This window comes from Mustela putorius, unplaced genomic scaffold, assembly GCF_011764305.1.
Source record: "Mustela putorius furo isolate JIRA1106 unplaced genomic scaffold, ASM1176430v1.1 tig00000196_pilon_pilon_pilon, whole genome shotgun sequence".
Classification (NCBI taxonomy): Eukaryota; Metazoa; Chordata; class Mammalia; order Carnivora; family Mustelidae; genus Mustela; species Mustela putorius.
Genome location: NW_025421310.1, coordinates 6326076 through 6396561, shown reverse-complemented (window position 1 = coordinate 6396561; position 70486 = coordinate 6326076). Strand labels below are relative to the sequence as shown.

The 70486-nt window shown below is 44.7% G+C and overlaps 4 protein-coding genes across 4 annotated transcripts; 3 read left to right on the top strand and 1 right to left on the bottom strand.

Annotated features, from left to right (window-relative positions):
- The first annotated feature begins 12845 nt into the window (after positions 1 to 12845).
- Positions 12846 to 18533, top strand: LOC101688088 (putative protein ZNF720). Its single transcript, XM_004779824.3, has 5 exons — positions 12846 to 13218; positions 13373 to 13464; positions 16656 to 16782; positions 17482 to 17577; positions 18366 to 18533. Exons 2-5 carry the CDS (start codon positions 13450 to 13452, stop codon positions 18386 to 18388), a joined length of 261 nt encoding a protein of 86 aa, XP_004779881.2. The 5' UTR covers positions 12846 to 13218; positions 13373 to 13449; the 3' UTR covers positions 18389 to 18533.
- Positions 18534 to 24433: 5900 nt separating this feature from the next.
- LOC123391206 (zinc finger protein 708-like) lies at positions 24434 to 35114 on the top strand. Its single transcript, XM_045077266.1, has 4 exons — positions 24434 to 24457; positions 25313 to 25421; positions 32909 to 34619; positions 35039 to 35114. Exons 1-4 carry the CDS (start codon positions 24434 to 24436, stop codon positions 35112 to 35114), a joined length of 1920 nt encoding a protein of 639 aa, XP_044933201.1.
- Positions 35115 to 44612: 9498 nt separating this feature from the next.
- Positions 44613 to 57283, top strand: ZNF331 (zinc finger protein 331). Its single transcript, XM_045076986.1, is given in 6 exon segments — positions 44613 to 44815; positions 45130 to 45193; positions 51586 to 51630; positions 52855 to 52981; positions 55451 to 56628; positions 56630 to 57283. Coding segments are annotated over 4 exon segments (1473 nt in total). The 5' UTR covers positions 44613 to 44815; positions 45130 to 45193; positions 51586 to 51621; the 3' UTR covers positions 56789 to 57283.
- A 4088-nt stretch (positions 57284 to 61371) lies between these two features.
- LOC101688382 (cationic amino acid transporter 3-like) lies at positions 61372 to 65874 on the bottom strand. The gene is made up of 11 exons (XM_013049566.2): positions 65484 to 65874; positions 64911 to 65069; positions 63969 to 64146; positions 63653 to 63765; positions 63271 to 63493; positions 62982 to 63121; positions 62791 to 62881; positions 62398 to 62600; positions 62058 to 62224; positions 61661 to 61769; positions 61372 to 61493 (listed from the first exon to the last, which is right to left on the bottom strand). The coding sequence occupies exons 1-11, from the start codon at positions 65872 to 65874 to the stop codon at positions 61372 to 61374; spliced, it is 1896 nt and encodes a 631-aa protein (XP_012905020.2).
- Positions 65875 to 70486: the final 4612 nt, after the last annotated feature.

Genomic DNA, 70486 nt, shown 5'->3' with positions numbered 1-70486 from the left:
GATTATAATGCCTTAGTAAATTATTCACTGGAAGCTGGTTTAATTCATAAGGTACTCAATGAGTATACTAATCGTATACTCCCCAAACCTGATTTAACTATAACTGAAAACCCACCCCATGTAAATCCCGGAAAGATGGTTTATTTAAAAAATTGGAAGTCAGATACAACAGAAAACCTACATCCAATATGGAAAGGTCCATATTGGGTCATACTATGTACTCCCCCACTGCGGTAACGCTAGAAGGACACTCTTCATGGGTCCATATATCTAGAATAAAACTTGTACTTCCTTCACAGGAACCCAGTGAACAAACTAACATGACTTCTTACTCCTCTGAGCCCATAGAAGACCTCAAACTTCTCTTCAATCAAAAATGAAGGTTGTATATATTCTTTTTTTTAACAATTTTTTTTCTTTTATTTGACAGACAGAGATCACAAGTAGGCAGAGAGGCAGGCAGAGAGAGACTTAGGAAGCAGGCTCCCCACTGTGCAGAGAGCCTGACGTGGGGCTCCATCCCAGGACCCTGGGATCAAGACCCCAACCAATGGCAGAGGCCCTAACCCACTGAGCCACTCAGGTGCCGCTGTTATATATCCTCTTCATCTTCCTTTCACCTATCTTAGCTGACAGTTCCTTTCTACAGTGAGCACAGCATGATGCTGAACTATAAAATCAGATTGTTGGATATGTAGGATTTTGCCTATTTCAGGTACATCTGGATTACCCTCGTGGGTTTCCCCTTTACAGGGCACTGATTGGCATTCTCTGCAAAATTATATTTCAGATATAATAGATGGAGACTATATGTACCAGGATAAATCTATCATTAATCAAGATGTTTCTTCCTGGCCCATTATCAGTAAAACATGGAATTCACCAGGACATAACCAAACTTTTTCATATTCTCAAACTATTAAAATCCTAATTGACCTTACAAGCCCACAAATCAATACCCACCAACTAGGGCCCAAGTTACAAAACCCTCCTTATCGCTATACTGAGGATGGCATATATCAAATCTGGGATACATATTTGTGGCTCTCACCCACTATTGGACATCTCACTTGAAAGGCAGTTTTATGCTGGGAACAAAGAAATCATACGTATAATACTTGGGCAAATGACACACGACATGTAGGATGGCTATCACTAGAAATGTGTTCCCAAATGATAGTACTCCAGGCTACTGACTGGTTTGCTACTGATTGGGTAAGGCGACCTGGCATTAGATGGCCAGCTCCAAACGGAACCCACTGGATCTGTGGAACTAACCTGTGGCCCTGCCTTCCTCCAGGGTGGAGAGGTCGCTGTACTTTAGGATTTGCCTGGATTCATGGGCGCATTACTAAAACCATCGCCACTCCAGCTAATCTCCCCCATTTAAAGCAAAGATGGACACCAATCTGTTTTTAAATGGTACGGTCACTTAACATCCTTTCTTGCTCCATCTGTGGGACTAGAGGGTGTCATTTGGCATGTAGTAGCCCTTAATAAATATACTACAAAGGCACTCAGTGATTCGCTAAATAGCATCTCCCTATTTAATACCAAAGTCTCACAGATACACAAGGCAGTCCTACAGAATAGGATGGCCTTAGATGTCCTGACAGCAGCACAGGTTGGCACATGAACAATTATCAAAGCGGAATGTTGCGTGTACATCCCAGACTATCACAAAAATGTCACATAACTAAGAAAAGATATGAATACCCAGATTAAAGCTGTACAAGATCTTTCTCTCCCTCTCAGTGATTGGTTAAATTCCTGGTTTAAAGGAGGACTATAGCCAACAATTAAAAATCTTTTCAGGCTTCTCATTCTTATAGCCTTATTAATCTTAATGTGTTGCCTTGTTCAGTGTTTCTCTACTTGGTGCCAAAACTCCATTGCTGCAATGACTTCACGATGATCCTTACCACGCACAGAGACACTTCTTCACTGTCAGCCCTGGATTCAGCTCTGTCTTCTGTAACTCCCCTACACATTCCTCAACTGATCAATGTTGATCCAAGTACGTAGGGACAGTTCTACGCCCCTATTCAGCAGGATGAAGTTACAGAAGATGAGACCTTCCACTTTCAACTACCTTAAAGATTTAAGGGAGGGGCAAAATTGTCCACGGGGGAATGATGAGAGAGCAGGAGGCTGGCTGAGGACAAAGCAAAATCTGGCACCTTGCACCCCCTCTCCGCCCGCTCCCCTCTGTAGTTTGTGTAACTTTCCTCAGGCACCCCTGGCTGCCCTAAAAGCAAAACAAACAGTTAACTTGCAGAGATCACAATCCTGCAAGACAGGAGTCTCCCTTCCTCTACAAATGTCCTAGAGATTTACAACAAAGAAGCTATCTTATCAATAGCCCAATTTCCAGAGACAAAAACTCAGTTCCTAGAGCCCTAATGTCGCCCTCCCCTCCATAAAAACTGAAGGAGGCTGAGGTAGAAGGAAATGTAAATAAAGTTAAATTTCTTCTAAACCTAAATCTCACTAATAAGGACACTTTATCTCTAAACCTCCAAGATAGTGTCAGCAATCATTCCCAAGCATATGACCCACGGATATACATCTAAAGGGTCTCATGAGAAGATTTTTTACTAGTAATAAATAACCTTTCTCCCAACAATAGCTAGCCCCCCAAGGTCCTGGAGACCTTGCTTCCAAAATTCCTTAGAGGCTAACATCATCCCCTTTGTCATCACCTACCCAACTCCTGTGTATATAATCAGCCACTCCTCAGGATAGTGGGGCAGCATTTCTGTGTGCTCACAGGTCCTGTCCCCATGCTTTAATAAACCACATTTTTGCACCAGAGACATCTTAAGAATTCTTTCTTAGCCGTCGGCTCTGGACCTCACCCCACCCAACCTCACCTAGGTTCTAGAACTTCATCTGCAAGTCTTTATGAACAGAAACACCTACTGAAGGGGAATATTTTTGATACCAAAATATGTCTCCTTGGCCTGAGCATTATTTTCAGCTGGTTATTTTGAATCAAATGCAGATAAAGGAAGAGCTCTGAAATCCTGCATTTACTTTCAAACATACATTTGCATTTAAATGGGAAAGTTTGGTCTGTCTGGTGTCTCCCTATGTGTAGCAGAAGCAGAGGGAAGGTGTCAGTCTCCTGAAATTCTGATGGTGGAGAAGGCAGGGCTCGAACTCTGCTCCCAGCCCCAGACTTGGTTCCCCTGCTTGGCCTGGTCACCACCCCAGTTCCTTCCCAGCAGGGTCACCTGTGGAGTTTGTCACGGCCAGTGGGACAAATTGACCAGGAACGTGAGGATAAGAGGATGAAGAAAAGAACTCGAGAAGCAGAGAGATGGAGGCAGGAGGAGCACTGAGGAGGATGTCCAACAGTGCTAAGTTTATTCAAAGCATTAAGGCCATATATATAGTGATATTACAATAGGAGAAGCAATACATCTGTGTCTAGTTAAACAACCATGAGTTCCCATAATAAGTTTCACACTTAACTATAAGCAGACCTCATGATGCCAAATGGCTGATGCCAGTGCAATTGTTCTGTATTGATACAGCAAACCTGAAAGTAATTTATGGGCTGTACTAGGGCAGCAAGGACCAGCCATAAACTTATGACCCCAACCGAATTGTTCTCATTTGTTTAGCAAGAATGTGGGAAGTCACGTAGGCGAGTGCACAGCACACAGCACAGGCTCTTTCTCAGTGCTACTCGACTTTTCCCGTCCTAAACCTTTTGTTAAGTTATTCAGACTTTAAAGGAGGCACAAGTCAGGGCCTGGTTTGGTCCTTGTTTCAAGCCTTATTGTGGCCTCCCACACCTCCCCCTTTCTTTTTTAAATAAGTCAAGCATATGAATTTGTGCATGTAATCATTGCTATCCAGTATGAAACAGGGAAACACCCCAACCCACAAGTAGTACAGCTAATATTGTAAAGATTACGATAAGAATCCAAAAGGAATATTTCATCATATTTCCAGGATTAAACCCATGAAGACCATCCAAAATTTGAGATACTATAGTAGCAGGATTTTCTACATCTAATTGTGCATGCCCTATATTAGCAATTTCTTTTTGCAACTCAGCAAGATCCAAGCTCACATTATTATGAAACCATACCCCCTGTAGATAATGCTTAACAGTGTTTCAAGAATAATTCAGGGCCTTCAAGGGAGTAATGATGATATGCTGAAACCCTCCATGACATACTAAAGACATTGGGGTTCCTAACATAGATGATTGTCCTCCCAGATACTCTACTGCTTCTTCCAGTCCTTCCAAGTGGCTTAATATCTTCTGGTCTATATGTGCCTGAGTAGCAAGGTCATGAGAGATATTTCTTGCTAGAGAATTAACACATGCGGCGGTTTGAACCTTTTGTGAGAGAGCCACTGTTGAAACGGTAGCAGTGGCAATTAGAGAGACTAGCACAGTTATCCCCGCAAGGAGTAGCCCTAAAAAACGTTTAACCCTTTTTACTTGGGCCTGTAACTCTAATGCTAACTGATATCCATAATTGGCATATCAGGAATCCTCTACTTCTACTCAAAGGAGCACATAAGGGGGCTGCATTACAAAAAAAAAAAAAAAATATATATATATATATATATAGTAGGAAGATTCCTACGAATTGGGGAAGAAATAGGTACACAATTAGTTAATACACATTCATTACATGCAACATGGTAAGTAAGCTACCGCCTTTTGGATCCCTTAAACACATAAGGTAAGACTGTGCCTGGGCCCACAATCAGAAGAAAAGGACGGGGAATGCAGGCTTTTATGGAAAAGTCCAGCTGAGTGGCTCAGGCAAAACCATTGTCCCCCACTTTGACTGTAACAGGACCCAAAGCGGCCACCAGTTTCCACAGTTCAGGGTAGATCATTTCTTCCATTGTGAAGAGTCCTCCTGGGATTGTCACATTGTGTAAATGTAGATGGGTCCTTTGAAGATCTGAAGGATGTGCAAAATGTCCTTCATTTTGATTCCTCAGCGCCTTGAACCAATCAGTGATGGAAAGCCCTGGGATGCGCGGGGATATAATTTGGGGTATCTCCTGTATGCATTCCTTCCAAATGGGTCCTGGAACAGAAAAACTGAGTTCTCTAGGACAGGGCAAATAACCTGGGGGTCGCATGCCTAATCCCAAAAAGGTAGAGGCTTCATCACCTACGATCTCCTAAAGATTCCATTCCTCCCCCATTCGTTTGGCAATAGCTCCTGTCTGAGGTCACTCTTTAAGATAAGATACTATGTGAAGACCTTGTTTAACCATCATGCACCCATTCATTAGAATCTGCTCATGAGAAGAAGCTTGCAAACAAATAGGAACCTGTACTGAAATTCCAGACCAATTCATATAGTGTTCCGCATGCTCTATTCCTTCAGAAGTAATGCCCCCAAAGTATTCTGGGACATTAGTATGAACCCGGGGGGTAGGATTAGCCCAAATAACTGGGCGCACTGATGGGGGATCAGGCAAATAAGCCCAATAATGCATAGCATATGCTCCAGAAACATTAATCAAAGCCAACAAGTCATAAAGAATAGGTATTATGGTATTGTTTGAAGGGGACTGCTTAGCGATCTCAAGAGCCTATTGGACAAGGTTTCTCATTTGTCCTTGGCGAAAGGGGGGCAGACATCTCCTCCTTCTTCGTTGATTCCTCCGACTCAGGGTCAGCGCTGCAATCTGTTGTTGCAGGGGCAAGGAGGCGGCACCATCTCTCTGGCATCCAGCGTGGAGTGTCCTCATCCTGTGGAAAAATACAAACAAACCCTTACCTTTTACAGAGCACTGGATCTGGACCTTTCCATACTCAAGTCAAGGGATCCTTCCACCGGGCATATGGAAGTGGAGAGAAATCAGGATGCCAAAATCGCTCAGCTGCTGTCCGGCCTATATCATCCACATTCAAAAAATTTAATACATACAGGGTTAAAGTTAAATGCATATGCGGGAAATATTTTACTTTTCCCTGTAGTATCTCCCCCTCTTTTAATTTTTTAAGATAAGATTTAAGAGTACTATTTGCACGTTGGACAATAGCTTGACCCTGAGAATTATATGGGATGCCGGTAGAATGTGCTATTTTAAAAATGGCACAAGAAGTCTGGAAAGCTTGGGATGTATAAGCAGTCCCATTATCTGTCTTAATTGCTTTTGGGGTGTCCAGAGTAGCAAATGTTGAAAGCAAATGATTTTGAACATCTGTAAAGGATTCCCCAGAGTGTGCTGTATGTAGTGTGTAGAAACCCAGAGAAGGTATTAATAGAAACATGGAGATAGGGCACCTGGGTGGCTCAGTCAGTTGGGCAGCTGCCTTTGGCTCGGGTCATGATCCCAGGGTCCTGGGATCGAGTTCCACATCGGGCTCTCTGCTCAGCGGGGAGCCTGCTTCTCCCTCTCCCTCTGCTTGCTGCTCTGCCTGCTTGTACTCACTATTTCTCTCTCAAATAAATAAATAATCTTAAAAAAAAATAAAAAGAAAGAAACATGGAGATATTTGAGTTTTCCAAAAGGGGGAAAAATAGTTATATCCATTTGCCATAAATGGTTAGGCATCAAGCCTCGAGGATTTACAGCTTAAGTCAGTTGTGGATGATGAATAGGGCAAGTAGAACAATTTTTAACTATCTGACGAGCTTCTTCTCTGGTTAATCGAAATTGTTTACACAGAGCAGCTGCGTTTTAATGAAATCGAGCGTGACTCTGAGTAGCTTGCTCAATGTTAGTGATCATTACAAGTTGTATATGGGTTAAGGCATCCGCAATAGCGTTGCCCTCAGCTAGGGGCCCAGGCAAATTAGTATGCGCTAGAATATGTGCAATATATATAGGATTAATTATTTTATTTAGTAAATGTTGAATGTTTGTGAAAAGATAGAGGAGTTCCTCATCATTAGTAAGAATGTAAGCGGTGGGTAACAGCAGAATGGCGCACGCCACATAATGACTATCACTGTATAAATTACACGGTTCAGAGAACATTTCCAGGGCCAACAGTACTGCTTTCAACTCAGCCCTTTGCACCGATTTAGTAGCATAGAATGCTCGAAAGGACTCATGACCAGAGCAGGAAGATTTATAAAAGTCAATATGCCCTCTTTTATCGGCATCCACAAAAACATTAATAGCAGAAGCAAGAGGAATTATCTGAACAGGATTGCTTACTGAAATAGGAATGGTGGAAAGGAAGTGCAACAACTTGTCCGCTGGTAAATGATATCTGAATTGTCCTGGATAATTAGAGAGAGCTATTTGCCAGTCAAGGTTAAATTTAAACAACATTTGTACACGGTCAACAGTTAGTATTGGTAAAATTAAGAAGTCACGGGCGCCTGGGTGGCTCAGTGGGTTAAGCCACTGCCTTCCGCTAGGGTCATGATCTCAGGGTCCTGGGATCGAGTCCTGCATCGGGCTCTCTGCTCGGCAGAGAGCCTGCTTCCTCCTCTCTCATTCTCTGCCTGCCTCTCTGCCTACTTGTGATCTTTCTCTGTGTCGGGAGCAAAACCCCTGCGTCCCACCAGGAGGTCGCAACGTGTAAAGAAGAGATAGAGAGATGGATATGATGTAACTCACTTGATTTTTATTGGGACGAGGTCCGTACCACTATCGTGGTCCAGTCACAGTCCACTGACGTTGTCACGGAGAAGGAGACGTCGACTCACAATCTAGGCAGAGAGGTCACCGCAGAAGTTGAGACTGAGAACCAGCGAGTGGTTGGCAACGAAACTGTTGGGATGTCGGTAGCACCAGGGATGATGTCCTCCCGACAGGGAACTCGCTTCACCTCAGTCCAACCCGATGCCTCTTTATATACTGTGCTAAGTCTCCTTCATAAACACATTACATCACTTATTTTTCTTATGCTTACACACCAAACACACACACACGTCGTAAACATGTTTTGGTCTACGATATTTCGCACAAGTTAAAATATTTACAACTTGTTACTCTGCGCTAATCTTATCACTACACGCATATGGTCTAGGCTTACTTGCTATTTTGTTCCTGTTTTTCATTTAGTAGGGGTTTGCACTCACTACACACTATTTATTTATTTATTACACTTTATTTATTAAAGGTTCGTACTCACTACACTCTGTCAAATAAATAAATTCTTAAAAAGAAGAAGAAGAAGAAGAAGTCGTCAGGCTCCTTACCTGTAATATGAATGATTCTCTGGCGGCCCCGAGTAATCAGTTGCATTATTAATTCTATCTGCCCAGTAATGATGTGTAGCTGGTGTAGTGCTAAGTGAATCCATTCCAAATGCCCATGAATTTGCCATATTACTGCTAAAGGTAATTTGGATGGCATCAATAATATTAAATATATTGGCATAATAGGATCATGCTGACAAAGCTGCGCCTGTGACAATTTATCATTAACTAATTGCAGCGCTGTTTTAGTGTCCTCGGTTAAAGTCCGGGGAGAGAAGGGAGAGCTATCTCCTTTCAGGAGATCAAATAAAGGCTTCAAATCATCAGCCATTAAATGTAGAAAGGGCCTAATCCAGTTAATATCTCCTAATAATTTTTGAAAATCATTTAAAGTACGCAAAGACTGAGTTCTTAAGGAAATTTTTTGAGGGCGAATTCTTTTATTCTCAATGATGTAACCCAAATATTCAAAAGGTTCCATCTTTTGCACCTTTTCAGGGGCAACTATTCAATTATATTGTTGTAATTGATTAATTAAAAAAGCAAAAGCATGGGGTGCCTGGGTGGCTCAGTGGGTTGAAGCCTCTTCCTTCAGCTGAGTTCGTGATGCCAGGGTCCTGGGATCCAGCCCCGCATCCGGCTCTCTGCTTGGCAAGGAGCCTGCTTCCTCCTCTCTCTCTGCCTGCCTTTCTGCCTACTTGTGATCTCTGTCTGTCAAGTAAATAAATAGAATCTTTAAAAAAAAAAAAAAAAAGCAAAAGCACACTGTAAAATGTCCTCTGTTTCAGCTGCTAATAAAATATCATCCATATAATGTATGCAGTAGACCATTGGCTCAAATTGTGCTCAAACGGGGAAACTGCCTGAACAACAAACTCTTGGCATAATATGGGGCTATTAGCCATTCCCTGAGGCAGAACCTGCCATTGATAACGTTTAGCAGGCTCTTTATGGTTAGTACTAGGAATGGTAAAAGCGAATCACTTACAGTCCTGGGGGGCTAAAGGAATGGTGAAAAAGCAATCTTCTAAATCCAATATGATTAATTTATATTGAAGAGGGATAGCCAATGGTGTAGGTAATCCAGGCTGAAGGGCCCCCATAGGCTTCAGAGTGGCATTTGCTGCTCTTAAATCCTATAACAAGGTCCATTTTCCTGACTTCTTTTTTATTACAAATATAGGAGTATTCCAAGGGCTGTAGGATTCTTTTAAATGACCCAGAAGCAGCTGTTCCTGCAGTTTTTCTGCAGGTAAGGGCCACTGATCCACCCATACAGGGTGGATCAGTCATTAGATCTCCACTCGGGCAGCACATGAGGGGATTTCAGTGGCCCTGAGAAAAACCCAAACCAACTTTGGAATGTTGTGATTGTATTTGGAAGGGATTGGGTTCTCCATGTAATGTTTTTCCCAAGCCTTTGCCTTGTATATATCCCATTTTTTAAGAGCCATTGTGACCGAAGGCTGTTTGGCCCTGGGAATAGGAGCTGTTGTTAAAGAGACACCCATATATGTTAGAACATCCCGGCCCCATAAATTAAGATCAATTTGCAACACAAATGGCTGGAATACCCCTTGATGCCCCTCAGTAGTAAACCAATTTAAAAAATCAGCGCTCAACTTAGGTGCACAAGCTTGTCCCACACCTCTAATGGGAGTATCTGAATCTAGAAGGGGCCAGTTTTTAGGCCAATGTTGGGAAGCAATTACTGAAACATCCGCTCCAGTATCCACCAACCCTAGAAAGGCTCGGCCTTGAATAAGTAAAGTCAAATAAGGTTTATCTGTAGAAAGTAACTGAGCCCAACAAACATCAATAGAACCAAAACCCCCAGTTCCTCTCTTGCCCTTTATTGCTGGATGATTAGTTTCCATTCGTGGCATAATAATTAATTAATTGTGCAATGGGGACCTGAGGTTGCAATGCGAGTACTCCTTCTCTCAAGGTGGTCATAATTTTAATTTCTGCCGTATAATCTTCATCTATCACTCTGGGGTGGACAGATAGTCCCTTCATTGTCCAGCTGGACCTTCCTAGTAATAAGCCCCAGGTCCCTTTGGGTAGTTGTCCCCAAATCCCAGTTGTAATAGCCTTGGGAGGCTCTCCAGCCTCCATATAAACAGGTGTATAGGGGGCCAAATCTAATCCTGCACTGGAGGAGGTACCTCGGTATAGTATGTCGATACCTAGGAGGTCAGAGGTATTGGCCTTGATATGGGTGACTGAGGAATCATTGCTGTTATTGTTTATTGGGGCTGCAGCGAGCCCCGCTTCCAGTTTCCCTGAATGGGGTTCCCAAATCTGTCTTTTGGTGAATGACATTCATTCGCCCAGTGAAATCCCTGTTGACAAAGAGGACATAAAGAGTTATGCATAGACTTCTTCCCATTGTTAGATGGGAGATGGGTCCCAGGAGGACCTGGATGGCCTCCAAACTGTGGGCACTGAGCTTTAAAATGTACGGGCTGGCCACGTTGAAAACAAAGACGTTTTTGTGACTGTCCTTTTGACATCATTTATTTCTGCATCTCTATAGGTGAGATACCCTTTAGTGCTGCTGCTAAGGTTACCCCTTGAATATAAGATGACCCAATCTCGGCACACAGGCGAATATAATCCTCTAAGGTACCTGATTTTTCCCATGGGCCGATAGCAGCCTGACAAGCAGAATTAGAATTCTCAAATGCCAATTGCTTAACAATAACTGTTCCAGCCTCTCAGTCAACCACAATTCTGCCCATCGCTTTTTAATAACCAGTCCACAAAATCTTGATATGGCTCGTCTGGTCCCTGTTGTATTTTTGATAATTCCTCAGTTCTTACCTCAGAGGAGGGGAGCTGCTTCCATGCTTTCAAGGCACACTGCGAAATCTGCTGATAAGCAATCTCAGGATACTCAGTTTGTGCTTGTATTTCGGCATAAGCCCCATTTCCTGTTAACATCTCATATGAAATGGGAATGTTGGTTCTTTGATTGTACATTGCCAATTTGTTAGCTCTTTCAAAGAATTCTGTTTTCCATAACAAATAGTCTCCCCACCCCCGACAGATATGCCTGAGCAATGATCTTCCAATCTCCTGGGCATAAGGCCTCTAAACCCACACTGTCCAACAAAGATAAAGTATGTGGTGCAGTGGGTCCATATTGTAGAAGTGGCCATTTTTATTTCTTTCAGCATTTTAAAATTTACACTATTATAGGCACACCGGCCATTAGCCATTTGAGTCACTGGATAGGCAGAAAAGGCAGAGGTGTCCTCCCTAGCTTGCTGGGCCTGATAGAGTGTCCGCTGAAGGGGTGTAATCTTTAGAGGCTTAGCTTCTTCAGGAAGCTGTTTGGGATAAACTGCCGAATGAGGACTCACTGGGAACATGTTCTTAGGCATAGGTGCCCCTTCTTCATAAGGCACACTGGATTGGGGATGCTGCATTAATGGGAATTCAGCAAGTGAGTCTTTAGAGGCCCTGAGGGGGTCATTCATCCCTGATGTTTGAGTTTGCTTTTGCCTCATGAATAATGTCTGGACTCTGGCAGATTTAATAGGTTTTCCAAAATAAGAATGCTCAGGCTGACGACTAGATTGGCCCGAGTCTAGAGGAGCAGAGGCAAGAAATATCTCTTTATCATCATCCACAGGCACTCCAACTTCAGGGGCATCCAAAGGGTCTGATTGTGAACCAGTGAGACCAGAGATTAATTCAGGACAGGGAGGAGGAATATCCGTGCCCAAATTCTCATATATATCCTCTTGCTCTTCTACTGCCAAATTCAGAGGGAATCCCGAGAGGCTATAGATATTAAATCTATAGAGTGCTGTGGCTCTAAAGCCTCCTGAATATCCTCCCAAATTTTCATTGTTCCTTCAGGACAAGCACATGACCCCCTAATTTTTAATTGATTTTTAATCTCTTCCCCCCACTCTCTGCCAGGCTTGCAGATTTACTGTTCCTTCTTTGGGGAACCAAGAGCAGAGATCAAAAACCACAGCAAAAAAACTGGTGTAAAGCCTTCTTAGAGACTTTTGACCCTTTCTGTTTTAAAAAGGCCTGCAGTGCAGTAACAAAAAGATCCTGTTCTAAGGATTGAGAATGCCCCATGTTATTTTACTCCTGCTGTCACTCGTCGACCCGGGCTCCTCTTACCTGAATATCAGTAACTACTTACCTGTATGTGCACTCCCTTGATATGTTCTCAGGTCCCTGTTTGGGCACCACTTGTCGTGGCCGGCATAACAAATCGACCAGGAACATGAGGGTAAGAGGATGAAGAAAAGAACTCGAGAAGCAGAGAGATGGGGGCAGGAGGAGCACTGAGGAGGATGTCCAACAGCGCTAAGTTTATTCAAAGCATTAAGTCCATATATATAGTGATATTACAATAGGAGAAGCAATATATCTGTGTCTAGTGAAACAACCACGAGTTTCCATAGTAAGTTTCACACTTAACCATAAGCAGACCTCGTGACGCCAAACGGCTGATGCCAGTACAATTATTCTGTATTCATACAACAAACCTGAAAGTAATTTATGGACTGTACTAGTGCAGCAAGGACCAGCCATGAACTTATGACCCCAACCAAATTGTTCTCATTTGTTTAGCAAGCGTGTGGGAAGTCACGTAGGCGAGCGTGCAACACACAGCACAGGCCCTTTCTCAGTGCTACTCGACTTTTCCCGTCCTAAACCTTTTGTTAGGTTTTTCGGACTTTAAAGGAGGCACAAGTCACGGCCTGGTTTGGTCTCAAGCCTCATTGGGGCCTCCCACAGGAGTTTCCGGAAGGATCTTCTCTGCGGGCCTCCCCCTCAGATTCTGTCAATTGGTTTGGGCGAAAACAACACTGTTGTGTTAATTAAGGGCTCCAGGAGATTCTCAGCGAGGCCAGGGGGGAGTCCGAGGGCTTTTGGTGGTTTTCTGAGAGTGGATTTGTGGCTTTGGTCCTGGAGAGGTGACAGGGTCTCTGCTCCGCGAGTCTGGGAGGATCGGGTCCATGCAGCCCGCGGTTCTGATGCTGACCCTGAAATTGTGAGGGGCGGTGGCAGGGGACCCCTCCCCCTCACAAAGCAGGTGAGGAAAATGCAGGGATGGGTGTCCTCCTGGGAGCTCACAGTTTCTGAGCTGCTCCGGACACAAAGGACTGGGAAGTTGGGCCTTTTCTGCATCTGAGTCCTGCCCGTGGGCAAGTGCTGTGAGGACAAGCAGCTCTGTTTCTGGATTTCAGGGCGTTTTCTCCTGATGCAGCCGTGATTTCCCACAGATCCCTCGTGAGGACGAAATGAGGTGGAGGCGAAGGCAGAAATGGCCGGTTGTCAGGTGAGCCTGGTGTCCCCGCGGAGCCGTGTCCTCTGTTTCTCCACAGACCCTCGTGTTTAGAAGCTGCAGATGCGGATACCTCGAGTCCGGGTGCTTCTCACTTCTGCGTTCACCTGTTTTTAAGATCTGGTCAGAAGTGATACTCACAGTTAGGTTTTTAGAATGCTTTTCCATGCCCCAGAGCCTTCTGTCCTGTGTCCCCAACCTGGCTTCGATAGTGCATCAGCCGTTGTCACTTAGAATTAAAGTCCCGCGAGGAGTGACAATATTCCGTTGGTGGCAGATCCGGAGGGGAAGGAGTCAAGTCTGAGATTCCTGTGGCTGATGAGGTCTGGTCCTGGGATATTAGGGAGGGAAATCAATTCTCATTCGGGCTTATCTGGATTCTCTATCAGCTGTGTGCAGCCGGGGAGGAAGGAAATGCAGATACAAGCTCGGTGGGTATGAGTCCAGAAAAACTTGGAAACTTCTCATTCTAAGAAAGGGGATATGTGTGTCTTCATCTTTAGTACGTGAAAGAGATATTCTACTTAAAGTCTACTAGAGGAGGGTGCCTGGGGGTCTTCATTGATTAAGTTTGGACTGTTGGTTGAGCTCAGGTCAGGATCTCAGGTTCCTGGGCTGGTATCCCCGCTTCTGGCTCTGTGCCCAGAGGGGAGTCTGCTTGACATTCTCCTTTTCCCTCTCCTGCCAGTCTCCATCTCCTCTAAAGTATAAATTAATCTTAAAGACTGAGGGTGGTTCAATTGGTTAAGAGTCTGCTTTCTGCCTTCCAGCTCAGGTCGTGATCCCGGGGACCTGAGATCCAGGCCCGCATCGGGCTCTCAGGTGGGCAGGGATCCTGCTTCTTCCTCTCCCTGTGCTTTTCTGCCTGTTTGTCGTCTCTCTCTTCTCTGTTTAAAATAAATACATTTTTTTTTCCGAATTTTATTTACTGTGGCACCTGGGTGGCCCAGTGGGTTAAGCCTCTGCTTCCAGCTTAGGTCATCATCTCAGGGTCCTGGGGTCCAGCCCCACATCGGGCTCCCAGGTGGGCAGCTGCTTCTCCCTCTTCCTCTCCTATTCTACCTGCACGTGCTCTCTCACTTGCTCTCTGAAATAAATACAATCTTTGTAAAGAATTTTATTTATTTGTAAGAAAAAGAGTGAGAGCACAAGTAGGGTGTGCTATGGGCAGAGGGAGAAGGCACCCTGCTGAGCAAGGACACCCTCCCACCCCCAGCAATGTAGGAGGTGGTCCCAGGACCTTGTGTCTTGGCCTGGGCAGAAGGCTGATGTCCACTGACTGAGCCACTCAGTTGCCCCATAAATAGAATCTTTAAAGATGAAAATAAAAACAAATCTTAAAAATTAAAAGAAAAGAAAGGCATAAACTATGTATTACTAGCACAAGGACGCTGTGCCATCTCAGTTTAGTGTTTGTCAGTGGCTTGGGGGGCTAGATGTGGGATGGGTCCATGATTGGCTAGAAGCCTGTCCTGCAGCACTGCTGGAATTCCCCTGAGGCAGGACAAAGGCAGTGGAAGTTTTCCTGAAGACAGAAGAGATGAGCCCCAGGAGGACACAGGGAGAGCTTGTCTGCAAGGGGTGGGGAGGCGGTTCTTAAAGGGGGAAGGAAGGTGAGGAATTCTGGGGAACCAGGAACTTGCTCCTTTCTGCTCACTGTGCCTGGTTGTCAGAAGCCCATTGGTTCCTTAGGGTCTTGGTAATTTTGAGGTGTATCCCCTGATGGCCCTTTCTGGACTCAGCCAAGGGGACACTGGGACCCTTCTCCACTCCTTTGCTCAAGCCTGCTTGCCTAAAAGCAGTCTCTACAGAAGGAAAGTGTTTGAATTGTGAATGTATACCCACTGTATTTGCACAATTAGATTTACATTCTGAATTCCTGCTTTCAATCCAATAGAAACTCCAGTGTGATGTGTCCTTTGATGTGCATTAGGTGCTGATAACATTTCTTTCCATTCAGCTGATGGGAACTTCTCTTAACTGGCTTTGTGCTGTCTGCCGGATCCTCCCCTGAAATGTTCCTATTTTCCCTACTGTCATTTGTAAGGGGGTACTGAGGAATATGTAGGAACTGTTGAATTTCAGGTGTCAACTTCTTTCTTCTGCATTTTTCTTGCTCGTAGGTTCGTTCTTTTTCTTTTCTTCCTTTCTTCCTTCCTCTCTTCCTTCCTTCTTTCCTTTTTTTAAATGTTTTCTCAGCTGAGAGAGAGCGAGCATGAGAGTGAGGAAAGGGAAAGAGGGAGAAGCAGATTCCCTGCTGAGTGGGGAGCTCAACTTAAGGCTCCATCCCAGGAGTCTGGGATCATGACCTGAGCTCAAGGCAGACCCTTAATCCACTGAACTGTCTGGGTCCCCTTACTTGTAGTTTCTGAGGAGGAGAACAAAGCCAAAGAGGTGTGGATAAAATTAAATGTCCTTCAGCTTCCAGTCTGTTGATAAATATCTGAGAAAGGCAGAGTAGGACATTCCTCAGGGAACTCACAACTGCCTCAAAGTTAACGTTTTGTTGGATGCAAAAAGCAGCCTTAGCCTAACAGTAGACCTCCAGGATCCTGTAATTCCTTTTTAACATATGAAAATTACTTTGGAAACTTCTTGAACTCTATCCCCCAAATGTAGCTTGGCCACCCTCCTTCAAGCTCGTGGCCCCTGATAGATATCTGGGGGGTCTCCTGACTAAAGTGTTAACTAAACAGTGAGTGGCCTCACTTGCTTCCAAATTCCTTAGAGCCTCCTGTTATCCCTCACCCCTTCCCCACCTGAAAGCATAGAACCAGTCACTGCTCACATTCCTCTCCCCTTGCGTTAGGACCACAGTGTTTGTACCACGGGTATCTCAACAATCCTTTCTTTATCATTTACTCCAGAACCCTAATATTTCACATCAGAAACATGTCTAGAGTTTCTTGACCTTTGGCTTCTCTCCCACATCTCAACACTTTGCACTGGACAAGGAGGGCTTTCACCTCTGTAGTGGATAGAGTTGACTTCTGGGAGTGAAAGGAGTCAAAGTTCTCAACAAGGCAGCCCTCTGTCCCATAGGTTTTTCTTTAACTCCACACCCATCCCAGGGAGAAGGAAAGGTCAGATCTGGTTTTAGCTGGTGACATTAACTCCTACTTCCATCTTAGTAAACATCGTGAACTGTGTCAATGGCCACTTGGTGACTGTGATGTTTATTACAGGGACTGCTGACCTTCAGCGATGTGGCCTTAGAATTCTCTGATGATGAGTGGGGACGCCTGACCCACAGTCAGCGGCAACTGTACAGGGATGTGATGTTGGAGAACTACGGACACCTCCTCTTCTTGGGTGAGGAAGACTCTTTCCAGATTTCCCAAACCCCATTCAGGGTTTTATTCCTTCCTGTGTGAAGACTGTCTTTTCAGATATTTCTCTTGGAATGACTAGAATTCAGATCCAGGCAGAAAAGGAAATAAGTAGGGCTTTGTAGATGGAGAGAAAAATCTTCATGGTCTTTCCTTCTCAGCCTTAGCTTCTTCCTCAAGCAAACATCATTGCTTGTGTAAATGAGTGGTAGTTCTCAACCTTTAGTGACATGAATGGTGCTGCTCACATCTTAAACTGAAATTTCTCCTCCTTATTATCATGTCTACTACTAGGAAGTGTAGATCAGGATGTGAACATTGGAAATTCCCCCAGTGTGTTCTTTTTTGAAGACTTTATTTACTGATTTGACAGAGAAAGATGACAAGTAGGCAGAGAGGCAGGCAGAGAGAGGTGGGAAACAGGCTCCCCGCCAACCAGAAAGCCTGATGTGGGGCTTGATCCCAGGACCCTGAGATCATGATCTAAGCCAAAGCCTGAGGCTTATCCTCCTGAGCCACCCAGGTGCCCCACCTCCTGTGTTTGCTAAAGGGACTGTTGGGGAACCCTTTTGGGAAACCATTTTCTAGGATTGTACAATATCATCTCTTCTCTCCTGAATGCAGGACTCATGGAAAGTTAGAATTGTCAGCAAGAGTCATTTTCCTTTTTCCTCATAAACAGGTCTCCTTCTGTCAAAGTCAGATCTGATTATTTATTTGGAGCAAGAGAAGGTGCTCTGGGATGTGAAGAGAAAGGAGACCGGAGGCTTCCATCCAGGTAGGTGGGAATGAATGAGGCAGATGACAGAGGGGAGGTCCAAGTCTGAAGGAGGAAGGTAGACCGTAAGCAGTGGTTTGATTAGCTCTCCTTGAATGAAAATAAGTTGGAGACTTGCCTAGTTTTATGTCTCTCTCTCCAACATCATGAAGCTCTTGCATTCTCTGGGGATTCTCCTTCAGGTGCAGTGATGGTCCATCACATTCGTAGGAGAGCCAGGAGACTCTCCTTCAAGGGGGAGGGCCACCTAATCTAAGAGCTTTCTATTGTTGTGAGGGCTCTGGAGAAGGCATCCTATTTCTGAGGACCTGTATGCTATAGCCTTTGTCAGTTCTGGTTTTCATTATGGGACAAGTAGGTCAGGGTGGTTGTATGCACACTGGAGTTTGTTGGAGAAATTCCTGGAACACTGGAGATAGATTTTTTAAAAATTTTATTTATTCGACAGAGAGAGAGAGAGATCACAAGCAGGCAGAGAGGCAGAGAGAGGGGGAAGCAGGCTCCCTGCCGAGCAGAGAGCCCGAGGTTGGGCTTGATCCCAAGACCCTGGGATCATGACCGAGCTGAAGGCAGAGGCTTAACCCACTGAGCCACCCAGGTGCCCCAGGAGATAGATTTTTAATATTCTCTGGCTTATGCTTTCTATGTTACAGAGGCGTTAATCTTAATCTTTAAAAAATTGAGTTTTGGTAACCTCATCAGTTAACAAAGCACTGCCCTAAACCTAAAATAAGAAAATGTACTGTTTTATTTCCCTTCAAATAGTCTTTTTTCTTTTTCTTTTTCAGGTAGAGAAATTTCTGCTCTGTGAGTTCCATTCCTCAGTGGTGAAATACTGTAATGTCTCTATTTGTTTACTAGAATTCCGACATAACAAATGCTACCGGGGAACTAGCACATTTCCAACTTGAACTTGTAGCCTTTAATAAATTGTCATTTATTACCTTATTTTTTAATAATTGCATCATTGTATGATTCTTCTATGAAGTTCTGGTAACTTTGTCATGTGTGTTTTCACTTTCTAATTAGTTTTTTTTTTTTTAAGATTTTATTTATTTACTTGACAGAGATAACAAGTAGGCAGAAAGGCAGGCAGAGCGAGAGGAAGGGAAGCAGGCTCCCTGCTGAGCAGAGAGCCTAATGCAGGGCTCCATCCCAGGACTCTGGGATGATGAATTGAGCCGAAGGCAGAGGCTTTAACCCAATGAGTCACCCAGGCGCCCCTCTAATTAGTTTTATATGAGATTTATTTTTGAATACTTTTACATCAAATGTCCTGATATGACATGGGCATGTGCTTTATAAGAAGTGAGTTAGAGGGGCGCCTGGGTGGCTCAGTGGGTTAAAGCCTCTGCCTTCGGCTCAGGTCATGATCCCAGGGTCCTAGGATCGAGCCCCGCATCGGGCTGTCCGCTCCGCGGATAGCCTGCTTCCTCCTCTCTCTCTTTCTACCTGCCTCTCTGCCTACTTGTGATCTCTGTCTGTCAAATAAATAAATAAAATCTTTAAAAAAAAAAAAAAGAAGTGAGTTAGACAATTAATAATATCCCCATATAGTTTGTTTACAATTTTTATTTGTTCAAGACAGAGAGAGAGAGGGAGAGAGAAAATGAGTACAGAGGAGAAGGGCAAAAGGAGAGGGAGATGCCCAGTCCCTGCTGAGCAGGAGCCCAGTGCGGGGCTGGATCCCAGAACCCTGAGATGATGACATGAACAGAAGGAAGATACTTAACTGACTGAGTCCCCAGGTACCCTAAACCTCCATGTTTGAAAAATCCTTGTGGTCAGTAATGCAATGTTGCTTCATGGGAAATTAATCATGAGCTTTTCTTCTACCTTCCTCAGAATGTATCAGAATTTTTCCCCAAATACTAATTTCATATACAGAGTCTCTCTGCATATTTTCAACATCTATGATGTTTATTTATTTAGAAATGAAGATGTTGTTTGTTTCTTCTGTCATAACAGACTGGACTGTAGGGTTACATTCTGTGGAGGAGAACAAATATATTAATAACAATACACGTCTTTCAAGCTTTTTAAGTGTTAATAAAATTTTCATTTACAGCTATTTATGATTAATTTTAATGATTAATGAGAATTCTTTACGATATTAGAATCCATGAAGACATGCCAATCAATTGCCTGTTTTTCATGGGTATGTGGACACAGTTCAGAATTATGGCTATATAGAAGTTTACCTTTTCTGTCATATTTCAGTGTTTTATTTAGAATTTCATGGATTGATTTTTCTCTTATTCTGGCTTGGTAATTTCCTAAGAATGTGCTTCCTTGTCTGTCTCATTCCACGACATTAGTTAGGTGTAGGTTGGGTGTTATCTGTGCAGATTGTTAGAGGAAGAATTTCTAGCTCAGTATATTTGCTACAGCCCTTCGGAACAATTTGTTACTTAAACTATAACCCCTGGAGTATTTTACTAGTTGCCAAGCACATTTAGATATGGCCTTAAGAAAAACATATACTGGCAACAGGTCTTTGGGGAGAAGGACGATATATGACCGTGAAGCTGGGCAGCTGGGGATGCCCAGCTCGCTCAGGGTGGAATGAAATACCACCTGCTTCCCTTTTCCATTATCACTCCTTTCTCTTCCCAGAAGTGCCCATTGTTAGTTAGATTAGCCCTTTGAATGTGCTTGGTTAACTATAAACTTGGTACTCCTCCTTGCTTGTCTGCAAGACATGTGACTAATGTTTGACTTTCATTGGTCCTTCTGTTGGCTATTGTTTCTATCTAATAAAAGTGAGACTGTTGAGTTGCTCTGGGCATCAGTCTTTTCGACTGTTGTCCCCTGCTCCCAGTCTCTTGTAGCTGACTTGTTTGTGCTTAATTCTTCTCTCGTCGCCGACTGGAAGCGGCAATATTTCAGCATATTTCAAGACCATGTGAGGATAACTCCAAAAAGAGAGGCCTTTGGGGCGCCTGGGTGGCTCAGTGGGTTAAGCCGCTGCCTTCGGCTCAGGTCATGATCTCGGGGTCCTGGGATCGAGTCCCACATCGGGCTCTCTGCTCAGCAGGGAGCCTGCTTCCCTCTCTCTCTCTCTGCCTGCCTCTCCATCTACTTGTGATTTCTCTCTGTCAAATAAATAAATAAAATCTTAAAAAAAAAAAAAAAAAGAGAGGCCTTTATGCTTTTTGCCGATAAATTACCGTGTGTTTTTGTCTGGTGTTTGTATGTCGCACATATATACAGTGTCGCCCCTACTTTTGGCTCCTTGATGCATGGTCAGTGAATCTTTTACCATGTCTAGGTGAGTTGTCAAACACATAGAATTAATTTCATGATGTATTTGTGGGTGAATTTTTATTCTGTGCATGAGAGAAGGACTTCTTGAATTCAGAGTAATTTCCAAACATTTTATACTTCTGGATACTTCTGTTTTGGTATGAAATACAAAGGATATAATTTAATTAATTGTAGGATTAATACTCATATGTCTTGGTACCTTTGTCATTCAGTTATGTGTCTTCTGTGAGTATTTTCATTGTGGTTACCTTAGAGATTCATTAAAACAACTTAGCTGTAAGTGCATCTTTTAATTTTGTTTTTATTTTTTAAAGATTTTATTTATTTATTTGACACACAGAGAGATCAGAAGTAGGCAGAGAGGTAGGCAGGGTCAGAGGGGGAAGCAGCCTTCTTGCTGAGCAGAGATTTCCGGGTGCGTCTCGATCCCAGGACCATAAGATCCTAAACTAAACCGAAGCAGAGGCTCAACTGACTGAGCCACCCAGGCGCCCCTAAAACAAACCTTTTAAAACTCACTGTCAATTATATAGAAAACTCTTCTTCCTGTCTCCACTCCTGCACACCCTCCCGACTTCATTAACGACATCACAAATTCTTTTATGTTGAATCCTTTATTACCCACATTTGTGATTTTTATTCTTTTATTTTTCTTCAAAACAAAACTGTAGCAGAAATAAATGTGACTGGTATCTCATTGCAACACACAGCACGTTTGTGTAATTGTCTACATATTTATGTTCAGCAGAGAGCTCTGTGTTCTCATGTGGTTGTAGTTTCTGGGTAGAATCCTTTTATTTCATCTAGAAAGACTTCCTTTAATGGTCCTTGTAGGATCTATTGGTAAGCTTAGAGGGGTTTTTACTTGGGAATGTCTTCGTTTCTGCTCTGTGGAAAAGAATTTTGCTCAGTAAAGTATTGGTGGCTATTTTTCAGTCTTTGAGTACCTGAGTACATTCTGTCAGGCCCCATTGCTGTTGAGACTTGTGAGAATCCTAGTGATTTTTAGGAGCTCTTGCACAAGATCAAGTGGATTTGTCATTGTGTTTCTTTTTAGATTTATTTATTTGTTTGTTTATTCATTTATTTATTTGACAGAGAGAGGTCACAAGTAGGTGAAGAGGCAAGTAGAGAGGGGGAAGCAGGCTCCCTGCTGAGCAGAGAGCTGGATGGGGGGCTGAGATTATGACCTGAGCTGAAGGCAGGGGCTTAACCCACTGAGCCACGCAGGTGCCCCTGTCATTGTGTTTCAAAGGTCTGTCTTCATCTATGGTGTTGGGTGGGTTAATTACAACACATCGTGAGTCGTCCCATTCTTTGTATGTGGTCTGCTGTATATACCATAGTTTTATAAGGAAGTAATTTGAAGAAATAAAATACGAAGGCAATCATAAGGAAAAGACACTTATTGTAGTGCACTGGATTTATCAAGCAAACTTCTCTGTGTCTAAGTGGACCATTATTGGTGAAAAGCACATTAATCAATGGTCAACTGTGTTTGTTAGCAGACATGAAAGGATTCAGGGGCAGATGGATCTCTAGAGAGGGACAGTTATTTTCAGTGTGATTCATTTTTCTTTTGACTCTATTTTGTACATGTAGATGGGTATCCAAAGAAAGCCAGAGTAGCAGAAGTTTCATCAGATAAACTAGACTTTTATCTTTTGTTTATACTGCATTGATACCAGCATACTGCTGACCTCACAGAATGGTTTTGAGTGTATTTCTCTATTTCAAAATTATTGCTAAGATTTTTTTTAAAGATTTATTTATTTATTTGACAGACAGAAATCACAAAGAGGTAGAGAGGCAGGCAGAGAGAGAGGAGGAAGCAGGCTCCCTGCTGAGCAGAGAGCCCGATGTGGGGCTCAATCCCAGGACCCTGGGATCATGACCTGAGCTGAAGGCAGAGGCTTTAACCCACTGAGCCACCCAGGCATTCGTATTGCTAAGATTTTGATAAGGATTGTCGGGAATGATTTTGGTAAATGTTAGTTTCTTTCTCTTGTCCTGAACCATGGCTTACCATCTAATGCCCAGAGGTTCTACCTAACGATTGCTAATTGAACAAAGTCACTACACATAGAATAATAAGCCATAGCTACACAATTCTCAAGGACTATAGATCAAATTTTACCCTGTATGTTTCACCTGTTGGTCTGTGAGCATAGAGAACACAAGCAGAGTTTTAGTTTTGATCTGCACAGAATGCAATGTGTCATATTAAGCTAAAGACAGATTTTGCAGTCCCAGAACTAACTAGGAAGAAGCTCATGTACATACATATGTGTGTGTACCTGTATCTTCAGAAGGAAAAGGAATCTTGGTTCAAACCAGGTCATTTCCAAGTTTGATTTCCTAGCAAGGAAAGAGATTCTAGATTCATAATAGAAACAGTGTTTTTCTCTGTATTGTATTGAATTTATGCTTCCTACATCTGGTGTATCTTAGTTTGAGAATCTCCCCATGTGAATAGTCTCTTTTTTGTTTTTTTTAAAGATTTTTATTTATTTATTTGACAGACTGAGATCTCAAGGAGGCAGAGAGGCAGGCAGAGAGGAAGGGAAGCAGGCTCCCTGCTGAGCAGAGAGCCTGATGTGGGGCTTGATCCCAGGACCCTGAGATCATGACCTGAATCGGAGGCAGAGGCTTTAACCCACTGAGCAACCCAGGTACCCCGAATCATCTCTTACATAACTGGGTTTTACTCCTGTAGGATCTACTCTGTTTTCCTTATTCCTCTGTCAACCTATTGCTTACCTACCTTGAGAGAGATTTTAACAAGAATTTCCATGGAATGACATGGTATTCAAAATTTAATTTAAATGTGAGAGTAATTCTCCAGGGAGCATTATAAATTCCACATAGTTAAATTGAGACTTCAGCCCTTCCTTTGGGATTGGAAAAGTAAGAGTTACTTAGTTATAATTCTTTTCTCTTCTAGGAAGTGACATCATCCATGTTGGTCACTTCAGTGTCAGCATTTGATTACTTAAAAATGTGGAGAGTTCATGAATCTTGTTTCTGTTTTTGTTTTTTAACACTTCCTTGAAGGAAACAAAGATGGGATAGGACTGGGTGCTGAGTAGTTGTTCTAACTTAAACAGAACACAGCATTCTGTTAGGAGTGATGGAGCAGCCCATCAGAAGAGATGAGACAGATCTAAGCTGAAACATTGGCTTGGATTCTTCATCTGGGGAGAGGACCCCTGTCCAAGGCTACACTACTGACTCTGAATCTAGAAAGGTAACTTCCTTTCTTCCCAAATGTTGTCCTCTTCTTCTGTCTCATCTCTATTTCAGGAGTGGAGGCATCACAGCTGACTTTCCTCCTGTGTTCTGGAAACCTCGTTGTCACTGCACTCCCCCTCCCACCTAAGCCAGGCAGGCCCTTGCCTAGCCTAAGGACTAGCTTGGAGTTTTCTAATGCCACTGTAAATGGTTGATAACGGGACCACGTGAGGCTGTATGTCTGTTTTAAATACAGTGTCCTCACCACTACACTGGAAGAAAAGCAAAAAACCATCACTAGGCCACAGAATTAGTTTAGGCACTTGGCACTGGAAATTGGGAGGACAAATAAAACATGATGTTGCGACAGTTTGAGAGGAAGGTAAGTGCTATGGAAATGAAATATGGTGAACTCTTGAAATGTGAGCAGAGATCTGGTAGAGAGGTCTCTTTGGTCACTGCAAGGCCTTAGGAAGCTACTCGTGATGAGCTAATGGGAAAGAGAAGCACTCCTGGGAAATGTGGCTGTCTGGGATGTCCGATGCTTTTCTCATGATGTAATGTATTCCCTGCTGGTCTTGAGGACCAGTTGCTATTGGATGCCAGAGATAATTGTACTCTCTGAGGCCCAGATGCATGGAGTGTGTGGAGAGGGGGTATTAGTTGATTTAAACATGGTGGGCATAGCTTAAAGATGTCACATGACAGAGTAGATGTTGAAGACGAAGAAGGCTGCTGGACACTACCGGTGAGAACCAGCCAGGTGTGTGTTGCGGTTTCACAAAGCATTGGTATCCCAGGAATATAACCCAACATAGTTCTCATCCAGGAGTAACATTCGAGTTAGGGTAGCATGGTACGCTCATATTGAACATGGGATCAGTTGAAGGATGATAGATTTTTCAGTAGCTGTTCTCCTATGGTCAGCAGTACCATGAAAGCCTGTTGTGTACATGCAGAAAAGAAGGTGGCTATTTGCATATTTACATATCCAGTGTGTTGGTACATGCTCAGGTCTTCTGAAACAGCCCAGATAACCTCGAGTATAATCTGAATTTTACATGTCTTCTTTCTGGGATTGTCCACCCCTGGCCATAGTGCTTATACTTGAATTTTCTTGGTCCCAGGATAACTGCCCAGCACTGGGGACCAATCCATGTTTCTTGTAGCAAAGGAGATGGTGTAAACCTGACAGGACATAGGGGATTTGATTTGAACCATTTCTGTTCCCATTCAGGGAAACCATCCTCCCCAAGGCACCACTCTCTCTACTGACCAGAACTGTCACAAGGGCCAGTCTACATTGAAACACACAATTGTAGCAGAGGTGGACGTGGAAGATGTTTGTGAATGTCTTGTTTGAATTCTTTCACAGTGTCTGGCACAAAGGGTGATGACACTTTGCCCTGAAACTGACTAGCTGTTTCAAAGAAACCCTAAAATTGAGAGTGCCCTTAATCTGAGTGCATGGGATTTTCTGCTGCATGCATTGGCATGATGATGGAGACCTGCTTAAGCCTACAATTCTTTCTGATCGTCCAATAAAAATAGTCAAATAGAGATATATCATGAGAATACTATATTCAGCACTATATAATCCATAACATGTATTAATGTCTTTCATGCATTTCTTAACTTAATACTTAAAATACTTTTAATACTTAAAAAAGTATTTACATAAGTTCCAGATTAGTTTAAAATAAAATATATTCATTTATGTTACAGAAAGCTCAGGTGAGAGGCAGGGGCAGGGCAGAGGGAGAGGGAGAGAGAATCTCAAAGTGACTCCCTAGTGAGCTTGAGGCCTGACACAGGGCTGGATCTCAGGACCCTGAGACTGAGATCATGACCTGATCTGAAATGAGTTGGAAGTTTAACCCACTAAGCACCCAGGAGCCCCACTTTTTTTTTTTTAAAGCATTATTTATGTTAGAGCACACTAGTGAGTAGAGTGAAGGCACAGAGAGAATCCTGAAGCAGACTCGCTGCTGAGAGGAGAACTGATCACGTGATCTAACCCAATCCTGACATCAGGAACGGAGCTGTAATGAAGAGTGGGCACTTAACCAACTGAGTGACCCCAGAACTCCTGTTCCCATTCACCTAAATTGGGATTGCTTTCATTGAGGAACATGATCAAAAGTGTATCCGGGGTGATCTCAGCAAGCTGAAGGACGGGGGAGAAAAAAGAGATGGAAGAAGAGAAAGCCAAGATAGATTCTGTTATAGATAAATCTGATAGAGTCAGATTTATTAATGAGTGAAGGAAAATGTGTATGTGTGTATGTTGTATGTATGTGTGTGTGTCCCAACACGAACATGACCACAAGCATGGAGGGGTTGTGAGAGTGACCTCTGTGGGGATAACTCAGGATATAGTTGTAACTTAGTTCCTGCAAAGGTTGTCAAGTTTTGTCTGGGTCAGAATCACTGGGAATACTTGTAAATTTGGATCACTGTGCCCAGCCTTACATTACCATGTCAGTAGCTCTGGGGTGCAGCCCCCCACCTTTCCTTTCTTACCCAGTCTCAGGTGGCTTTCTAGGGACTAGACCTTGAGAACCTATATCTGGGGACACGTTCATAGTTGGGTTCTTCAGGAAAGGTAGCCCTTGAGTAATGTAGTGAGATACTCAGGTGTGTCGTCTTGATTCTCCAGGTGTGAACCTGGACTCCTGTGTGTTGGGCCTTTCCTGTATTGCACTTTGGATGCCTGACCTTTGATAATGGAGGAGTCAACCAGGAAACCACTCAGGCTCCATATGTGTGGTATGGGCTGGAATGTTGACTTTGAAGTGTCCGTTCAGGGAAGCTGTTCTAGGTGCGGACAGCTGGATGAACCATATTATTGTGTATCAAGGAGGAAAGAGAATCTAAACCCGGGTCATCTTCTAGAAGGGCCTCCTCCTTCTCTGTCCCGTGTGCCTCATGTTCCTACGTAGGTCAGCCAGATTCAAACCCTGACTCTGCCTTTCTTTATCTACATCATTTCTTTCAAAATCAATAAATGAACAAATAAATCATGTCTTCCAGTTCAAGGAGAATAGTATTAGCCCTAACCCATAGAATCCAGAGCATTGAATACATTAAGAGCAGATTCAGTAACCGTGGGACATACATTGTATGCAGTATACAGAGGATCGTGTCAGATGCTAGTGAATATTTTGGATTTTTTTTAATGATTAAAAAGTAGCCCATAAGTCATGTTTCATATGGAATTGTCTCTGAATGGCAATAGTGCACCTTGTAAAAAGAAAAAATACCCTGTGTGCATTTGAAATAGGGAAGTATCTGTCTGATGCCAATTTTCATTGGAATCCTGTGGAATCCTGTTCACTCTTGTATCTGTGCCTTCTCCTTTCCTGAAATGGCAGGAAGGCAAGTATGAGTGGTTTTATACTCTATCATCTGTATGTAGCCAACTGTTTGGCATTCCTTCTAGAGGTATCCCATGGACCTCTGAAAATTCTGGTGTAAACCATGCACAATCATTTTGAATATAAACTTACTCTCTTTCTGCACAGAGGGCTAGACATCTGTCCATGGACACACGTGGACTCCTGAGTGCCTCCAAAACCTCCAACTCCGTGATCAGCCAGGGCCAGAAGTGATACTGAACATGTGGCTGGACCGAAGGCCATTTTCTGTTGCTGGACAGGAGCCTATAAGAGAGGCTCTCAGGTTGTCTAGGGTCTCTGTTCAGGCTTCTAGTGGTCCAGGAATGGAGGCTAGCATCAACCATGGGAAGTGACTTAGAACGTGCATAGCTATCCAGACAGAGAACAGAGAATGTTCTTGTTCAAAGCATTGGCTGGACACTCAAGTCAGTCACAGGTGCTGACAATTCCCCTTAGCCAGGTAGGTTTATCTAAACAGGGGAATAGGCAATCAGTGGACATTGTCTGTAATAGACTCCCACCCACACCGAAAGGTTTTGGGTGAAAGATTTTTACCCTGACTTTGGATGAATGCTACTTTGTTAGGTTCAAAGTGTGGCCAGGGATGTGTCTTTGGTGGTACGGTGTGCGTCTTCCAGGTCTTTGCAGTTGGCCCTAGGACGGATGCCTGGAAGATCTCAAAGTCAAACCTTCCAGGTACATTGATTTTGGCATCTACCCTGCAAGTAACTGTATAGACTGTATAGCAATGCCAGGTGAGCAGCAAAATATCATGAAGGAAAATGTACCTGTACTGTGGTAGATATCTGAGCCAAATCATACATGTGCCTTATACAGCAATGTCACTCTTCCTTGAAGTCATGTAATGACCTCGTGATCTGCATGAGCGTTTCCTTGATGGACATTTTAGTTATAATGGTCATTCCACTCATATTTGCGTATAAGAAAGCTTGGTAGTGTAGTGATAGCATCTTGATCTTGGGTCGAGGACAGGTGAGTTTATTGTACTGGAAAACAGATGGTCTATTTTCATGGCCAAGGATTGGGCATACAAGCTAGATGTACCTTGAAGATACTGGGGTTTCCTGTGCTCAGAGTGTCCAAAACAAACCCACCGCATGTGCAGCGTGTCCCTGTATGAGTTGGGGGTGGGTGGCTGGCCAGCGGAATTAGTGTGATGAAGACATTTATGATGTATGCTGTGTCGTGAGCCATAAGACACTTGGACTTTGACCTGGGAACCTCTTGGCTTCTGCCCATATTGGAACACTGTTACAGACCAATGGGTTACAGGACAGAATGCATGTCATCTTGGAATTTTTATATTTATTGAGATTATCCATGGACTTTATTCAAAACAAAATAGACATTCATAGGTCTGTTTCTTGTTTATTCATTTAAGTTGTTGTTTTGGTTGTACACATAAGTGAATACATATAGTATTTGTATGTCACTTAGTTCACATCGCATAACACCTTCTGGGTCAAACCACATTATCAGAAATGACAAGACAATGAAAAAAGCTGAAAGAGATACAAATACAATGAATAGCCTGAATGTTACCAGTGTGGAATGGAGAAGGATGATGGGCAACATGAGGAAGTGGGAATGGGAAGTACAGGCTTCCATGGAGTGAAAAGAATACAGGGACCTCCTCCAATGGTTTTCCCATAGTATTTTATGGTGCCAGATATTAGCTACTATTGGTGAGTATAGTAGCACCTATAGAGTTGTTGAATCCGCATGTTGTACACGTAATGTAATGGAACATTGTAAAGTATATATTAATATAAAGGAAATCAAGATGGATATCAAGAAGCATATACATACGTAGATTAAAGTAGTGTCTTAAGAATTTGCAGGGAAAGAAAACTAACCCTACTCTTCCAAAGAAGCTAATCCTAAGTACTCACAGTAGGATAAAGTGCTAGGAAAGCAAACTGATCTGTATCACAGTGGAGATAAACATTCCTCAGTGTAGAAGGGAAGGGACAGGGAAAGAGAAGCATGTGCCCAGCAGAGCAAAGAAGGGAACTGGAAGAACAAGAAGAGCTGTAGTCCTCACAGGCAGCCCAGGAAGAGCAGCCCAGGGTGTACATGGAAGGACAGTTATTCCTGTGAGAGCTTCTTAACTCCATTTCCTTGAGTGTGGTCTCCCTCCTCTCACCACTGAGGAACATCAGGAAGGCTTTTCTTTGGAGGTATATTCCTCGGGGAAGACCAGAAAGTGCAACGAGTTTGTAGAACTGCTCATTTTAGGCAAAGTCAGTTTTCAGAAGGAAGCCTAGTTTCAAAGAAGTGATCCTGTAGCCTGAATCCATGGGTATTAGTAGAAATGCAGGGGAAACTTGAAATTGATAAAGGCCACGGATGCAGTGAGGTTCAAGCTACAAAATCTAGCATTGCAGCCAGAAGCAGATTGTACCTGCATTTCTTGTGAAGGAGGGAGCTGTTTCCATGAGTATGGTGGCATGGAAAATTGAAGAAAAAAAAATAAGAAGTGCAGAGAGGAGTGATTGGGTTAAGTTTGTTATGCAGGAGTAGGGTTGGTTTCAATGAAGAGTGAAGGGAAGCGAAGGACTGCATACTCACCTGTATGCTCTGCCCCCTTTTTAGGAACCTTTGAAACTATCGTGATTCAGTCCTGGAATTTCGAGCGGAGCATGCATTGTTGATCAGGTGGCACGTTTGTGAAAAGTAGAAACTCAGATGCTACCCAAACATCCAAATGGGAGTATGAATTTTAACAGGATCTTCAGTCCATTGTCATACACATTAACGTTGGAGACGTGCACATCTAGCTCAGCCAGACTCTTTATTCTACTCCTGACGTCATGTCTGTAGGACATTAGTTTGATAACTGTGCCTTGTTGTATGTCTTTTTTTTTTTTTTTAGATTTTATTTATTTATTTGACAGAGAGAGAGATCACAAGTCGGTGGAAAGTCAGGCAGAGAGAGAGAGAGAGAAGCAGGCTCCCACTGAGCAAAGAGCCCCATGCGGGGCTCGATTCCAGGACACTGAGATCATGACCTGAGCCGAAGGCAGCGGCTTAATCCACTGAGCCTCCCAGGCGCCCCGACTTGTTGTATGTCTTAAATCAGAATATATGCTCTTTATTTCCCAGATTATTTTGGGTGTGGGTTATAACAAAAGGATGGATTTTGATCTTTGTGCAAAAATGGTATTGGAGTTTTGGCAGAGATTACATTTTCTATAGATCCCTTCAGGATTTATTGTGTCAATTATTCCATTTAAAGAATATAGCTAGGTTTCCTACTTATTCATCTTTTGATTCCTGCACAGTCTATCGCACTTTCCATCGTTTGTGGTTTGACCTCTACCATTATGTTAAATTGGAAGCATTTATTGGGAGGGGGGTGCGGGCATTTGCTGTAAATGTATGATGTCTCTGTTTTGGGAATTGTTCTTTGTTGTGTAGAAAAAACTAATTTTTATGTGTTGGTTTTTGTACCAGCTTTATAAAATCCATATGAGTTTTAACAGGGTTAAAACAATAAGGATTTCGAGGAGAAGAAATGGCAGTGGCGTAGGAGGGTCCTAGACTCATGTGTCCTTTTATGAGCACCACTATGCAACTATCAGGTCTTCCTAAATGCCTCAGACATTGGGCTGAAGAGTGATAGGAGAAACTCCCCAAGTAAGAGGAGAGAAGAGGCCACATGGAAGATGGCAGATAGTGTGGAGACATAGTTTAGGGAGGAAAGGAGTATAGCATTGTGGCCAGAAGGGAACCCCGGTTGTGCAGTAGGTGTCATGACAGAGGACCTAAGGAGGTTTCCCAAAGCCATTGGCTTGGAGAGGGAGAAGGGCTGAATTTCTTGAGTTCTTGGAACCAGCACATCTTAAAGTCTGGAGGTTTAATGGTCAGCAGCTTTGGATGGGAGAGAACCAGGAGGGCACTGGGGTGCTCCTGGAGAGAAGGCTGGCAAACAACCTGGGGGCACTGAGTGTGGAAACAGTCATCTGGAGAACACCTGGGGTTCACAGTGGGGAGAGTATTCAGTAGTCTAGGAGCACATTCCTGAGAGGAAACATTCAGTGACATGTGACTTCCAAAACATGGGAGCCCTCTCCTGTAGCATAAAGCAAAGCCAACTCAGTGAGGATATTGGCTGTCTGCCTTGCTTGCACCAGTCCCCACCCCCTGTGATCTGAGGGGACTGCTCTTCTCAGTGAGGCTTTCCTCAGGCTCAGCAAGGTCAGCCCCTGCCCACATCACATCTCCTGAGCTGCAGGGCTGCAGTCCTGGTGGAGTTGATGTGAGGTCTCCTTTCACAATCAGAGCAGAGCTGACCTAGTTCAAACTGGCCACATTCAGGCCAGGGACCAAACACTGCCTGTAGCAGGCAAGGAGAGCCCTTGCAGACCACTGGTCTGAAGGATACAATAGGACACATCACTGGCTTTTCTAATGGACAGTGGAAAGTAGAGACTTAGAGAAATGCCGAGATGAAAGAATTTATCCCAAAGAAAACCAGCAGATAAGACAGACATACAATGAAAACAGTAGTAAGGAGCTTGATGGAGAATTTAAGGTTGGGAAACCATAAAGATACTGAAGGTCTGAGAAAACAATAGTGAGAACTTTACCACAGAGATAAGAGTTAAAAAATAATTGGGTGCTTGGTGGCTCACTTGGGTAAGTTCCGACTCTTGATTTCTGCTCAGATCTCAGGTTCCTGTGATGTAGGCTCAAGTCACACTGTGTATTCAGTGTGATGCCTACATGTGATTCCCTCTTTCTGTAGCTCCCACCCAAAATCTTGTGATTTCCCCCCCCCTCAGATATTGTTGCCTCTTAAAATTTTATTCCTACAATCAGTTATACTTTGTCCTCTTTCACTTCCTCACTTGTCACTCAGTCTTTTTTCTGTTACTCTTCACTTACTTCATGGGCTGTCAGTGTTGTTGGTCTTTTCTGCCAAACAACTCTTCCTGTGCTTGATATGTTCCTATTTTTACTGTACTCTCTTTGATTCAGTTCAGTTTTCTGTTTTCCATATCTTCCATTCTTCTGCTAACTTAGAGCTCATATGATCCTTTCTGTGATTGTTAGAGGAAAGTGATTTCTGCTACACTGGGACCATATCACAGAATTATCTGTTAGGATATATGGTCAGTATGTTGTGTACCATGTTGCATATCCATGGGGATATGAGGTCCTGATGACTCTTTCTCAGCCATCTTTCTGTCATTGTCTGAGTGACTTGGTGCTTCTGCATTTGAAGTCATCAATATATTCTTCTGAATGTAGTAAGTGCAGTGGTTTTACTCTTATTTGGTATCTTTCAGCTCTGTCTTCACATGAGACCCCGATTTTCCTGCTACAGCAGAGCAGAGAAGGTTCTTAATAGAACGGGTCAACGCACAGATACAAAGATAGTGCTGTTGAGATTTTACACTCATGTACAGACTGGGACAATGATGGGGATGGTGACGGGCATCAAAGAAATCCTGGACGATACACCCAAACCAAGGCAATTGCCCTTAATGAGACTCTCACTGGCCCAAATGGTGAAGGATATAAACCGCTGTGGAAGACCTCCCTTTTTAAGTCAACTGTTTCTGCAGAGCAGTGGGTCTCTGTCAGTACAAGCTCCAATCAAATATTCAACCATAGCTATTTGTTGACAGACCATTTGGAACATCTGGAAAGTAACCGAGTTCATGCTGAAAATAATGATTTGAGCCATTTGGAAGATAGGATTGGCCAGACCTTAAATCAGAGATTTAGAAATGAAGAACAAAGTCCTCAGTGGGATCCATTTGAGAGGGACTTCACTGAGGAGTCGACCCAACAGTATGACCAGAGGCTTTTCACTGGAGACAGAATTACTCAATGCACTGAATCTGAGAAAACATTGGACCAGGGCTCCAGAGTTCACAGATGTGTCAGGGCTAGGTTTGCTGAGCACCATCATGAATGTGATAAATGTGGGGAAGGCTTTCATCCAAGCCCTAACCTCAGTATACTCCCTTCAGGAGACAGTCCTCACAAGGATAATGAATGTGAGACAGCTCGTAACCAGTCCTCCAGTGTTGCTGATCATCAGAGAATTCATGAGGGAAAAGGCCCATTCAGATATAATAAACCAGGGACCATGTTTAGTCAGTCATCAAGCCTAAACATCAATGAGATAATCCCTATGGGAAGAGAAACTTATATTTTTAAGGAATGTGGTAAATCCTTTGACTGCCACTCAACACTATCTCAACATCAGCGAATGCATACTGGAGAAAAAGTATACAAATGTGAAGAAGGCAATCAAAGCTTTAAGGACTGTTCATCAATAAATGGACATTCACAGATCTATTCTGGAGAGAACCCCTGCGAATGTCAAGAATGTGGCAAGGCTTTTAACAATCACTCAAGTCTTAATAGACAGCACCAAATTCATACTGCAGGGAAAAATTGCAACTGTAATGAATGTGCCAAAGCATTTACATCATGCTCAAAACTTATTCAACATCACAGAATTCATAGTGGAAATAAACCTTACCAGTGTCAACAATGTGGCAAGAGCTTTAACCACAGCTCAACCCTTATTCAACATCACAGAATTCATACTGGAGAGAAACCTTACCAATGTCAAGAATGTGGTAAGAGCTTTAACCAGAGGTCATCCCTTACTCAACATCACAGAATTCATACTGGAGAGAAACCTTACCAATGTCAGGAATGTGGCAAAAGCTTTAACCAGCGGTCATCTCTTGCTGAACATCACAGAATTCATACTGGAGAGAAACCTTACCAATGTCAAAAATGTGGCAAGGTTTATAACTGCCTTTCACACCTTTCTCAACATCATAGAATCCATACTGGAAGGAAACCTTACCAATGTCAAGAATGTGGCAAGGCTTTTACTTGGAGGTCAAGTTTTTCTCGGCATCACAAGATTCATAGTGTAGAGAAACCATACCAATGTCAAGAATGTGGCAAGGCCTTTAAGTGGAGGTCATATCTTTATCAACATCAAAACATTCATAATGAAGAAAAACTTTACCAATGTCAAGAATGTGGCAAGGCCTTTAACAACAGCTCAACGCTTATACGACATCACAGAATTCATACTGGAGAGAAACCTTACCAATGTCAAAAATGTGGCAAGGCCTTTAGCAGGAGGTCAGGTCTAACTTACCATTACAGTTTTCATTGTGGAGAATAATGTTACCATGTGAAGAATGTGGCTAGCCCTTTAGGGACAGCTCAGCTCTTACTGAACATTACAGAACTCATACTGGAGAGGAACCTTACCAATGTCACGAATGTGGCAAGGCCTTCAAGGTGAACTCTGCACCTCAGTCGACATAGTAGAACTCATACAAGAGCATAACCCTATGAATTCCAAAAATGTGGCACGGCCTCTTAACTGGCACTCAAGGCTTAGTGTGCATCAGAGATTTTGTGATGGAAAGACATCTTACCAATATCAAGACTGTGGAGGCCTTTAACCAAAGCTCAGGTCTTACTCAGCAGTACAAAATTCATACTGGAGAGAAACATTACCAATGTCAAGAATGTAGCAAGGTCTTTATACATAGCTCAACTCTTACTCGACATCACAGAATTCATACTGGACAGAAACCAGGCAAATGTCATGAATGTCAAGGCCTTTAACTGGAGGTCAAGTGTTACTGAGAATCAGAGAATTCTTCCTGGAGAGAAACATTACCAACATCAAGAATGTTGTTAGGCCTATTCAGGCACTTGGTCCTCACTAAAAATAATATTCATACTAGATAGAAGGTTTACCAGTGTGTAGAATGTAAGAACAGGGGCACATGGGTGGCTCAGGAGGTTATGCGGCTTCCTTTGGCTCAGGTCATGATCCCAGGGTCCCGGGATTCAGCTCTGCATCGGGCTCCCTGCTCAGCGGGCAGCATGCTTCTCCCTCTCCCCCTGCCTGACATCCTCTCTACTTGGGCTCTCTCTCCATCTCTCTGTCAAATAAATAATATAGTGAAGAATGAAAGAAAAAGAGAATGTGAGCAAAATTGGTTAAAGAGTGCTCACCGATTCAGGCCTACAGGAGAATTCATATTGGACAATAACCTCACAAATATAACCAGTGTAGCAAGGCCTTTTTCCAGCATGCACACCTTCCAAACAGAATTTATAACTGGAAAGACACCGAATGAATAATGTGGCCAAACCTCTAGCAGGCACACAACCCTTACTGCACATCACAGAATTCACCCTGCAGAGAAAATTACGGATTTAATGAATGTGAGAGAGTGCCTAAGGAATGTTCCCTCCTCACTCCATATAAGAGATTTTAAATAGGAGAGTAAGTGTACAAATACTAAGAATGTGTCTGACCTCTCAGTGGGACTCCCAACTTTCTTCACATCGTTGGTTTCATACAGGAGTGAAAGTGTGAGATGTAAAGAAAGTGGCCAAGCCTGTAACTGGAATTTAGTCCTTACACAATATGTCAAAATGCTCACTAGATTCAAACCCTTGGAACATCGTGAATGTGGAGAGGCCTTCATTTTAGTATACACTGGAACACACACCAGAGAGTGCATTAAGGAAAGTCCATTGAAAGTTAGCAATGTTTAGAAAACTATTGAATTGAACATCAGATGCCAATGAATGTTACGGAAATCAAGCCAATAGAATACATTATTGACCCTACTCAGACATTACTCTGCATGAAAATAGTGATTATAAGGAGAAATCAGACCTGAACACTGAGAAAATGTATATGGTAGTCTGTTGAAAAGATTTAGTGGGTGGACTTGTATAAGAGTGTGTGTGTGTGTATATATATATACATATACATACATATATATATATATATATATACATACATACATACATACACACCAGACCTGTACACTTAGAAAATGTATATGGTAGTCTGTTGAACAGATTTAGTGGGTGGACTTGTATGTGTGTGTGTGTGTGTGTATATATATAGATTTCAGTATTTTTTAAATTTTTACAATAACCCTATTTGAGATTTGTGACCAACTATATTAATGTATTTCTTCTGAAATCACTCCGTAAAATTTCTCTGTTCCTCGTGGGTGTGTAAGAACATCCATGTTGCTACATCAAAGATATTAGATGTCCTGCTCCATTAAGTGGGACTCATGGCGTACCTAATTTTCCATGCAAGAGGACCATATGATATACAACATATGAGGTACATCTCTGTGGAGATGGTGTTTAGAATTACAACACTGATACGACAGTCCATGGGATAGGTGTTCAGAGCACACACTTCCTGGATGTACTGAAACTAAAGAACTTCCTGAACATTAGAAATAGGAGCTTTTCCTAAATTGTTCTTCAAGGAAAAAGAGGTATCTGTGCAGTAAACTATGAATGTATCTTCCTATGTGCAATCGTTACTGAGTATGACTGGATATGGTTAAATGAGGAGATCCTGAGAGATGACTGAAAGAGGGTAGCTAATGCTTTCTTCCAATGCCATACCATTGAACATACACATTTCTGAGGAGTGTACCTCTGTCGTGAAATTTTTGGAAATAGGTACTCCGTGTCTTTCTTGCAACACTCGAATGCTTTTGCACATGTGTATTCTGTATTTCGGATGTCAACAATAGAGTGGATTTTAAAAGCATAACTTAGTGTATGTGTGAACATAATACATTTTCACTAATAAAATACTGGTTTTCAACATACGGATATGGATGTGTCATGAATGATATGTTATCCTATGTCTAGTGTTCATCTATCTCATTGAGAGTTGTAGGGAGCTGATTGAATCAATCACCTGTTTGATTCTGGAGTAGAACAGTAAACCTAGGAATGCATTTTCCCAGTGGTCTGAAGGTTGAAGGGTTGTGTGATTATGTTTTCCCGTAGTCTATGATGTGATTTTCTCCTCTTTGTGAATACAATGATATTATAGTGCGTGTATTACCGAGGTGTGTAACAGAGAGATACTGTTCATGTTTGAGCTCATGTACTCCATGATACCGCTACTTGGCATTGATTTTGTGTAGCCAGCAGTTTTACAGGGACCTCCCACTTCTGGGAGGGACCCAGAAGTGGCTCCTTTTAGTCACTGCAAAGGCACAAGGAGCTCTTGCTGGTGTTATCTGATGAATACATGTAATGGGGAAAATAAATGGAAAACTAGTGCATTCCACAGTCAGCATGCTGCAGGGTGACAGGTTAGTGGAACATCTCATATGACATCTGCACTGTCCTTGTAAGCCACCATCTCTCCTTTCTCCCAGTGCTTTCCTTCCCATGTCTTATAAAGAAGACTCCCTCTCCCACAGCACTTCTCTAAATCTGTTTTTGTCGGAGTGGCATATTCTGGACTTAGACTTGGGACTCTGTAGCACTGCACCATGGCCCTAAATGAAGGTATGTGCCCCACATCCTACATTGAGTGCTGTTTTGATGTGTCTATGAGGTGCACATGCGCATATGACCATCCTATGTGTGTCATAGATACCCCATAAGAAGGAGACCTCTATCCCAATAGACGTGATGAGGTAGCCCAGGGAAGAGACGGAAAATATTTAAGCTGAAGAATTAGCATGTAGAGGAGGACAACTATCCCTAGTTGACTGACTTCCTAGATGTAGAAAAATAACTCTTACTTGTTTTATGACCTTATCTTCAGAGCTCCAATTGCATTTGCGGTCATGTTTCTTTCCACCTATGTAGGCACTAAAACCATTCTTTTTTGCCTATATTATTGAGATAGTGTCCTCAGAAAATGCTTAATTGATATTAGACGGATAGAAAGCAAATGGGTATTAATGCAGACATTTAGCACGACAATGTGGGATGTGAGTCTAAGTAAACTGTGAGGAAGGCACCATCCTTCACCAAAAAGACAGGACCTATTAAAAGGAAATGTGAGGAACTATTTCCCATGTTGGGAGGGACCCAGAAGTGGCTCCTTTTAGTCACTGCAAAGGCACAAGGAGCTCCTGCTGGTGTCATCTGATGAATACATGTAATGGGGAAAAGAAATGGAAAATGTGGGTTTCTCAATAGTAGGGAAGTCCAGGTTTATCCTGATGATTTGATCGACGACCTGTGTCTTCCTGAGGACTAATGCTGTTGGATATCAGTGATTACTGTAAGTTCCCCTGGCTAGATCCATGACAAGGGATGGAAGAGGGTGTTGGATGATGGAATTATGTGGGATTAGAAGAAGACTTATGACAGTGGCATAGGCCAGATCAGCAAGGCATGAGCTGTGGTTGCTTACAAGCCATTTCCCAGGTAGAAAATCCCAGTCAAGGTCAGATCGGTGTGGTTGGATGATCCTTCAGGGAAGCTGTTTCCCCACTGTGCAGGACCTTCCTCCCTTTTCTCAGAGCATGATCAGTGTAGTTCTAGGGGCGCCTGGGTGGCTCAGTCATTGTCTGCCTGAGGCTCAGGTCTGAGCCCTGCATTGGGAAAATTCTAAAGGAATTTTTACATGTTAAAGTAGACTTGCAGGATCCAGGGGGGGGTCAGGCTGGGATTGCCTTTTGCCTTTAGCGAAGTGTTAACATCAAGGCAGCCGAGTTCCTAGAGGAATGTCTCTCTGAAGGACTTGTCATTGGGCTGTAAACAGTAAAGGCATTTAATAATTTCTCTTCTGCCTGTTTCCCATATCACAGTGGAGGGCTGGGATCCACATCTTTTGGGGTCCCAAACAGACCAGGTTCTGCCATTCCCACTGACAAAATTGAAAGGCAGAGAAACCAGTGGCGGTGAAAGGAAAAAGGGATTTGCTTCGGGGAGGTGGACAGTGGGAAGACAGCAGAGTAGCCTCTCAAAAACTGTGTCCAAAGTACTGAAAATACTCCCAGGAATTTCTAAGAATGTTTCTAAGGAAAATGTAGGGCAAAGGTGGATGGATGAGTAGTGCAGGTAGGCAGTGGAAGTCAAAAGTGATGGTGTCTGTGAGTCAATAGTTGGTGGGGACTTGCTGGCTCAGGGCCATCCTTAACTGCTTAAGGGGGTGGTTTCAGTTTCCCTCAGGATGATTTTGATTTGCTCTCAGGATCTTCCATGTGAGCTGAGACTCGAGCTGGAAAGAAGAACCCAACCAGAAATTTTGAGGTCAAAATGGAGGCACCCAAAGTTCTCTTTCAGTGGAGTGTGTACAGCCCCAGTGCCCCACTGGAAAGGGTTTTCCCCATAAAAGAGTTTTGGGTTTGGGGTTTGGGGTTTGTTTTTTTGTTTTGTTTTGTTTTTTTTGTTTTGTTTTTGTGTTTGTTTCATTTTGTTTTGTTTTTCCTATCCCTGTATCCTCAAGTTTCATTTAAATTTGATTCCAGGGGCACCTGGGTGGCTCAGTGGGTTAAAGCCTCTGCCTTCGGCTTGGGTCATGATCCCAGGGTCCTGGGATTGAGCCCCGCATCAGGCTCTCTGCTCAGTGTGGAGCCTGCTTCCTCCTCTCTCTGCCTGCCTCTCTGCCTACTTGTGATCTCTGTCTGTCAAATAAAATCTTTTTTAAAAATAAATTAAAAATAAAAATAGGAAGTACTTTACAATTTTACATTCTGAGCAGAAATACGTTAGGCCTCCAGTTTCTCCACAGCCTTCATAACAATGCTTTCACTCTTGTATTGTAGCCATTGGAGTGGGTGTAATATTGCATTTTGGTTCTGATTTGCATTTTCCTAATGCCTGGTGATGGTGAGCATATTCTCATTTGCTAATGAGCCATTCACATATCTCTGGTGACATGTCTATTAAGTCTTTTTCCTATTTCTTTCTTAATTGGGTTGGTTTCTTCATAAGTTACAAAAGTTCTTTGCATATTACACACCCGGAAGTGTCTTCATTTTGCCCTAATTTTGTAAGGACAGTTTTGCTGGATATAGTATTCCTCTTTGATTTTGCCTTCATTTGTTAACTATTAGTTATGAAAAGCCAGGCATTTGTCCTGTTGTTGTTACCCTCAATGTGATGAGTCTTTTCTCTAACTGCTTTACGGTTTCTTTCTGTCTTTTGCTTTCAACGCTTTATGATGTGTCTCTTACAACTAACTTCTGGGTTTTGAATTGAATTAGAAATTATCTCCTTGGGGCGGCCAGGTTGCTCAGTAGGTTGAGCCTCTGCCTTCAGCTCAGGTCATGATCTCACAGCCCTGGGATTGAGTCCCATGTCAGGCTTTCTGCTCAGTGGGTAGCCTGCTTCCCGCGCCCCTCCCCCCCGCTTCTGCCTGCCTCTCTGCCTACTTGTGATCTCTCTGTCAAATAAATAAATAAAATCTTAAAAAAGAAAAAAAAAAAGTAATGATCTTATTTCCATATTATGGACACATTTTTATCATGTTTATGACATTTTTAAAAGATTTTTATTTATTTATTTGACAGAGAGACAGATCACAAGTAAGCAGAGAGGCAGGCAGAGAGAGATAGGGAAGCAAGCTCCCCACTGAGCAGAGTCAGATGTGAGGCTTGATCCCAGGAACCTGGGATCATGATCTGAGCCAAAGGCAGAGGCCTCAACCCACTGAGCCACCCCGGTGCCCTATGACATTTTTATTAAAAATTTATTAAATTTAAATTCAATTTAGTTAACATATAGTACGTTATTATTTTCAAGGGTAGAATTTAGTGATTCCTCAGTTGCATATAACACTCAGTGCTCAGTTGTGCCCTTCTTAATGGCCACCACCGTTACCCTATTCCCCCATATGCCTCCTCTCCAGCAATCCTGTTTCCTAGAGTTATGGTTTGACTCTCTGTTTTTAGTGTATTTTATTTTTTCCTTCCCTTCCCCTTTGTTAATCTGTTTTTTTTTTTCTTAAATTCCACATGAGTGAAACCATATGGTATTTGTATTTCTCTGACTTACTTTGCCTAATATAATACCCTCTTGTTTCATCATTGCAAATGTCAAGATTCCATTCTTTTTGATGGCTGAGTAATATTCCATTATATATTTAATATCTTCTTTATCCATTTATCTTTCAGTGGACATCTGGGCTCTTTTAATATTTTGGCTATTATGAACATTGCTGCTATAAAGATTGGCATGCATGTGTCCCTTTGAATCACTATTTTTGTATCCTTTGGATAAATACCTAGTAGTGTAATTGCTGAGTTTTAGGATAGTTCTATTTTTGGCTTTTGGGGGGCTTTTTTTTTTTTTTTACATTTACATCTCTGATCCATTTGTACTTTATTCTGATATATAGTTTGAGATAGTGAGTGAATTTGATCTTTCTCCAAATAACTACTCTTGTCATTCCAGCACAATTTTTACATAGTTCATTACTGATGAAGAAACAGTACAGTATCTTGACTTTACCTTTTTTTGTTTTTGTTTTTGTTTTTGTTTTTTTAAGATTTTAGGGGCATCTAGGTGGCTCAGTCGGTTAAGCATCTGCCCTAGGCTGCTGCGGTCATGATCCCAGAGTCCGAGGATCAAGCCCCATGACTGGCTCCCTGCTCATCAGGTAGTCTGCTTCTTTCTCCCTGCCTCTCACCCTACTTGCGCTCTCTTTCTCTCACTCACTCACTTTCTCAAATAAATAAGTAAAATCTTTTATTTACTTATGTATTTGATTGATTGATTCGCGCAAGACAGAGAGAACATGAGCAGAGGGAGGAGCAGAGAGACAAGCAGATCCCTGCTAATAAGCACAGGCCCTGACATGGGACTCAGTCCCAGGACCCTGAGATCAAGACCTGAGTCTTTGTCAGGTGCTTCAACAACTGAGCCACCCAGGTGCCCCATCGGCTTTACCCATTCTAAAGACAAAAGGAATTACAGAGAACATTTCCAACTTTCTTTAGTTACATCACTCATAGTACTATTGACATTACTATTCTGAAAGTATATATTATAGGTAACAGGAAATAATTGTGTTATAAAGTTGATGATGTGGGAAACAAAGGAAGAAGAAAAATTATTATTTTTTATTTTTTAAGATTTTATTTATTTGATAGAGAGAGAGGGATCACAAGTAGGCAGAGAGGCAGGCAGAAAGAGAGGGGGAAGCAGGCTTCCTGTGGAGCAGAGAGCCCGATGCGGGGCTCGATCCCAGGACCCTGGGATCATGACCTGAGCTGAAAGCAGAGGCTTTAACCCACTGAGCCACCCAGGTGCCCCAAGAAGAAGAAAAATTACTAAATTCCCTTACCACCTACAGCCCATTGACAAGTCCTTGAAACAAGCAGAGTGACATTCCTCTAGGAACTGCTTCAATGTTAATACTTTGCTAAGGGCAAAAGGCAACCAACTGTCACTTAACCCCCAGGATCCTGTAAGTCTACTTTAGCATATAAAAATCCCATTGGAGGGGCACCTGGTGGCTCAGTGGGTTAAAGCCTCTGCCTTCAGCTCAGGTCGTGATCCCAGGGTGCTGGGATCGAGCCCCACATCAGGCTCTCTGCTCAGCAAGGAGCCTGTTTCCCTGGCCCTTTCTCTGCCTGCCTCTCTGCCTACTTGTGATCTCTGTCTGTCAAATAAATAAATAAAATATTTTTTTAAAAATCCCATTGGAAACTTCCTTTGTATTTACCCTTCAAGATACAGATGGGCAATCATCCCCCAAACACATGATCCACCGATATACATCTGAAGGGTCTCATGACTCAGGTTTTATTAGTAATAAATAACTTTTTCCCAACAATAGTGAGCCCACTAAAGGTCTTGGAAACCTTGGAAACCTTGCTTCCAAAATTTCTTAGAGACTGGTACTATCCCTAACCCCCTCCCAATTTGAAAGTGTATAATGGGCCACTCCTCATGACCCCAGGGTAGCTCTTTCTGCCCCTGGGTCCTGTCCCCATGTTTTAATAAAACAACCTTTTGGCACAAAGACATCTCAAGAATTCTTTTTTGGCCTTTGACTTCGGACCCTAATGAGGGAACAATGCTATAAGATTAAGTTTTATTTGAAAATACTTGAATAGAAACACAAGGATTCTTTTCCCACTTCTGTTCACTGGAAATACCTAAAAGGATTGTCAACCCAAAAGTACAGAGTTTGTGTTCTCTAATGTCATTTCCAAACAACAGGAGCCTGGGATTTTTGGAGAAGTGGCTGGTTCTGCATCTGGGACAGAGAAGGAATAAAGTAAGCCTACAAGAGGGGGCCTGGGTGGCTCAGTTGGTTAAGCCTCTGCCTTTAGCTCAGGTCATGATCCCAGAGTCCTGAGATCAGGCCCCACGTGGGGCTCCCTGCTCCCTGGTCGGTGGAGAGCCTGCTTCTCCCTCTCCCTCTGCCCTTCCCCACACCCCACTTGTGTACACACTCTCTCAGATAAATAAAATCTCTGAGAAAAATGAAGTGTGCCTACAAGAAAAAGCCAGAGACAACTTATCATCACTAAAGGTAGCTTTTAAAAATGACTGATGACTCTAAAAAGGGTTAAGAAGACAAAGATGCTGCCTTTACAAGGGATCAATACTAGAGTAGAACCACATAGTCCACCTTTGTAAGGGAAAGCCTTACTTTCCCTTATAATGGATATTAATGGATGTAGAAGGGATGTCAGAATTAGAAAAACGGGGTTTGTTTTTTTTTTTAATCAAATAACGAAGGACAAGTCCGAATCACTCTAAAATCAATTACTGATCAATGAGTAACGTCACACAGACGGCTAGCCACCCTTACGTAAGAGAGCGAAATGCATGTTGGGAGCAGGGCTGGTCTCTCATCCCCAAGCAATTCTTTGCTCTGAACTATATTTCCCAGAAGTCTGTGAGGCACAGCTCCTTGTGGGCCGCGTAGGGTTCCATGCTGGCGAAGTAGACCGCCTCATGTGCAGCTCCGCGTATTCCCGGGCTGCTGAACTACATTTCCCAGAGACCCCTGCGCCGCTCCCTCCCCGGAGTCGGAGCGCCCCGAGGTGCCTGCTGGGAGAGGTTTACTGCGCGGAGGATTGTCTGGGTTCGGCATCCCGTAGCCGCGGTCCCGAGTTGACATCCAGCCTTGCGCCCCCTCCTGACGCCCTGAGTCCTGGGGTCCCGAGAGGTGAGTGACTGGCCTCCTGGCAGGAAAGCCATGCGCGCTGCGGCGGGAAAGGGCGGCCAGGAGGGCGCCCCGGGAGAGGAGGCCGGACGCGGAGCCGGGGCCCGCCGCCCGGTAGAGGAGTGCGGTGGTGGCGGGGGTGTTGGGGCCCGGGGACCCCGGGGAGGGGACAGTCCCCGGCTCCGTGGCTGTGACGCACTTCGAGGAGTGTGTGGGGGCGGGGCGGCGCTGCCCGGCAGCGGCTGCGCGCGGGGAGGGACCCCTGCGCCGCCGCGGGGGTGGCCGCGGGACCGATTGGGGGGACCGGCCGGGGCGGGGGGACAGTGCAGCCTGCAGCTCTGAGGTCCGACTGCCTTCTCTGGCCTCGCAGGCCAACTCAGGGGCAGTGGTCTCAGAGGTAGGGGAGAGCCCGAGCCCCGCAGATAGTGACCAGCAGGAAGGGCGCAGGCACAGGGCTGAGATGACTGAGGGGAGCAGCGCTCTCCTGGCTCCCTGAGTAGCAGGAGGGAACGGGGAGATGCGGGCAGGGGGCTGCTGCATACCTCAGAACCCCTCTTACTGCGGCCTGGTCCCCAGAAAGCTCAGAGATACCAGATCGCAGTTCCCCCTTGTTTGCGATCGGGTTGAGTTAGGGTGCGTTGGTCTGGACGGAGCTTTCTGATCCCACGTGTGCTCCAGAAAGGCCCTAGTATCTCCTTCTCTTTTCCCCAGGCCAGCCGTCCTCCGGAACAAGTACCCTGAAGGAAGAAGACTCTTAACGCATCTTAAAGTCAAGGTTCAGATGAGTTACCTTTTCGTTCGGTACATGTCTGGTGTTGAGAGGACTCTGGAATATTTGCTCTCCCTGGCCTGAAATGCCCCCCACCAGGACGAATTCTTTGCCGAGAGGCGAGATGGGGCCTTGCATTTGTATGCACAGAACAGAAGGACAGGGCCGGGAGGTTCGCCTTGTGCTTGATTTTAGCCTGTGGTTTGGTTAGGAAGATACTTGTTTTAAGGTGGGATTCTGTCTTTCCCACAGGCCTGACTGTCAGAGTACAGTGAGAACAGAGAAGGTTTGATTCTTGTGGCCACTAAATAACAACGTTTCCAGCTTGGTGATGCTTTTAAATTTAAAAATTTTTAAAGTGGGGTTTGAGGGGCGCCTGGCTGGCCCAGTGAGTTGAGTGTGCAGCTATTAGGAAGTGTGCTGCCCCAGCGAGCAGGGGGGGCGTGGAGCTCCTGATCCCGGGGTGGTGAGTTCCAGCCCCACGTTTGCCAAGGAGCCCACTTAAACTTTTAAAAAATAAAATGAAATAAAATTCGAAGGAATTGAGCCATTATTTTAATAAGTAAATAAATAAAAATGGGGTTTGAACAAAGGTCTTTATCATCAAAGCCAGGGATTTTTTTTTTTTTTTCACTGATCAGTAAATAGAAATTTGTTGTATTGTCCACATCTTGTTGGAAGTCTGACAGCTTCAGTCTGTTTCAGTTGCATCTTTGCATGAACTGCAAGAAGCAATGTGGCTTGATGTTAAGTGTGAGTTCTGGGACTTAGAGCAGGGCTTGGCAGGCTTTCCCTCTGAAAGGTCACATATCGAACAGTTCATGCTTTGTAGGCTACATATGGTTCCATATTCTTCTTATTAAATTGATCTTGTTAATTTTTACAGTGGTTTTAGATTTGCAGAAAAAATTGCAAAGTTGGTAGGGAGAATTCCCCGATACCCTGTACCCACTGTCCCGTTGTTAACAACTTACCTTAGTATGGGATAGTAGTTAAAATTGATGAGCCTGTTCTGATACATTAACTGAAGTTCATGCTTTATTCAGATTTCCTTAGTTTTTATGTAACATTCTTCATGTATTCCAGGATGCGATCCTGGAGATCACATTACATTTCATTGTCATGTGTCCTTAAGCTCCTCTTGGCTGTGACAGTTTCTCAGACTTATCTTGTTTCTGATGACCCTGAAGGTTTTAAGAGGTACAGGTGTTTGGTAGGATGCCCCTGTCTTGGAACCTGATGCTTTTCTCGTGATTGGCCTGGGCCTTTGGTTTTGGGAGTGGGAGATAACTACTTTCGTCATGTGGTGGCAGGAAGACAAACCGTCAGCATGATTTATGATTGCGGAGTGTGTGCTTGGTTATCTAGCTGAGGTGGTTTGTCATTTTTCTCTACTATGAAGCTACTCCCATTTTTCAAAGACCAGGTCTCCCCAGGGAACAGCTGCATGTTTCAGAAATCCTGTCTAGACTAGAACCTAGTCACACTGATCCTGACCCTGCCTCGGTGGTCACGTCTTTCTTTCTTCTCTCCCGCTCATTCGCTTGTAAGAACCCCTGCAATTATGTTGGGCCTACCTGGCGTAATTTGGGCTACGTCCCTGTCTTGAGGTCAGCTGACCAGCAACCCCGAGTCCAAGGCAACTTAACTCCCCTTTGCCATGTAATATAATGTGTTCACAGGCTCCAGGGTTAGGACACGGACATGTTGGGGAGACAGGCCTATCCACACACAGTTAGGCTCATGACCACAATATACCTACTCCCCCATAACTGGATTTTTTCTTTATTGATTTGTTTTAAACTGGGGACTATCTTAAATCCTGTTTCTTATCATGGAATTAATACAGGCCTGCAGCAAAAGGTTGTTTCCTAAGGAGCTCGTAAAGAAGACACTTGAAATTACCCATAGCTGTACCATCCAGAGATAATTGCTGTTAATATTTTGGTATGTGTGTTTCCAGCCCTTCCCCCGCCCCATGCATGGGTGTGTGCATATATGTCTCCAGAGCACTGGATCCTGCTGATACATAATTGAACCAAACAGTCTCCAAATCTTGGTTTATAGAGGAGTCCAGCTCAGTTGCGAGTGACGTGATACCTGGGTGCATGTGGAGAGGAGAGTGGTGTACCGGTGGGTCGCATCTTGCTTTCCAAAAACCTCTCATACATTTACACCTTAAAGGATTAGAAAGACATCATTTGAAACTAATGCCACGAACACAGGATCAGTAAAGACAGGCTTTCAAAATTTGATTTTCTAGGATTTTAATTTTTCTTTCACAGAGCATGACAGGAGTCACTGATACTACAAATACGAACTGCATGTAACATTTCCATGAGTGGATATTTGAGAAAAATGTAAGAAGACAGTAGTTTAAAATGTTCATGTAAACAGAGGCACCTGGCTGGCTTAGTGGAACATGCGACCCTTAGAGTCATGGGTTCAAACCCCATATTGGGTTTAAAGATTGTTTATTTTTTTTTAAATTAAAGTGTTCACAGAAATCTTCCTTGGAATAAAAGATCTGGCCACTTGCTAGTGTTCTCAGTTTGGCCTCTCCTCAGTTTATTTTATTTATTTTAGACAGAGAGTGTGAGCAGGGGAGTTGCAGAGGGAGAGCCTCAAACAGACTCCGCGCCCAGCATGGAGCCTGTTGGGGGAATCGATCTCACAACCCTGAGATCATGACCTGAGCCAGAACCAAGGGTTGGACACTTAAGACTGAACCACCCAGGCGCCCCTCAGTTTACATTCTTTGAGCTGGATTTTCCATGCAGAAGCATGTCTGTCCCTCTCTGCGGATGGAGAGGGAACATTTCCTCCTTATATGTCTTAGACCCTTCTTTTTTTGCTAATGCTAATAAAAAAGAACTTCGTTTTTTAAGAGGCTCTGAAAGTTTTGAGTTAGTGTGGATTATAGAGGCCACAGTTGTGAGTGCGTGTTTTAGCATAAGAAGAAAAGAGAAGGCAGGCTTGAGTTTTTTCTATAAAATCAGATTAAGGATTGTGTAATTTACTGATTTTCAATTATAACTGCTAAATTGTATTAAGTAACTGTTGATATTACTGTGTTTCATGTAGATTATCTTCCTAAAAGTTCAGTGCAGTCTTAACCTGGCAGGTGCTGTTTCTAACCCCAGTCTTCCGCGGGGAAGAGACAGTATGAGGTTAGTAATGGTCAAAGCTCAGATTCACATCCTGAAAGTCAGACCACAGAGCCTTATTCTTACTTTCACCAAGAGCTCTCCTCCCACATTATGCATACATTATTAAACCTACCTTCTTCACTTAGCACTTCAGCTTAAATTTCTTTCTCAAATAGTATAAATCAGTATCGTTATTAGTAAGCACATTAGATGCAATTATAGCAGACATAATTTATTTAATCTCTTTTATATGAGATATCTCTGCTTTTTTTTTTCTTTCATTTTTTAAAATGATTCTCTGGAAAATCTGAATAAAATTGGTGGCTGACATCAATATCAATGTCCTGGTCGTTACATCGTACTACATATTTGTGATGGATTACCATTGGGGTCAGTCGGGGGAAGGGTGCGGGATCCTGCGGTATTATTGCTTACAGCTGCACATGAATCTACACTTAGTTCAGAAAGTTTTTTGGAACCTAGCCCTTGAACATTCTGATACATACATTTGTGCACTACTCTACCTATTTCCAAGGGATAACTCCAGAAAGTAGAATGCTGCAGCCGAGCCATACTCTTGTTAAGTGCCTGCAATACAATAGCAGTGCTTAGAACAGCAGGTGACTGAGAGGACGTTGTTCCCTGCCCATTTCTTATGAGCCAGCTGGAAAGGGAAACTGAATGGAAGCCCAGGGCAGCCTGTGGTCACGGCCTGTGGAGACTTCTAGGTGACTGTGCCGTGAGAGGTGCTGGGAAGGGGACATCATTCTCTTGTCAGGTCATGACAGGATCATTCTGAACACATGGGCTCTGTGTGGAGTACAGTGGAATTTGTTTGCTAAGTGTTACACCATACATGTTTTCTCTAATGATGTTGATGCAAAGTGAAGCCTACAGGGTCCCGTGGTGTAGGGTTCCACAGGACGCCATGGCTGGAGGAAAAAGCTCAGTCAAGTTCAGCCTCCCACCCAGATAGCCGTCAGCACGCACAGAACGTCCTTCAGAATCTTAGTCATTTTTCTAGTCAGTGCCCTGACATACGTGGGTGTAGGTAGACATCAAAGAGTTGCTTTAGGGGTTAGGAAGCGAAAGGAAACAAAAGTTGTGAGTAAAATAATGCAAAGATACCTCAGAGGGAAACTGTTTAAAAAGAAGTTTCTCTGAGAGAGTTTCGTTTCATGAATTAAAAAGAAACACACACACATACACATGTCAGGCCAATGCCTTGCTCCTCTTAGACACCCCATGAGGTGTACTTAAAAAGAAGAAAAGCAAGGTCAAAGGTCAAAAGGTGTGTCTGGGTGTCACCAGGACCACCACCAGGTTCTTGTTTCTCTGGGTGGACTCACAGGATTCAACACGTAGTCCTGTCCAAGGCCAAGATTTATGCAATGAAAGGATACATAGCACCATCAGCAGAGGGACAGGTGCATGAGACAGACGACACCAGAAGGAAACCAGGCGCGTGCTTCCCAGAGCGCTCTCCCAGTGCAGGCAAGTAGGACACGCATAATCACTCCAGCAGCAAGTTACAGCAACACCCTCGAAGCCTTGTCCACCAGGGAAGCTCATGTGGGCGGGGAAGGCCAGGGTTTTTATCAGTCACAGAGGACCCTCTCTCTGGCACATACCAAAGTTCCAGACTCCCAGAGGAAAGCACGGGCTCAGCAGGATAAACCACATCATTCATACAAACAGCTGAAGAGCCATGAGCCACTCATGTCAGGCAGGGAACCGCGGGGACCCTCTGGAGGTCCAGTCATGGGCCAGTCTCACAAGCAGTTTTTGCTCGTTACTCTTTCTGCACAAGGGATCGTGACCTTCCCAGGCCTTTTCTTTTTCTTTTCTTTTTTTTGCTGTTTCTCTGTTTCTGTTTTATATCTCTCTTGGAACTAGAAGGATTCCTAGAAGTCCCTTGAGAGCCATTCTACTCAGAGTTCCCAGTAAATACAGGGAGAGGATGTAGATTCACCCCAGCCAGGGAAACAAGCCTATAAACTCAAGTCCCGGAGTATCCCCAGCACGGAGCTTCCAGTGTCCTCTCCCACTGGAGTTGGGACTGGGTGCTCTGTTGGCATCGATGTAGAACAGTATGCATAGAGGATTGCCAACCGGGGAAGGTCACCGAGCTTCACGACCCAGAGTTTCCGCTGGGGCTTCAGCACTTAGGCACAGTTCACTGATGTGGCTGACTCATCTACATGTCAGTCTCGGTTCACAGGCCAGTTGATACCGCATGACCCAAAGCGCCACCCTGAATCTCCTAGTGGGTCTTCTTGGTGTAGTCAGTTCCCGCCCTACGACTGGTCAAAACCAAGACCTTCCTATCAGGTATAATGTAGATTACCTCTTGGAAGTAGGGGACAAAAAACAAAAAGGAATGAGATCTTGCCATTTGCAACAAGATGGATGCACCTAGAGAGTATGATGCTCAGTGAAAAGAGAAAGGTAAAAACCATATGACTTCACTCATACGTGGCATCTAAATAATAAATCATACAAACAAACGTAAACAAGAACAAACCCATAAATCCAGAAAACAGATAAACATAGTTTCCAGGGAGCAGGGGGGCCAAAATGGGTGAAGGGGAGCAGGAGGCCCAGGCTTCCAATTAGGGAGTGAGTCCTGGGGAGGGAAGTCACCGCATAGGGAACACAGTCCATGGTGACGTGTGGTGACGGAAGGCAGCTACACCTGTGGCATGTACAGTATAATGTACAGATTTGTGGAACCGCCGTGTTGTACGCCTGACACTAACTAATACTGTGTGTCAGCATAGTTCAGGTAAGAAAAAACATGTTGAGGGGTGCCTGGCTGGCTTATTCGGTGGAGAATGCAACTCTCAATCTTAGGGTCATGAGTTCAAGCCCCATGTGGGCAGTAGAGCATACTTCAAAAAAAAAAAAAATTGTTTTTAAGTTACATTGAGAAACAACAGATAAAAGTAGGTATGACTTCAAGGCAAAAACAAATAAAAACTCTTCTGTGTGCACAGCTGGGTTTTACAGGGCTTCAGGAAGGTTATTTTTCTGTTTTGTTCACATCCTTCTTCATCCTTTCTGGATTCCTCATGTTGGTGTGTGTGTCTTGTGGGAGAGGAAACCGCCAGGGTCGGGAGGCTTGGAAACAAAGATGGAGGACCAGTAAGCTCGTATTAAGTCATTTGGGGACCAAGGTGCACTTATTTTAATGCCTGTTTTTTTCTCGTCTATCTCTGGCTTCTCTGGATTTTGTGTCTTTGATAAAAGAAACCCCAAGAGGACAGATCAGTTGATTCTAGAACTATGGCACACGTAAGTATATATTTCTTTCCTTCTTAAAATGTATTTAGGTCCCGTGGCTGTTCTTGTGAAATATTCCTGAAGCCTCCTGCCCATCCCAGGCCCATGTAATGACCCACTGCCAGGTTCTTCCTATTCTGGCGAATGGCAGTGCCGTATAGCCCCTGCCCACCTGTGTGACTAATGCTCTCTTCACCCCCGAGCTGGGCATTCCGTGTCTCCTCTGTGCTCACCTTGCCGTCAAGAGGAATGCGGGAGCAGGAGGGGAGGAGAGTCCCTTGGGAGAAATACGAGTCATGGGTGTGGTTTATGAGTTGCAGATGTTGGTCCCCGTTTGACCGCATGCAAAAACGGAAACTCCCTGCCGTTCTCCACCGGCGTTTTTCCCCGGCGGAGGGGAGGGAAAGTTCACGTTGGCGGCTCTCCGGGTCAGTGGTGGTGAGAGCTGGAGCTCCGTGAGGCTTTTGGGATTGGCTTGGACTATGATGGGGGCCCGAGCGCTGAGAGGCCGCGAGGTTACCAGGGGATATGAAGGGCGCTTGTTGAGCACACCCTCCACACCAGCCAGCGTCTGACAGCAGTTCTCTCAATCAGGAGCCGAGAAAAGCCCGGGGTGGTGGGTTGTCACGGCCACCCAGTGCAGAAGTTGTAGGTGATCATATACCCCCAGAATTGCGGAAAACCTTAGATGTTTGGTTGTACCTAAGTGTACAACTAAGAATTAAGTCCAGTCCATCCCTGCGATGGAATAAGAAAATGCTTTTGTCGTCACGGAGGAAGAATGCTTAAAACCTTGGCAAAATAATGACCTTGAGGCTGAGAATATTCAGGCACATAAACCCTCGTTTCAAAAATAAAAGCTCTCACTTCACACTTCAGAATCAAAAGCCTAGACCTTTTCCTTCCCTGGGAGGGTGGAAAGGTGCCGCAGGCATCCACGCTTGCCGAGATGTGACGAGGCAGGCCCGTAGCGGGCCCCGTGCTTGTGAACAGGAGCAGCCCGGGATGGTTTCGTGCCTCCTGACAGCTTGGGGTGATGAGGTGTTGCGCAGGGTGTGCGCTTTCTCTGCAGCAGCGAGCTCTTCAGGAGCATTAGGGGCTCTGCTCTGTCCCAGTCCCCACTGTGCCCCACGTACCTCACAGTCCTGTGGTCTGCTGCTGGGTCCAGCCCAACCCAGAGCAGAGCCCTCTCTGTGCTGTCCTTCTCCTCAGGGATGTGTGGGTTTGTGTTTTCAGGGTTTGGTGACATTCTCAGACGTAGCCATCAACTTCTCTCAGGAGGAGTGGGCGTGCCTGAACTCCTCACAGAGGGACCTGTACTGGGACGTGATGTTGGAGAACTACAGTAACCTGGTCTCCCTGGGTGAGTTGCCCTGTCCGCTGGAATGTCCACTCCCTCCACTGCGAGTGTCAGGACTGACTTCCAAGAAGGGGTTGAATTTCTTCCTCTTCTCAAGAAGTGTCTTGAGCCTTGTCTCATCTGAAATGGGCATCACGCACCTCCATCTCCTCACCTCTTCCCAGCTTGGCTGGGCCCTTCCTCTAAGCCCCTCTCCTCCTCAGTGACCAGAGGGTGAATTCCAGTTCTAACCATCTTCAGAGTTGAGCTGCACCCCGGCTTGGTGTGTTCATGCCCGACTGCTGCTAGTGGTCTGCGGCACTCTGGGGGGCCACCTCAGGGAGCTTGACTTCCTCTAGTAAGCCAGCCTGCGTTGGAAGTGGAGCGAAGCGGCGTTTTCCAGGGGCTGTGCTTTGTACCTGAGGTGAGGCGGAAAGTTACAATTCCTGAATTCTGAGTTACAGTTTGGAGGAAACATCTTACATACATCTCAGGCTATGTCTTGTTTTTCTATTAGAGAGGTATCAGCCGTAATAGTAGTGGCTGATTGCTACACTTGGCCTCAGTCCCACGAGTTTGTGGGGTAGGCACGATTGCTGTGTCGAACTTGTGGGTGAGTTTATTCAGACCCGGAGTAACTTGATCAGACAGGGGAGGCAGAACCAAGAATCCACACTGTCACCTCCCCTCTTGTCCTGCCTCCAAAGGTAAGACCCTCGGAATTTGAAATAAGACCTTTCCTCTCTGGTTGCTTGTTCTTTAATCCCTTTTCTTTTCTGCATTCTCATCATTTTGACTTTCAGCTTGACATAAATTTCTAAGTCTCCATCAAAGGTTTTTTTGTGTTTTTTGGTTTGGTTTGGTTTTAAGGTTTCATTTATTCATTTGAGAGAGAGAGAGAGAGCATGGCGGGGGGTTGGGGAGTAGCAGGCAGAGGGAGGGACAGGCTCCCTGCTGAGCAGAGAGCCCCAGAGGCAGGACTTGATCCCAAGATCTGGAAATCACAGCCTGAACTGAAGGTAGATGCTTAACCCTCTGAGCTACCCAGGCGTTCCTCCAAAGAACTTTTGAGCATATAATTTTTTTCTCAAATTCTACACATGTGACATTTCTTTTTGTGAAAGCAGGACCTTTCATTTCTAAGCCAGATGTGACTTGCTGTGTTGGGGAACAAGGGAAAGAGCCTTGATGGCTGAGAGGGAGCACAGTGCCGAGGAGAATGACAGCTGGGCTGGCTGGGACAAGCCATCGCTTCAGTAAACAGCTCTGTGAGGCAGGAACGGGTGTACCCCTTGGGCATTTGGAAAGCTCCCTATGAAGGCCACGGATGGCCTCTGAGGAAGAAGTCACCACCATGAACCTGATCTTCGTCCCATTCCCCTCTTACTGGTTTGCTTCTCGCTTACTCCTGCTTCCCATGTTGCTGATGCTGCTGGTCCGTGGGCCACGCCTTGAGTAGCAGGGGTGCAGACCACATGACCCCGTGCCCTTCGTAGCTCCTGCGAGGTGGTTGGTATCCCAGCCTTGAGTGCTCTTTTCCTTTTCTCTAATGTTCGCTAATGCTCCTTCCTGGATGCTGTTACATTCTGACGTCACAGGACGTCATCCAGTATGGTTCTTCCTGTGCAGTTAGCCCTCACTGACACCCAGTAGGCAGACCCAGAGCTCAGCGGGCATGCACCGAGCGCCCTTCTGTTACTGCTTTGTTTGTTTGCGCTCCCAGTTCTTACAGAGAACTGTGCTGTATCTGCTACTTGGTTATGTAGTGACACTGTTCGTAATGGATAAAAATGTTGTTTTTAAAGGAAAAACTGTTAGTTCTTGTAATAAAGGGCTGGTTGGCTCGCATGCCCCAAAGCTGATCATCTGACACTTTCTGGCACCATTATGAAGTCATGCACTTAAGTGCGTTCTGGGTTTTGCAGCCTGGTGGAGTTAAGTGTCCCCATTGACGGTCAGATCCCCCAAAACATTTCCTCACAGGCGTTGACCATGTTTGTTGCAGTTACTCCTACAATGTCCTTTTCATTGCCTTTGATGGTGGGTCTTTTTGTCCAGAATTGTTTTCGTTATGTGACTGACAGGTACATTAACTTCAGAATGTTAGTTTTATACCCAGGTTATTTTCTTGTTTTTCACATTAGCTCTATATTTGATTTTCCTGGGTTTGTCCAGGTGCATCATCACATCATCCACACATTGTGTTCTGTTTTTGAGATCTGCCCCTCCGATTGCTTTTTCCTTAATTATGGCAGCTGATAGGAAATCTGCGGGCTAAGAGGCGGTTCCTCTTCCTTGTCTGAGTTCAGCAGGAGCGTCTGCGATGTTTCCTCATTAAGTACAGTGGAGCCATACATTTAATGAGAGCCCTAGGTGACTTGTGTTGTTCTCCTAGAGAAGTTTTATTTCTGTCAGAGAAATTTTTGGGTTGTGGTTAGGTTCGTTTATGTTTTAATTTTCCTTAAAATAAAACAAACTGTTAATTTTTTCCAGATTTAGAGTCACCATATGGGACCAAGAGTTTGCCTACAGAAAAGGGCCTTTATGAAATGAATTTATCCAAATGGAACTCAAATGGAAAAAGTAAATCCCTTGGCCTTGACTGGATGTGTGAAGGTGAGTGTGAAAGACCACGGGGCCCTCAAGAGGGCTGTTTCAATCAAATGATAATCAACTGTGAGAAAACGCCTGCTTGTAGAGAAAATACCTCTGTTAGACCACAGCAGAGACTTCATACTAGGGAGAATTCCTATGAATGTAAGGAGTGTGGGAAGGCCTTTAGTCGTGGCTACCAGCTCACTCAGCATCAGAAAATTCACACGGGTGAGAAACCCTATGAATGTAAGGACTGTAAAAAGGCCTTTCGTTGGGGTAATCAGCTCACTCAGCATCAGAAAATCCACACTGGTGAGAAACCCTATGAATGTAAGGACTGTGGGAAGGCCTTTAGATGGGGTTCGAGCCTCGTCATTCATAAGAGAATCCATACGGGAGAGAAACCCTATGAATGTAAGGACTGCGGGAAAGCCTTTAGACGTGGTGACGAACTCACTCAGCACCAGAGATTTCACACTGGGGAGAAAGACTATGAATGCAAAGACTGCGGCAAGACCTTTAGCCGTGTGTATAAACTAATTCAGCACAAGAGAATTCATAGTGGTGAAAAACCCTATGAATGTAAGGACTGTGGGAAGGCCTTTATCTGTGGCTCGAGCCTCGTTCAGCATAAGAGAATTCATACTGGTGAGAAGCCCTACGAATGTCAGGAATGTGGGAAGGCCTTCACTCGAGTCAATTATCTCACCCAGCATCAGAAAATCCACACTGGTGAGAAACCTCACGAATGTAAGGAGTGTGGGAAGGCCTTTCGCTGGGGTTCGAGCCTGGTTAAACATGAGAGAATTCATACTGGTGAGAAGCCATATAAATGCACAGAATGTGGGAAGGCCTTTAATTGTGGCTACCACCTCACCCAGCACGAGAGAATCCACACGGGTGAGACGCCTTACAAGTGCAAGGAGTGTGGGAAGGCCTTCATCTATGGGTCAAGCCTCGTTAAACATGAGAGGATTCATACAGGGGAAAAGCCCTATGAGTGTAAAGAGTGTGGGAAGGCCTTTAGTCATGGCCATCAACTTACACAGCATCAGAAAATTCACACTGGTGAGAAGTCCTTTTGAGTGTAAGGAATGTGGGAAGGCATGTCACCACGTGAACCATCTTAGAGAGCATCCAAGTGTTCACGCTGCTGATAAACCTTTTGAACGAAAAGAAAGGACAGAAGTTTCTATACAGCATTCCTTGCTTCCACAGCACAAGGAAAATCCATGATACAGTTTAGCATGGGAAAGCCTTCACTGGTCACTCTCCTGCTTGCTTATAGCATCTCAGAATAGTCATGCTCAAGGCAGATTTGGAGAATGGAGAAATCACTTCTTCATGATCACAACACACTAAGTGTAGACTTGTTTTTTGTGGGGTTTTTTGTCTTGCTGAATTGGTTTCATGGGTGGATAGAAGCCTCCCTCCACCATTCAAGCTCTATCTCAGATTTGTTCTAGGGAATAACTCTGCTAATGTAACCCATGTGGGAGAGCGTCCCGCCATGGTACACACCCTCCCTTACCATCACCATCCCACCCCTTTACTCCTGTGACACACTGGAAAAATGACCTTGTTACCCCTGTGCGTTGTGTGTGAGATGGGGACAATCACACCTGCCTAATACTGCTGTTGTGGTGACTGAGTTTGGTACATGTAAACTTTGACGGTGTATCTGGAATACTGTGTATGCTCAATAAATATTAGCTGTTGTTCTTACCATCATCACCGTTAGTGTTGCTCTTAGTGAACTCCTACAGGAACACCCCCTGTGGGCACAAGAATTTAGAAAAGACGGTCCAACTTGTAGAAGGAAATACGGGAGATTACTGTCACAGCCTTGGGTGGACGGTGTTCCTTAGTACACAGAAGATGCGAAACATGAAAAGTTTATACGTTGGACTTCATCGAAAGTACAGAGTTCTGTTCATCGAGTGACACCTCAAAGACTGAAAAAAGTCAGAGGCATACTGGGCAACGTAATAATTCTCCATGCACCTGACAGGACGCATATAGAACACAGAATCCCCCAAGTCAGTAAAAAGTCTGTTTTAAAGGGGTGAGGGGACTTAAATAACCACTTCCAAGAGAAGTTGGCCAAATGGTCAGTGAGCAAGTGAAAATGGGCTCAACTTCATTTTTCATCAAGGAAATGCAAAGTAAAACCACCATGCAGCTTAACTAGACACTCACTAGAATAGTTAACATTAAAATCACGTATGAGCCTGTCACTTTGTTGGGTGGTCACATGCGATCTGTTCAGGAAGGAATGGGACCAGTACTCGGGACCTCCACCAGATCCTGGAGGTCCTGCAGCAGGGGCAAAGAGGTGATGCTTGAGGAGGGCAAGTGACTGTGTCCTGTGGGAAGGGCCAGGGCCCAGGATCCAGTCCTGGAAGAGTTGAGGGAGCTGTTAGACTCAGGATGGGCCTAAGCCATCTGAAGTTGTCAGCCCTGGAGAGAAGGGTATGGGTCCTTTTGTGGAAAGAACTAGAGCCCACAGGAGTGAGTTGAGAAGCAGGAAGAGGGGTGGAAGGGCCTGGTGTTGGGGGGAGGAATGGCTAGTGCTCAGACAGGTCCTGGGAGACTCAAGGAGAGTCCAGGGTAGCCTTCAAGAGCTGGAAGACTTGAATGCTCATGAGTGTGGCCTGGGAGACCTAAGGAGAGCCTTGGCACCATGCTGGCTATGTGGTTAGAGCACAGAGGAGTGTCTCACAGAGGTCAACAAGGATCCAGAGTCTGGGGTACAAATAGGGCTTATGTGTGGTTTGCCCCAGGGTTGGGGTGCCAGTATCCATAGACTACAGGTGTGGGTGGGTGCTGTCCTGAATAAATGGAGGAGGGGGAGGAGTAAGGAGAGGAGTATGGTGGGGAAAGGACATGAGGGGATAGAATTGGAAGGGTAGCATGGGGGGCCATAAAGAGGAGGAACAGGAGGGTCACAGTGGAGACAACACCGACAGACTGGAAGCCCCAGGGGAGATGCAGGACACTGTCTGGACACACAAGGGTGATCCACAGAAGGAAACTAGAAGATTGTATGTCCATCAGGACTCCTAGTTCAAGGAACAAAAACCGATTGAAAGTAGCCAAAGGGAGTAGGGTGGGGAGAAAAAAAATGGGCTTGTGCAGGAGTCACTGTGATATAGCCTCTACACAACACCTCAAGATACCTGCCCTGAGTTTGTGCTCTGCTTTCCTAGGGTAGCTTTTCTGCTGATGCTGCACACGGTGGTCCTGACCATGCCAGGTTCATCATTCGTAGGACTCATAACACCAAGAGAAAGTCTCCCAGACCCTTCCACAGGTTTTGCAGAATGGAGTCTCGCTGACTGACTAGTTCATGAATCTATCCTGGAAACTTTGCCCATGGCAGGATGAATCGGAAACATCTCAGTTGCCACCCAAGCCTTATAACCACTCTGGAGCTCACCTAAAGCTTACGGACACAGGGTTTTTTTTTTTTTTAACATGAAACTAGAACACTTCAATTACCTATGTGGCTCTCTTTAGGTCTGTTTGGACAGCACAATACTCTGCTGCTGCAGTTTGGCGAAATTTGCCAAAACTTTTAAGTCTATATGGTCTGAGTCAGCCTTTCCACTTATAAAATATATTATTTTTATACCATTACACATATCACCTTTCCAGAGAACCTCCTCTTATTCTCAGGGTCTCCTTGGTGAAAATTTCATTGATCATTGACTTCCCCTGGAGAGTTGGGGGAGGGGAGATTGTGTGGTTTGATTATGTTCTGATTCCTTTTGTCACGAGCACTTTATGGATAGCACTGTTGACTATGGCAGCCCTCTAGGATGCACATGTATCTGGTTGTCCCATGTTAGTGGTGACAATGGTAATCAACCTTTTTCCATCAGACTTTCATCTTAATTTGTCCCATTAACCAATGCTGCCCTAGCCCTATCATTTCCCTAGGACTTGCAGAATGGTGCTATTTCTAATGCTGCTAATCCTCCACCTACATTTTTAAATTCACTGAATGACTTTGCTACTCCATTTCTTTGACCTCCATCCCTGCAAATGGTCACTCTCCCTGAGTCGTTCACCCCACAGACAATTCTGTCCTTGACTATTACCAACATCTTTAGCATCTAGAATCTCAGTTTCACGCATTGTGTTCTGCTGTCTTGTCTTCTCATTCCACCCAACAGCACCCACTGATCAACCACCATTACTTCCCACACTGCCCCCACTTCTGGAAATGCTGTTTTCTTCAACTCAACAACTTTTCTTCATCAGCCTCTCTAGGAGTACCACAGAAATGCAAAGAAAAATTATCTCTTTGGGGCGCCTGGGTGGCTCAGTGGATTAAAGCCTCTGCCTTTGGCTCAGGTCATGATCCCAGGGTCCTGGGATCGAGCCCCGCATTGGGCTCTCTGCTCATCTCTACCTGTCTCTGCCTACTTGTGATCTCTCTCTCTGTCAAATAAATAAATAAAATCTTTAAAAAAAAAAAAAGAAAGAAAGAAAGATGATCACTTACATGAGGTTATAAGTCAGTCATATCTCAATAAAGCTGGTAGGAAAATAAAAACAACCAGTTCTCTTGGGCATTTTGAAATGATCCACTTCATGTGATATTATGCTCTTTTTTAGTCTACTTTGTCTGACACTAACATAGCTATGCCAGCTTCCTGTTAGCACTTGCAAGTGCATGCAGCTTACTGTTCCTTTTGCTTCCAGTCTGTTCCTTTTGCTTCCAGTCTGTTAGGGCCCTAATTTTTTTTCAATTTATTTATTTATTTGTTTGTTTGTTTGTTTGTTTATTTAACAGAGACACAGCGAGAGAGGTAACACAAGCACGGGGAGTGAGAGAGGGAGAATAGGCTTCCCATGGAGCAGGGAGCCTGACACGGCTCGATTCCAGGACCCTGCGATCATGACTTGAGCCAAAGGCAGACACTTAATGACTGAGCCACCCAGGCACCTGGGGGCCCTAAAACTTAATGTACAATTCTTCAGGGGCACCTGGCTGGCTCAGTTGGTAGAGCACACAAATTGTGATTGCAGAGTCATGAGTCTGAGCCCTGTGCTGGGGATAGTATTTTTTTTTTAATTTTTAATTTTTTATAAACATATATTTTTATCCCCAGGGGTACAGGTCTGTGAATCACCAGGTTTACACACTTCACAGAGAGTATTTTTTTAACTAAATTTAAAAAATAAAAAATTAAGTACAATTCTTGGGGCACCTGGGTGGCTCAGTGGGTTAAAGCCTCTGCCTTTGGCTCAGGTCATGATCCCAGGTTCCTGGGATCGAGCCCCGCATCCGGCTCTCTGGTCAGCAGGGAGCCTGCTTCTCCCCATCCCCTTTCTCTGCCTGCCTGTCTGCCTACTTGTGATCTCTGTCTGTCAAATAAATTAAAAAAAAAAAATTTTTTTTTTAAAATAAATAAAATAAAAAATTAAGTACAATTCTTGACACAATACAGAGGAGAAACCTGCATTTTCTTCCCATGTGGCAATCTCTGTTTTCGCTGGAAATAGGCACAAGAAGGCACTTCTTACGTGTAGGTAATATTTTACCTTTCCTCTAGTTGCTGGTTACATTGTTGGTACCTTGTGAAAATTCATCCCACTGCACATTTATGAAGTATGCAATTTTTTTTAATTTTATGCTTTCAAAGGTTTACTTAAATTTTAAACAAGATTAAGGGTATTTTTGTCCACTGGCAATAAATACAGTGCTCTAAACACACAGAGGCTCACTCCATAGAGGCTCAAAGTCTCCCTTGAAACAGAAGATACCTCCAGTGTACAGAGGAATTCCACACAGCATCTATTTCCTGTGGTTAAGCTAATTCAGCACTAGGGATGTTTTTGCCAAGAGTTTGGGAGCTTGAGGCAGGTGGCTGTTGATCACTGTCCTTCTCCAAGCTGTGTCGGATCCTGTAACCAAAGTATATGGCAAATCCTAGTAGAGAAATGAGACAAATCATGGAAAAGTAGGCACTCCACCCACTTAGAAGTGCCCAACAGGCCTTCTACCATGGCCTCTGAGACAGTTTTGGGGAAAGGCAGTAGCAAGAGGGTTGAGTGGTAGCCCTTGAGAAGCCTCTTTCCCCCCAGAAAGCCACTTACCCATCACCATCCAGATGCCAAATCGGGCCCGGGTCCCAGCGGTCATCTGCATCATTAAGTAAACATTCACAAAGAAGCTCAGCAGTGGGAGCACAGGCAAAGCAGGAACCTGTGGGCAACACGGCACAGATGTCTGAAGGGAGATCTACCCCACCTGGGTGGGAAGAAAGACCCCAGTCCTACGCTGCACCTTCAGTGCCTACTCTTATCCCACTGAGTGCTCCCAAAGGAGTGGGTGTTGGTGAATGGAGGTAGCCAAGTACTGAATGCGAAACAATAGTTTCTTGTTTTAGCAACTGACCATTTTCTTCTCTGACCCAGCCAAGAGTGGTAGACTTCAAAGCATACAGAGTTCATTCACTCAGGGTGGAGAGTCTGGGGACAAAAGGTCACCTACCTTGAAGTGAAGAGGAGTGGGGTTCTGGGGCTGTCTCCAGATGATGAAAGTGAGCCCAATAATGAGCAGCAGCAGCAGCACAGCCCCTGTGGTATACACCGGGTCTCCAGACAGCAGATGGCTGGGCCATTGGGCCAGTATTAGGTCCAGGATCATCAGCAGGAGAGCTGCAAGGGTCAAGTTGGAGGACAACAGGTCCAACTCCAGAAGCCAAATATGTCAAGACACCCCACCCCAAAACTGCCCCATCTAGAAGGGCCACCGACTCTGAGCTTCCTCCTCAGCTGCCAAAGACACACTCCCACCCTCTCCCTCCACAGACAGAAACCCCACTGCTCACCAAGCAGTAAGCTGCATGCGTAGACAATGCGGCCAGATTTCAGAGTTGGGGTGGTCTTGTCTGGGTTATGCAGACTGGGCGGAGCCTGCACGGTTCCTGCTTCAGGTACAGGTTGCAAAGAACCTGCTCGAGGTGCAGGCTTTATCTCAACTATTTCCACCCCTGTTTTCTTGTTCTTACTTAAATTCTCATCAGGCTGGTACCTGAATGAGAGGTATTAAGGCACTATGAACACCAGCCCCTGCTCGTCCAATATCAGGCATCCTGATCCACCTTTTCCTACCCTGAGTGCTGTAGTATGCTTAGGAGGCAGCATGAAGCGGAAGAGGACTAGCTCCTCATCCAGTCCCCATGAGTCCAAGAACCCGCAGCCAAGATGCAGTGGAGTCTCACCTGAGGACAAGAACAGAAAAGACCACCAGAGAGTAAGCAAGCAGGGTCTCAATTGACATGAGGTCCACAAGATCACTGAGTGCCATGAGTGCTAGAATGAGGCACAAACAAGGTGGGGGAGGGGGATGAGGAACCACTGGAAATATGCAAGGTAAGGAAACTGATGAAAGGTGTGAGTTTTGTTTTCTCACCTGCAAAAGTTCCAGATGCTATGGTGGCCATGATGGGAGTGTGTGTGCGGGGATGAATCCGAGCGAGTCCCTGGAAAAGGAGCCCATCGTCTGCCATTGCGCAGATCACTCGAGGCATGGGGAACATGGTACCCAGGCGGCTGGAGAAGAAAACCGGAATATACATGAGCTCTTGAAGGAGCAGAACAGACCCAAGTCAGCATGGGGTCAGATGTCTCTCTCATCTCTCAATCCCAAGGGCTGGGATACCTGAGAATCTCCCACCAGACAGGGAGAGGCAGACACTGACCTGGTTGAAAGAGCACAGAGGGTTCCAGCAGCCACGGCATATCTAGCAGGGGCCCATCCCACATGGAGAAACGCCTGTGGCAAGGGGCTGCCGGGATGAATCTGGTAGTAGGGCATCATGAGGGTGAGTGCCGCCGAGACACCAAAATATGCCAAAAAACAGATGAAGAGCCAGATTATGATGCTTAAGGGGATGGAACGCTGAGGATTACGGGCTTCTTCCCCTGTGGGACAGGTGGACGTACTTAGGAAAACTCTGGGGTGAAGGCACAAATCCTCTTCCCTCTTCCACCTTCAGAAGCAGGCTACCCTCCTACCAATCCTCTGCCCAAGGGCAGCCCAAATGTGCCCAAACCCCTGATGGGGCAGAATGACCATGTTACCAGTAGTGGTGATGCAATCAAAACCAACAAATGCATAGAAACATGTCGCTGCTCCATGGAGAATCCCCTCAAAGCCAAAAGGCATAAAGCCTCCAGAGCCCAGAGGGCCCAAGCTGTGGTGAGAAGGAACAAGGAAGGACACAGGGGCCTATGTTTAGCCATCTCTACTGATGGCTCCGTCCATACCAAAAGTCCTGGGTTCCATTCCCCTTGCTCCCCGTGGGGATCCAGCCCACCATATTCCCTCTTTATTCCCCACCGTTCCCCAGTTGTACACCCCCACACACTCTACCATGGCCAGGAGTACCCTCCTAACCTAGAAGTGTCATTGGATGCTGACATGGCCAGTTTGTAATCCTCTTCGGTGAGCTGCCAATGGTGCAGATCTCCCTTCATGAAGCCAAAGAAGATGACAAAACTAAGAACTAAAAGGTTCACGCCCGTGAACACCTTCGTAACCAGGGCCGACTCACTAGCTCCCAGGGCCAGAAGTCCTGTGGGGAAAATGGAATATCAAATATCCAAAATAACTAAACCCATATATACAGAGAGCAAACCGGTGGTCGCCAGGGGCTGGCGGGGACAGGGGATGGTATGAGGGTTCCTTCTGGGGATACTGGTGCTTTTGGGGTCTGGAAGGACATGGAAGGTGCATGACACTGGGCCCTCTGAGATGGACATGGTCATCAGCTTGTGATATATACACATGGGCCAAATCATCATGTCTTTCACCTTGAACTTGCACAATGTTATATGTCAATTAAATCTCCATAAAGCTGGGAATAGTAAAATGAAGTGGTTAATTGGATGTTATGTGAATTTCACCTCTATTTAAAAAAAACCTTTGGTCTCAGTACCAAGGAAGAAACTTGTCAGTCTAAGTGAATGATTCTCGACTGGGGGTGACTTTGTTCTCTAAGGGACATTTGGTGATACCTGGAGACATTCTGACTGTCACAGTTTGGGTGGGGGGGTGCCAATGGCATCTTGGAAGTAGAGGCCAACATCCAACAATGATTCTCACACACACACACACACACACACACACACACCACACATGTAATGCCCAGGACAGCCCTCCACACCAAAGACACTGATCCAGCCCAGAATGTCAATAATGCCCAGGGACAGAAGCAGTGGTCTAAGACTTGTCTTCCTGTCTCTCATCACAGACCCTCCCTTCCAGCGCTGCCCACCAGTCCAAACCAACTCCCCCTCTACGCCCTGTTCTTCCCATCCTAGAGGACGCCAGCCTCACCAGTAAGCAGCAGCACCAGACCCAGCGCCAAGAAGTCCAGGTATGTGGCCAGCACATGGGGCACCTGCAGAGAGAAACCTCCCTTCAGGAGCTGAGAGACCTGGTTCCCAATCAAGTCGTCGAAGGCGGAGCTCCAGGCCCTGGCCACACTGGCAGCACCTGTGGGGGGAGGAGGAGGAAGGTTCACTGACAAACAAAACTGAGTTCCTACTATGCACCACAAGAGCTCTTTTTTGGGGGCGAAGGGGGACGGAAACCAGACAAAATGCCTAATCTCTAAGAGTTTCCTTTCATGCGGTGGGGAGAGCAGACATAGAAGATTCATGAAATAGGTCAACTATTTAATACAGTCAGAAAGAGATCAAGGTTATCTCATGCAAGAAAACAGGGGGAAGCTGGGGGTCATGGGGGATGAGCCTTCCCAAACTTGTCTCCCTGTCTCCCACCAGAGCTCCGCCTCCCTGTGTCCTACAGTCCCTATTCCTTCCTGGTTCCCCAGTCCTGTCATTCTAGGAAAGCAGGACAGAGTTCCTAGTTTGGGGGTTTCCTGTACTATGGCCCAGCTCCCCCAACCTTCCCCTGCCACCTCATCAATAACGTAGGAGAGTATGAGGTTCCAACCAGTGATGAAAGCACACAACTGTCCAACTGTGACATAGCTGTAGAGATAGACAGAACCGGAGCCTGGCACACGGGTCCCAAACTCTGCATAGCAGAGCCCGGACAGCACAGAAGACAGGGCAGCCACGAGGAAGCAGATGGTGATGGCTGGCCCAGCTTTGTACTTGGCCACTTCACCGGCCAGGATATACACGCCCGCTCCCAGGGTGCTGCCCACGCCCAAGGCCACCAGATCGAGGGTGCTCAGGCACCGGGCCAAGCCACTCTCAACCCCCTCCCTCGGCCCCAGGGGCCGCCTGCACACCAGCTTCCGGCCAAACTGACAAATGTGGTGATGCAGCATCCTCGTGGAGTGGAGGAGAGGAAGAGGAGGCCAATATCTGCAAAGAAAATGAGAGACCACCATCAAGAACATCCATCCCCCGGGGCCCTGGGAGTCTATCCCCCAGGGCTCTGAGAGTCCTCGGACAGAAGACCCATCCCACAGAGCGAGGGTGGTAAGACAGACTTTGAGTATGTTGCAAAGTTTCCGGGAGGGTTACTTGAAAAGAAGCAAGCAAAACCTTGCAGGACGTTTAAGTTTATCCCCATTAGCTGAGGAGACAAGAGCCCTGACCTCCAAAGCCAGACCATCCAGGTTCTCGTATCAGCCATCTCGATCTCCCACGAGCCACCTGCCACTCTTGGCCCTCCCCTCCGTAAAACAGGGGAAAGTCATCATGATGGCCATTACTCCCTGCCTCCCTTGTTATGTGTGAAGCAATGCTTGCTTTGAGGAACTGGGCAGAGAGCTCACACCCCAGGCATTTCTGCACCAAGGATCCTGATAACTTTGCCTCCTTCGCCTGCAGAGCAAAATGCAACTGGAATTTTGAGCTGGGGCAGAATGAGACGGAATTTGCAGGGAGGGAGAGACTAGCCTGGCTGAGGGAGAGCAGGAAACCTGAGTGACCTCCCAGTTGCCTAGAGGTAGGGAGGACTGACCTTCCTTCCAAGGCAGAAGAGACAGACCTGCCATCTGCTCCTTTGGGGCAAGGGAAGGTCTCCTCACTGCTCTGCAGGGCGAGACTGAGCCAGCCAACACCAGTATTGTCAAGGGCTTCTGCCGATGATAATCCAAAGGACAAGATCAGCGTGTTGGTGAAGAGCAGTACTTCTTCCTTCCCTAATGCTGCCGATGAATCATGCACCGTTACCAAGCACGTAAGAGGGTCCAGCTGCTGTGGGTAAGATGCAGCTCTTCAAACAATTAAAATGGAACAACTGTATGACCCAGCAATTCCACTTCAGGGTGTATCTATCCAAAAGAAAGTAGAACAGTGGTTGCGGGATGCCTGGGTGGCTCAGTTGGTTAAGCAGCTGCCTTCAGCTCAGGTCATCATCCCAGCTTTATGGGATCGAGTCCCACATCGGGCTCCTTGCTCCGCAGGGAGCCTGCTTCTCCTTCTGACTCTGCCTGCCACTCTGTCTGCCTGTGCTTGCTCTCACTGGCTATCTCTCTGACAAATAAATAAATAAAATCTTAAAAAAAAAAAAAAAGGAACGGTGGTTGCCTTGGGTTCAAGGGAGCGATGGTAAGCATTGTTTGATGGATACAGAGTTTTTCCCCCCTTGATGAAGAGTCCTGGAGATGGGTTGCACAATGTACATTTAAGAAACGGTTTAAGGCAATAAATTTTATGTGTATTTTACCACCATTTTTAAAAAAAAATGCTGCTGATAGGACACCTGGGTGGCTCAGTTGGTTAAGCATCTGCCTTTGGCTCAGGTCATGATCTCAGGGTCCTGGAATCGAGTCCCGCATTGGGCTCCCTGCTCAGCAAGGAGTAGGCTTCTCCCTCTCCCTCTGCCCCTCCACCTGCTTGAGCTCTCGCTCTCAAACAAATAAATAGAATCTATAAATAAATAAATGAAATGCTGCCGAAGCTAATAATGGAGGCAGCCTCATTGCGCTGTTGTGCATACCAAACGAATGACCAGACGTGAGGCTAAAATCACAACCCCCTTGTAAGGTTTAATCTCTAATACTGTTTGAACACAAGTCAAAGAAAGTGAGTCTAAGAGCTTCCAGACACCTGTCCAGTCTTTCCCACCCAGGGAAGCACACACAGCACCACGCTCCTCCTTCCATGTGGAAAACAGGTCCTACCACCCTCCACCCGGAGCCTGGCCAAGCAACCCCACACTTGGGTTGCAGGTCTCTTTAGGAGTATCTGCACTGTGTACCTGGATCCCTTAAGGAAGAAGGGCCACCAGCTTACCAGGTGGTGGGAGCAGACCCTGGAGCGTGGGGTCTGTCAGCAGAGCAGAGTTCTGCCGAGCTGGGCTGGAGCGGGTCAGGCTCTAACACCTGGAGCTGGGAGCCCACAGGCAGGAAAGACAACTCGGATTGCCTGGTAGGTGGGGTGGGGATGGGTAGGGCAGGGTGCCTCCGCAGCAATGCTGTCTGACAGGGACACTCGTGGTTCCACAGAGTTTTTTTAAAGACCTTTTTTTCAATTGTGTTCAAATACACATAACTTAAAATTTGTCTTCTGAGCCGTTTTTAAGTGTATGGTTCACTTGTGTAAGTGTATGGTACGGTCATATTTTGTACGACTGTCACCAGCGTCCGTCTCCAGAAAGCTTCCTCTTGCAGAACTGAAACTCTGTCCCCATTAAACAATTCGCTTGTCGCCCTCCCCCAGCTCATGGCAGTCACCATTCAGCTTATTCAAGTTTCTGTCTGTGTGAGGTTGACGTCTAGGTGCTTCATAGAGGTAGAATCAAGCAATAATTTTCCTTTTCAGTAAGTCTTCGCTTATTCCTAAATCATCAAAATGTGCTTGTACATTGTCTTCTAAAAACATACTGTTCTGCCTTCTGACTTTAGGTTTGTAAGTCATTCATACTGGATTTTTGTGTATGGGGAAATACAGGGTCAAGGTCAGTTGGTTATGCCCTAATGTGTGGCAGGGGGGGGATTTCATTCTGCAGATCTGATTCTTAAAGGATGTATGAAGATTCATCTGTAAGTGTCTACCATGACGCTATGGGGAATGTCTTAAATAGTCTTGATTAACACAGATCCTTAATTTTAATATAAGAAAATGTTTCAGCCTTTTTCCTTTATGGTTAATATTTTTGCCTTCTGTTTAAGAGATGTTTGCCTAGTCCTGAAGTCAGGAAGTTCTTCTGTAAGCTTTCGTGTCCTGCCTTTCACATTTAAGTCCTGCAACCAACTAGAATTAATTTTGTGCGTAGGGTGAGGTAGAGGTCCAGTACTTTTTTTCCTCACGTGGAAATTCAGTTGTCCCAGCACCGCTTACTGGGAAGACCATCCTTCCCCCTTCCCACAGTGTTTTTTTCAAACAGCTCACCATAACAAATTAGTGGATCATGAAATTAGTGTATTGATTATGATTCAGATTTTGGGAAACATAGGCAGAATAGATTAGAAACATCAAAGCACAACTGTCCAAGTTTGTATATTGGGTCATGTTGAAAAATATATTTGTTATTAGGAGACCCAAACAAGACTCTGAAAGTCATGATATACAGGCTCAATGGTCAATGTGTTCCATGCTCCCATGAACTCTGTTCAATCAAGGTGTTTTCCAGCAACCAAGATGCTTCCTTGAGTACAGAACCTGTCCACACTAGGGGCTCTATCAATGCAAGCTTGACCCCATCCCACAGATTTCCTCAGAGTCTCCAAGGCCCCCAAACCCTTTAGGATAATCCCTGAGGACCCCTGACTCCAGATCACATTCAGAGTTCTGTAAGCTGGATCATGCTGACCACACTCCAGGGCCTTTACTGAAACCCACTGAAGAGCCTCTGGGATGGATCCATTTTTCTTTCTTTCCATCCTCCTACAGAGTTCTTGATCTTTCCTCTTTCTTCCAATCTCTTCACTTCTACTTCCCATCTCCTTTACTTCTTCTGGGAAAACCTAGCTAGGGGCAAGTGTGGAGGGGTCCTCTTCATTTCATCTGGGATGAGGAGATGTGCACCAAATGTTGCTGCCTGGCGGCAGCTGCCTCCTAAAAAATAAGGAAAACTCTCCAGGTGCAGCCCATGCTCTCCACATTCTTCAGTCCTGGTCTACTAGGCGATGGACTCCATCCAGAGAAAAGAGAGGCATAAAAGCTGTTGCAGGAAGAACAGCAGTAAATACTTGGATGGTGAGTCAAGGTCAGTATGAGTATGACCAAGACCAAGGCAAATCTATACCTCCCACCCCAGACACCACCTCCCTCCACACATGCCTTTCCTGCCTCCATTTCTGCGCATACTGCTATCTGTTTCAGAGCCACATGATCCCTGCAGGCCAGCCTGGGAACTACCAGACCTCATGTTTGGTTCCAGTTCCACAATACATAACACCCTATCCCTGGCTTTTTAGAAAAAAAAAAAAAAATTATGTTATTTCTTTTTGTTTTAGCCCTGGTGTTTTGAACTCCTAAGTGCTACTGTTGATTTGCAATCTCACCTATGAGCTACATTATCTTCGATCAGAATAGGAATCACCATAGATAGGCTTTCTTGAATGGGCTTGCAGAAGGATGCAGGAACAGACTTGGGATTGCTGGGGGGACTTTTGTTATTTCTTTATGAACAGTTCTTGTCTTCACCATATATACATCAATTGACTCTTGATGCACCAAATCTTGATGCACCCTAGAGAAATTATCTTAAGTGTAGTGTAAGAATTTAGAGACGGTATGAATAACTGGGGAGAAAGAAGAGAATTGCAAAAGCAATTGCACTCGCTCGCCCATTTTTTTACGTTTTTCTATCCCTGAGTCTTTTGTACTCTGGTAATTTTATCCATAACTGAATTTTTTTTTTTTTTTTAGGGAAATGGAGATCTTTCACTTCTGTCTGTTTCTTGCATCTCTTCCTCATCCTGTTTATAAGAATAGTAATACTGCCTTAATCTGAATTTCCCAAATCAGAGCCTGATACAGGGA

What these genes read in the sequence shown, in the direction of transcription:
- LOC123391206 (XM_045077266.1), top strand. Translation starts at nt 24,434, where the DNA reads ATGTTGCGACAGTTTGAGAGGAAG. An exon ending in TGCGACAGTTTGAGAGGAAG is followed by an intron (nt 24,458 to 25,312) that starts GTAAGTGCTATG and finishes GTTCCCATTCAG; the next exon opens with GGAAACCATCCTCCCCAAGG. An exon ending in GGCAAGGCCTTTAGCAGGAG is followed by an intron (nt 34,620 to 35,038) that starts GTCAGGTCTAAC and finishes CTTTATACATAG; the next exon opens with CTCAACTCTTACTCGACATC.
- LOC101688382 (XM_013049566.2), bottom strand. Translation starts at nt 65,874, where the DNA reads ATGCTGCATCACCACATTTGTCAGTTTGGCCGGAAGCTGGTGTGCAGG. An exon ending in TGATGAGGTGGCAGGGGAAG is followed by an intron (nt 65,070 to 65,483) that starts GTTGGGGGAGCT and finishes CTCCCCCCACAG; the next exon opens with GTGCTGCCAGTGTGGCCAGG. An exon ending in TTTTCTGTTCTTGTCCTCAG is followed by an intron (nt 62,601 to 62,790) that starts GTGAGACTCCAC and finishes CCTCTCATTCAG; the next exon opens with GTACCAGCCTGATGAGAATT.
- LOC101688088 (XM_004779824.3), top strand. An exon ending in CGGACACCTCCTCTTCTTGG is followed by an intron (nt 16,783 to 17,481) that starts GTGAGGAAGACT and finishes CCTCATAAACAG; the next exon opens with GTCTCCTTCTGTCAAAGTCA. An exon ending in GACCGGAGGCTTCCATCCAG is followed by an intron (nt 17,578 to 18,365) that starts GTAGGTGGGAAT and finishes TTTCTTTTTCAG; the next exon opens with GTAGAGAAATTTCTGCTCTG.